Genomic DNA, 72,089 nt, shown 5'->3' on the forward strand with positions numbered 1-72,089 from the left:
TATTTATGATTCCCCTGGTATAAAAAAGCTTCACAGTAAAATCTCATCTTTGTAACATTCACACTGAAACATGTTTACTATACTGCATGATAAAGACAGCTGAACACGACGTCCCCAGAAACATGTTTTATTATCAGAAACAGACAAAAAGAATCAGCTTTCCTGACCTACAGTTTGATGGTTCAAAAGCACGAAGGACAAAAAATGTAAAGAATTGAAATCTAAGAAATCTGTCCTCTCCTCATCCTTCCCACCACCCTCAGGGTGACCTTCATTTTCTTTGCTCTCTTTACCTTCATCATCCTCTTCATCGTCTTCTTGCTCACTGTCCACACACACACACACACACACACACACACACACACACACACACACACACACACACACACACACACACACGCACGCACACACACACACACACACACACACACACACACACCTCCACATCAATGAAGGAAACAGCACAGATATGAGCCTCTTCACCTGCTCACAGCCTCATACTGTTTTTAACATCAGAGGTCACCAAGGATCGCCATAACAACTGTAATAGGTCAAAGGTCAGAGTTGTTAAAGTGGTTAAATACATGAAATACTCAACAGTGTGTCAGAGAGCAGGGAGCAGCTATCAGTCTGAGTCATACACTGAGCAGTTTGGCAGCATTCATGGTTTTATTGACACAGTTATGATCAGTTTGAAGTGTTGCAGCATGTTCACTCCTGCTCTGCATGTTGTGCAGTTACTGATGTGTTAAACTGTGTGTGTGCAGGCTGTGGCTCTGTTTCACTTCCACAGTTCAACTACAGAGGGCGCTAAAAGGGTCCAGGTCATGTTAGTCTAAGTGCCTGAAAAGAAGTTCAGTTTCCTTCCTTTTAAGATATCCAGGCTGAACTTCACGACAACAATTCAAGCGTCTACCAATGAGAGTTCAGGATACTGTGATTGATCTACGACGGGGTGGTAAATACATCAGAGGGTGACCTTAAGTGTTTTTATGTCTAGTTAATAGAAAGAGTAGGAGTATAAGCCATGTTTGCTCAGCAGCAGCTTTATATTAAAGGTTGTAGCTTTAGTATTTTAGCTTTTATATAAACCCCTGTTTCACCCCCTGCTATGTGCCTATTGTGAAGAGGGAAGCTGTGACCACTAGAAGTATAGTAGTAGGTGGTCGGAGGAGGCTTTAGTGGAACTACAGGGTTGTGTTGAGGTGACAGACTGGGAGACACTCTGTGAGCCTCACGGTGAGGACACCAGTGGGCTTACTGAGTGTGTCACTCACTACATAACCTTCTGCACCAGCTCCATTGTCCCAGCACGGACACATTGCACCATTTCCGCCTCTCCTCCACCATTCACTTCCACTCGTGACCAGATTCAAAGACAAAGGAGAAGACTCCAGTCAAGCACGTCTGCTGGACCAGACCAGATGAGTCCTGTGTCCTCAAGGCCTGTCCCACCCAGCTTTGTGGAGTCTTTTATAAATTGTTCATGTTGAGTTTGCCATCTTCAGAAGTTTTATGATGACTCTGCAGTGGTTGGATGTATCAGTGTGTCATGGTCCGACAACTGAAGTTTAACAACTTTTCTGCATCAGGATTAAAGTCAGAATGAAAATCCTCTATTTTCTCTTCTTCTGCTCCTTGTCAGGTGTGGACTGATGATCTTAATGTTGCTTTTTAACTTAAATTTTAACTAAAAACACACTCAACTTTATAAAACACCTTATGAAATACATATATTTACTAGAGCTGGATATCTTTAGACTGGTCTTGGTCTCGAGATCACTTTTACGTGGACTTAGTCTTGTCTTGGTCTCGCTGTCTCAGCTCGACATAGTGGTCGGGAGATTTGGAGTCAACAGTATCCTGACACACAACATAACGTTCGATAATGTGTCATCTGCAAAAGCATCAGCTCTAAGAGCCGTGCTTAGAGAGTGCTTTGTAGTGAATCAGGAGAGTAGACTCCCACTGAGCGAGAGCCGGCTCCTCACTTAGTTTCCTTTCGCTGCTCAGCTCTCACACAGTGGCTCAGCTGTGCTCCAATCCCTCCATATTGTGGCCAATCACATGCGAGGATATAGGATAATATCATTGTGTGAAAAACAGAGAGAGTGAGATACGCGACAGTCAAGTGGAGCGTGCGTCTGTCCTCTCAGTAAGTGAGTGAGACAGTAGACAGCAGTGAGGAGGGCTGTGTGAAAGCAAGAACACATAAATATACCTGAAACCCGTAAACGAAGCAGCATCTGGCTGCAGTTTAAAGACTTTTTTGTCTCATCTCAACTTTGTCTTGGTCTTGGTTCAGTCTTGACTACAAGTCTAATATTTACATACACTAAATAATGTTGTGATTATCCATCTTGTTTTAAATGTATTATTATTATTTTTCATCTGACAGGTCCAGCTGGGCTCGTCAAGGCAAAACATAATATTTGGTCTGCAGCTGAAGGATTTAATGGCACGTTTAACTGCAACTTATCTTTGTCTGGAAGCACAAAGTTCTTCTGTGAGGAAAAATGTGAGCGAGCAGAAGATATCCTCATTAAAACACATGGAAGCACAGCTCAGAGTGGCAGATACAGCATGAAGTATAAAGATGGATCTCCAAGAAGAGGAATTGTGTTTTTAAGCTTCTCACAAATGATCAAGTCTGACTCAGGAATGTACAGGTGTGGTTTGGGAAGATCTTCTGCTCCAGATTCAGACTTTGACTTTGAGGTCAGAGTTTCAAATGGTGAGTTTTTAGTAAAGGTGAGTGAAATTAAAAATGTGGAGACCCCCCCCCCCCAGGTCTAATTTAGTAATGTGGACCACTTTTAGATCAACCTGTTTAATCAATAAATACAAGCACGATTTACCTGTTATTCCACTTAAGTGTCCATGTTATATGGCATGTGACAACTGTACTAAGATAACGTTTTAGCACCTCAGTGTAAAGCCTACAATAATATTCAATGATTTATTGATTCAAATTTAGGCTCTGCTAAAACTGAGTTTTACACCACCTCCAACTATCAAAGTCTAAAGCAAAATCTTGCTTTTGTTCAGATTTTCTTTTCTCTATAACTGATTTTGAGCATCAGTATCATGGTTTATATCATGATTTAAATAGATAAAATCTACTAATTTAATTCGTATGATGGAGAGTAACAGAAGAAATGTTTGACCTAAAACGTTGATGATCTTCCAAGAGTGTCATCATGCTAAAAAGAAGTTAGTCACCTTTTTTATATACAGGCTCATCTTCTAGCTGTGAGTCCTGAGAAATGCCTCAAAAAAAGAGACAAATGAAACAAAAAAAAACAAAAAAACATTTGCAGTCACACCGGTGAACTTCAAGTGTCTATAACTCTGCTCTTCAAGTTCATAGTATGAAGGTAACGTTTTGCATGACTTCATTAAATATGCAACAAAAAGTTTTGATTCTCAGAGGATCAGGTAAGAATGTGTTTTTCAGACTTTTCTGATTTATTATGAAATGATAACTGTGCTCATTTGATCCATGAAATATATAATATAACAGTGTAAAAAATGACCCGACATACACCCGTATGTTGTATGCTTGTGGGGTGTTTATTGAAGTGCCACACATGTGGCTGTACGTTTTGGCAAATAGTTCACCAACTTTTCATTAAGTCATAAGCACACAAACTCTCTCTCTCAGGTCTCCGCCTTCAACATATATATAGGGAGAAACCTCAATGGTTAAATGACCACCACCTGTCCCTCCAGCCTCCTTGGCACTGCCCCCTTGAGCTCACTGCCCCACTCCTCCCCTGCAGCTGAGCCAGGGACCACACCTCCCCCACAAACTGGTTCAGTTCAGACTAATGAATGTTCTTCTATTTCACAGATCTGGATAAAAACGTTGGTTTTTATCGCACACAAACTGAGGGAGAAAAGATGACATTGGTATGTTCCAACAACACATATGGACACAGGAAGTTCTTTTGTAAGAATGACTGTAAGAATGAAGGGGAGATCCTCATTGACACAACTAATAACAAATCTGAGAGTGGCAGATACAGCATTGAACACAGACCAGGATCTGTGTACGGACTGTATGCAACCATCACACAGTCGTCCAAGTCAGACACCGGAAAGTACATCTGTGGTTATGGAAACCCTCTGTCTCCAGATTCATATGAGAATGAATATGTTCTTGTCATTGATGGTAAGTTTCTTTTCAAAATAGTAAAACAACTTTTAACTTTTGGTGATTTTGAGGTGAGATTGTTGTTACTGCCAGAGATCAGCTGATGGTTGAGACATCATTATACCTTTCTAATATCAAATACAGGACAAATAATGTCCATGTTTTTTTTTGAAGTCTGGATGTCCAATCTCAGAGTATTAATTTCCTGTTGTGCTGATAAATTTATTCCTCTGTTCATTCACAAATATAAACCATATTTCTTATGAAGCTTTAAAAACATACAGATATTTAAATACAGTAAGTTTCACAGTCATAATGTGCAGTGATAATTTTTAATCAGAGCACATATTATATACAAAACATCATTTTTATATTATTAAAAGTTTTTTAACTATTTGAAATCTAAGGTTATGTGTGTTTAAGAAGTGTGAACCATTTTTTTAAAGTTGTGATGGTGGAGCTAAAATTGAGGGGAAAACATCATCATCATCATCATCATCATCATCATCATCATTATCATCATCATCTTTCACTAAAGCTGAGTGTTTCTACTCATGCAGGTGAAAACATATGTAGTGCACTTTTTTTTTTTACCCAGTCTAATGTGTAAAAGAGTATCAGCTTATCCATCAGCTGAAAAAGTAATAATGATGTAAAGAACAGGAAAGCAGGCAGCTGAGTGATTACAGATCTTCCCTATTGAACTTACTCATAAGCTTCATGTTAATGCTGCATTTAGTGCTTCATACATGTTTGTATTTACCTGTATGATAATATGATTAGTTTTACTGCATTTGTCTGTATCGTTATTGATTTAGTATTTATATTTTTGTGTTTGTTGTTCACAGATTCAAACCCTCCTGCTTCCACTGAGCAGACAGCAACAACACAGAGTGAAAGTGTCACTGCAGGAGTCTCTACACATTGTCCTGACTCCTCCTGGCTTCTGGTTGTGCGTGCGTCCTTGGATGGTGTTTTGCTGATGGCTGTTTTGCTCATGCTCTTCTACATTAGTAAGACAAGGAGGAACTTTGGACTGAACACCAGAGAAAATGACACAAACATGGAGGTGAGTTTGTGTCACTTGTTTTCTGTCTGTTGTTGCAGGTTTGAGTGAGTGTTGTTGATTCATGCTGTCAGTGGGACTTTCTCAGTGAAATGTAGTGAAAAGAGGTGATGTTACCTGTTATTACGGTTTCTTCAATAATATCCTTGTAGTGTTAGTCCAATAATCACACAACTGGTATTTTAACGCCAACTTTAATGGTCGCCTTCTTTCGTTCAACCACACAAAAAAAACTGACCCTCCAAAACTTCTACTCCCCCTTCCCACCTGCGCATAGCCATGCCCCCCTTCACTGGACACTTGCGCAGTGGGACAGATATATCTTAACAGCAGTTACATACAACATACAACATATTTTTTTGGTCCTTTGAGGTTATTCCACAGCATCATAATTTCAGGATGTCATATCTAAAAGTGTGAAAGCCCCTTTAGTTCTGTTTCCTGACACTGTAGTACATGTATGCTGCTCTGAAGCAAACCTGTTTAACTTCTTATGATATTTATAATGTTACTTTTTTTGGTTTGTTTGTTTCGCTGGAATAAACTTTGTGCTTCTGTTTTTTTTTAAAGTTCAATTTGCATTAAACTGTGATGTTGCATGAGGTTATTGTCTTTTTTTTTCATTTTCAGTTATCTGTAACACATGAGAACTGGGATCCAACCATCAAACACATAGAGTCCAAAAGCAACAGGACAAAACCCACTCTTTATTATGAAAGACCAAAATCTAACAAGTAAAAATGAATTTTGAGATTTGAGATTTCACAAATCGATTGCTATTTCCCAACTGTAACTGAAAAATGTTGTAAACATTTGGTTTTATTTCATTCATTGTTGTCTACTGTACGATTTATACATCTATGTGCTTACTTGTGCCATGTATTTGAAATTACCGGTGTTTATTACAAGATACAACAAAATTAAACAGGTGTTGACGATGCAAAATGGTGTGATGGTTCCTTAAATAAATTAGACAAATACAGAGTGTTCTACAATAATGAGTCTGTGCTGTTCAGGAAGAAAAGAAACAATAAAACAAACAGTAGAAATACAATCGATACTTGCACCAGAAGCCTGATTAAGGGATGTCTAAATGCTTTGTTGAATAACACTAACATCTTCCAGTGTGGTCAGAGTCAAAGACCAGTCATCTGTGATAAATATCTGCTAGCAGATAATTATCTAACTTTGCTTCTGGAGATTTGTTGTTTGTTTGTGTTGTTTGCTGTTTGTTTTGCATTCCAGTAATCTGATCAAGCACCTCGACTGGAGAATTACAGAATAGACCCTGTGTATGAGAAAATGCTAACTTCCTGGTTTGAGACCGGATGTGAGGTTGTACATTTCCGGTTGCTTTACTTTGCAGTCAATCGCTACTGCGAAGATATACTCCAAAATCATGTCCAAAACTCGAAAACGGAAAGATTGCGTTAAGTTACAAAGAGGAGAAGTCTCTCACCACTGTTGTGTCATAAAAATCTAATGATCAACTTTGACGTTTAAAGAGTTTAGATCGATCAGTTGTTTACATCACTCAGCACAAGCAGAACTGCATTACTGCAGCAGAAGACACATCGTCCACATTCAGAAGCACATCTCTGTATAGTGACTGGTCTTATGATTTAAACAAGCAAATGTTCAGCATTCAAACTACAGGTGAAGAATAGTCAAACCAGATGTTTCCCCCGTTTTGTTGATATCAGCTAGTCAAGTACACACCTACACAGCATGTTAACAAACCGTGAAAAAAAGCCACACAAAAATGTATTTTTTTTTATGTCACATTGTGTCCTGCGTCCTGATCGCTGCAGACGATCTCCTCTGTGACGTCTCTCCTGTACAGTACAGAATCGCTGCATCGATCACTAGCAGTGTGACTCTGCAGTGCAGTACTGTATGTCCACGATGTCCACGAAACGTTTTGCACCGTCAAACAATAAAATTGGCTACTTGATTTCACCTATCACTGGTTATTTTTAGAACATAACACCTGCGATAAACGAGGGACAGCTGAGAAATATAACATTTGAATCCCTTTTCTCTTTTGCTCTGAGGCGCGGGGGAAAAAATATCAACAAGTCGATGAACATCATTTACAGATATATTGGGTAAATGCCGAAGACATCTATAGAAATGTAAATCGCCGCTTGATTCATTCATTTGATTAACTTGTTTTGGACGTAAACAAGGCGCGAATAGGACACCGGAAACAAAGCTCCCCACAGGAGTTTCCACACTGGAAGTAGCATATGCTAACGTGCACATAGTCAATTTCCCATGTTGGGTTTTACATGTGAAACACTTTGCACTGAAATTGATGGAAAATACAACAAGGTTTCTTCAACCTGACAAAATGTTAGACAAAATAGTTTCTAATGAATGTATCTGGGGACTTTGAGTAAAAATGAGCCTGTTGTTCTTATGAATCCTGTGTCTCAAATGTTTAGTCAGTTTCATTTTCATGTTTGTTTTCCTTTTGTCCCTGTCAAGTTTATGCATCTTAGTCTCTGCCTCAGTGTCTGTTTCCTATTTTATTTTTGTCTTATTTTTGCCCTTTGTGCATTTAAACCCTTAGTTAGGAGTAAATGTGGATTTCCTGTGGCAAACATGAATGTCAGTTTCTCGGTTTATGAAGGTCACCTTTAACTATGACAGTGCTGAGATACGGACCTCCTGTGAAGTTGTCACTATACTAGTGATGAGCAAAGCGAGACTTCGTGAAACATTTGAAGTATTTGTGCTTGTATTGATGATTCCAAACAATCTGAAACCATCTCCACAGTGGCACCTGCTGGACAATTTGGCTATTGTCACGTCCTGATCATATTCTGTGAAATGGTGACACAGACAAGTTCTGCACAACTTCAAACAAAACCACTTATTATATCAGACTATCAATATCTTCGATCAATACATGTTTTGGAGAAATCCTCCAAAACAATTTGGGTAATTAGTGGTACGGTAGAGTACTAAGGTCACATTAATGAAAGGAAGGAGATTTACCTCAAAATAGTATTTTGAGAGAAGTCGAAATGTGGAGATTACAGTTGTTGTTTCAAGCCAGACAAATGCCACAGCAGCTATACCCTCACAGAGAAACAAATCAATCAGCTGGCTTAACGTGTCTTGTGATACAACATGCATCCTCTTCATTGCACAAGGGTGTAAACATCGATATCCTTGCTTCTGTTCATTGCCAGACATTTTGGCGATCGTGGCTCAAGAGTTGGGAGTTTGCCTTGTAATCGGAAGGTTGCCGGTTCGAGCCCCGACTTGCACAGTCTTGGTCGTTGTGTCCTTGGGCGAGACACTTCACCCATTGCCTACTGGTGGTGGTCAGAGGGCCCGGTGGTGCCAGTGTCCGGCAGCCTCGCCTCTGTCAGTGCGCCCCAGGGTGGCTGTGGCTACAATGTTAGCTTGCCATCACCAGTGTGTGAATGGGTGGATGACTGGTTGTGTAAAGCGCTTTGGGGTCCTTAAGGGCTAGTAAAGCGCTATACAAATACAGGCCATTTACCATTTAATTTTATACAAATCCAGCCAACAAATTTGTGTGTTTGTTCCCTTCTGATCTGATGCAGCTTTCTGCACCACCACAGTGGCCTTATAACTCTCAACACACTGTTTATGTGCTAAAAGAGAAATAATTTTAATAAATACCAATTCTGAAGTAGAATTTCACTAACTCATCTACACAAGTCATTTAGTAGACTGTATATAAGCCATAAGAGTTTTGTCTACAAACAACTGTTAACTCCACATTTCCACTTCAAAAAAATATATAAATCAGTAATATATGTTTTTATTTATGTGGCCTCTAATAATTTCCGTTTTATATATTAATCACAGTGAAAGTGTGTGTGTGCCCTCCCATGCTCAGAAGTCTGGGCGCTTAAGTTAATTTGCCAAGTTTGAATTAGCAACTAATGAAGAACAAACTTGGAGTACTTGATGTTGAGAAACAGCTCTTGTCTTTTGTGGCTCACTTTGTTGCTGCTGCAGCAGTGGCTGTGACATGAACTCTGCCTCATGTGTTCAGAGAGCTGCACACTTCACCAAACTTGAAGGAGCTATGTATGTGTGCTTTGCTTTCATATGTGTTTCCACCTCTGGCCACCAGGTGGTGCTCTTTTGTGTTTTCTTTTCAGCTGAGTTGTGTTTTAGGTCCCGTTAGTGAGGAGACAAACAGATATTTCAAATTTAAACCATTTAAACTGGCTCAAATAAAAGACCTCTTTAGTAACTTGGCTCCAAACAGACACTGACAGCAGAGAAGAAAACTGTTCACAGCTTTAAAAACAAACAGTACTGGAATCCACCTGCTGGAGGCGCTGTGAGCTCACTGGACCCAATCAAACAGATTAAAATACTCCTGTGTACTTTCCTCTTTCTTCAATCCTCAGCATTTGAGATTATTATTTTTATCCTACTCTCATTTTCAAAGATGCATTTTGCATTTATTTACAGATTTTAATTATTTCTGTTAAATGAATCCAAACAGTCACTTTTAAAAACACTCTAAGAAATAAAATGTTGTATTTACTCCACCCAGTTATGTCAACCGGTTCCACACAACTGGGTTAGTGAAATATAAAATGTATGTTACTTTTAATTTGAACAAGAAATTTTAAGTACATCTGATAAATCTACTCAACCAAAACAAGCTCTACTGAAACTATAGGATCAAATCATTTTAACAGAATTGCAACTTACTCTATATAAGTTTGTAAATTAAATAAATCAAGTTTGTTAATTAACCTAACTTTAATAACACTTGGTGTGTATGCTACACACATATATACATGGGAGAAGCAAACATACACTGACAGAATATGCAAGAAGTCAAGAAGAAAAAATCCAACTCTTTTCATCTTGATTCTTTTGTCTTCACTTTTCCGTTTCTGTTACATTTCATCAGTCTGTTTTAACACAGAATAAAAACCAAATCTCAGATTGTAAAACTGTTTCTGTTCAGTCAAGAAACACAGACTGGAGGTCATCTATAAGTCAGACTGTTTTTATTGATTATGAACTGAAGAGAGATGTCTCCACAGCGTCCAGTTAGCCATAAGCTGCTTTTCTTGTATCAGCAGTACTAGAAGCTACATTTGGATCAACACAGACTAATAAATGGATCCAGAACCATCCAGATCAGTTGTTGTGAAAACTGGTCACACAGTGGTGATATTGCATTTCTCCAGGAACTAATTGTAGTGAAATGTTACTTAATTTGCATAACAAAAGAGAAACACAAATGTATAGTTATGCAATGTAAAAAATTAAAGACGCCTAAACACAAAATATTTAGAGCCTGCAGCTCTCCTCATCACAAAGTCTAACCAACAACATCTAAAATGTCTAAATTATATGTAAATTATATGAATTAAAAGATTTCATGTATCAGTCTAAACATGATTAAAATGTGTATAATGCAAAGAATTTAGTAATAGATGATAGTAATGCAACAGATTTAAAAATACAGTTCCTCTTTCCTCAGCACTAAAAGTCCTGTGGGTATTTAAACTGTAGTATATAAGTAAAAACTGATATCTGCTCTTAAAAAAAGGCACCAAAGTCAATAAGATGATAAAAAAAAAAAAAATTCAGGAGAATCAGTTTAATCCAACATCTCTGGACTGAAAAACAAACTAATATATGTACGAGACACCTGATATACTAAGTGAGGAAAAGTATGAAATACCAATGTGAGAATATTTCTCTGCACAGTAAGTTAATTATTCTGAGTCAGTACAGAGGTGGATACTAGAGTCAGGCTTCACCCTAAACCCAGCATATACAGGTTCAGTGAAGATGGTGTTGAAGGTGTGCAGGTGGATCAGTTTATCAGAGGAGACACTGTAGAAGGACACAGTTCCTGTAGAGCAGTCCACATACACTGCTACTTTGTGAGAGAGAGCTGAGGGGAGAAGAGGGATGGCTCTTGCTATGTAATTGTGATCTACATAGTAACCCCTGTCATCACTGCAGTAGAGACTCCAGGATTGATGAGTCCTTCCAAACCTACTTTCATCACCATCTCCTTTCCGTCTGATTCCTCCATAAGCTACAGCAACATGAACCTCTCCTCTCCACTCGACCTCCCAGTAACAGCGACCACTCAGACTGTTGGTACACAGCAGCTGAGGCCAGTGATCAAACCTAAGATCATGATCAGGATACAGCTGATCTTCTTCCACATGTGTCACCTCCTTGTTGTCATCAGACAGTTTGAGGTTTCTGTGTGCTGTGTTTGGATCCAGCGTCAGATCACAGAAATCTAAAAGGAACCGTGACAAAAAATGCAGAACAGTACAAGATAGTGTGAATGCAGCTCATAAATCAAAAATACTTACATTTCCTTAGACCTGGTCTCATCCACTGGACTCCTTGAGGTTCCACACTGAAATGAGCACATTATCTTTTAGTATCCATACAAGGCCTTTATGTTCTCTGATTCATCTTTTCTAGAGAAATAACCTTGTGTTTTATTTTATCTCTTAATAAAGTCAAACAGATAATACGGTTCTAAGGTTTGATGTATCAAAGCACAATTAAAAAAAAAAATCATCTGGTCCGTACCAGGTTCTTAAATTACCTAAATACAACCTGACAGTGAAGTGTATTAGACATGTAAAAAAGATCAAAATCATGTATAAAAATCTGTGTGCACACAGTGCACAGGAATTGAATGACTTAAGAGGAATTGCTTTAAGAAGAATTCTAACTTTTCACATGACTGTATCAGCTCTGCATAAAATAACAAATATTTACTTCACTTTTATTTGGCACCAGGAAAGTCAAAATCCTGTTTCAAATCTTACAGTAGTTCTGCATTTATTGGCATAAAGGCACACAGTAAGCTCCAGACTGAGAATAAGTCTGGGGAACCCAATCTGACCCAAAACATTGGCAAGGGGTGACAATGAATCTGGTACGGAGGGGGACAATGAAACAAAAGTGTTACAGTTATCTTCTCAACCAGGTGAACTAAAACTAAAACTTCTGTATGATGGCGCCCAGTGGCGGTCCTAGCCTGTTTGGCGCCCTGGGTTAACACTCCCTCTGGCGCCACCTTAGTTCACAGATTCACTTTGTCTAAGGTGTATTTCTGGGATTTCAAACAACCCAGGATTCAAATTATGAATACATAATGGGCTTGGATTTACAACATTATGAATGAAATGTGCTCTATTTGGAAGCAGCAGGGGCCCCTCCCCTTTTGACGGGTTGTGTGTGAGACTTTAAATCATCAAACTGTAAATTTAAAATTTAAAATTGTTATTGATCCCTTTACCCCGAGTCCTAAAGTGTATATTTATTTTCTTACTCTTCTTATATTTATTGTTTGTTTATTTGCACTGCTGTAACTGGAGCCTCGTCGTCTCGTCTCTCTATATCCTGGACTGTATGTAGCGGAGATGACAATAAAGTTTACTTTGACTTCAGCAGCAAGCAGGCGCACCGAGGGCTCTCGCGCTCATTATTCGTGTATAGAATTTCGAAAAAACATTGGTGCAAATTATAAGTCTGTATCATAATGTCGGGTGTTTTCGTGTTTGTTGGTTTGTTTTAATTTTGTTTTATTTTGCGAGTTGGTTATTAGATGCTGCTCCAGCCGGTCAGAAAATCCCCCGCCACCCCGCCCTCTCCTCCCTGCGCCGCAAGCAGCAGGCGCAACTCGCAAACGAAGGGCGCCCTTACTCCCAGCAAATGGGCGAACGAAAGCCGATCGGTGCCTGTGACATTCCCAATATGCGCTGGTTGACGTCGGGGCAGCATGAGTACGAGCATTTTTTATTTTTTTTGCTGATGCCCGCGATGCCATGATGCCGCCCCGGGCAACCGCCCGTGTCGCCCGTATCTAAAACCGCTACTGATGGCGCCTTTGTTTGGCTCTGCCGCTGCCGGGTGCAGTTTGTCGCGCTCTACTACTGTTGCGTTATTTTTTTCTGCTCTACTGTTCTCACTCAGTTTTAATGATGTATTTGCTGCCCTGGTGTATGATCGCCTGGCTTTGCTATCCATCCGATCCTCTATGATGCCACACGATGTCTCGTCGTCCTCTGGCATTTTCCACCCTCCTCCATTAGCTGGATCCTCGTCAGGCGATTTCGGTGGTCCCTCTGGACCACGGAGAAGGAGAGGGAGAAGAGGAGGTTTTCAGGTAAAGCTCAGGCTTTACTGGCGGCGTGGTTTGGCTTGTAAGCGACGTCGAGCGTGCGTTGTCTCCTGTGTTTAGAAAAGCTCCATGGAGGGGGACTTGTTTTCCATGGCCTTGTTTGGATACGCTGGGCCCGGCTCTTTGAGACCATGCCACCTTAGGAGGGTTTATTCAGACTCTTCTGCAGGCTGGCTTTTTCTTCCCTCGGTGAGTGGATTCTACGAGTGTGACGGCTCGAACCCTGTGTATTTACGTCCCTTAACTCGAGCCTCTGCAAATAATGACGCTTCTAGCTCACTGAATGTGGCGCTTTTTAATGCTCGATCTCTCTCTAATAAGTCATCCTTGTTGAATGATTTTATATTATCTAAAAAACAGGATTTTTAATTCCTGACTGAGACCTGGCAGCGGGATGTAGACTACTCGTCACTTATTGAACTCTGCCCGGATGGCTATACTTTTATTACCCAGCCTCAGCTGTCTGGTCGGGGTGGTGGGCTTGCCGTGGCTTTCCAGGACAGTTTCTCCTGCCGTTCCGTGAAAATTGGGCATTTTTGTTCGTTTCAGCTGCAACTGCTTAAAATTGGTAACAAGGATCCTTTCTACTGTGCTGTGGTGTATCGTCCACCTGGATATAACAGGTTATTTTTATCGGAGCTCAGTGACTTCTTATCCGCTACTATGAAGCTGTCTAGAGTGCTTATAGTTGGGGACTTTAACATACACATTAATGATGACTCCGACCCATTCGCCAGAGACTTTATGGACATTATGGATTCTTTTCATTTTGCTCAGCATGTGTCCGGTCCTACACACAGCAAAGCTCACACACTGGACCTTGTTTTTACTTTGGGTTTAAATATTGATTTTATTTGCTCTGAGGACATTTTTATTTCTGATCACTATGTTATTGTTTTTAATTTGTCTTTTAATGAGCCTTTGTCCCCTGTCAGACGCATGGTTAGCTCTCGTATCTTAAACTCCTCCACAGCGGAGGAATTTGTGGATGCTTTTAACTTATAGCTATCTCCTCAAAATGGTGTTGATTTCTCAACCAGTCTTTTTAATAATTATTTTAGATGAAATTTGTTCAGTTAAGACGAGGAGTGTTTCTGCCTCCAAATCTCCTCCTTGGCTAAATGACAGTATTCGTTGTCTAAAACGTGATTGTTGTAAAGCGGAGCGCAGGTGGAGGAAAACTCATCTAAATGTTCACCTCCTCTATCTTAAGGACCTTTTAGCTTATTTTAATAATGCGATCAGAGATGTGAAGGCTGCCCATTTCTCACACTTGGTTACAAAGAGCAGAGGCAATCCTAAGGTGCTATTCAACACCATTAGTGACATTGTTACTCCTGCTCTGCCTGTGGCCCCTATTTTTTCTAATGAGGACTGTGAAAAAATTCTTTCTTTTCTGCTTGCAAAAATTCATAACGTGAGAATAAATTTTTCACATTCAGCACCTGTTATTTTGATCTCTAACCCATCTCGGCCCATTATCTTGGATACTTTCTCTCCGGTTTCACTACCTGAGCTGGTAAAACTTGTGAATTCAGTGAAAGCATCCTCCTGTTCATTTGACATTGTACCTGCATCATTATTCAAAAATGTCTCCCAGTCTATTGGCCCATGTGTGCTCACTTTAATCAACTCTTCACTGGCATCTGGTATAGTTCCGGTTTATTTTAAAAACACTGCTATTGTCCCACTTTTAAAAAAACCTCAGCTTGACCCCTCTCTTTGGAGCAGCTACAGACCTATCTCTAACTTACCATTAATTGCTAAGCTTCTAGTAAAGGTTGTGGCTAAGCAACTTATGGCAGTTCTAGATAAACATGGCATTTACGATAAGTTTCAGTCCGGTTTTCGTCGATTTCACTCCACAGAAACAGATCTTCTGAGGGTCTCTAGTGATATCTTGATGAATAATGATGCAGGAAAATGCTTTGTTCTACTTATGTTGGACCTCACATCAGTTTCGACACAGTTCACCACCACATCCTCCTCGAAAGGCTTAAACATTGGGTTGGGGTATCTGGAACTGCCTTGGAGTGGTTCTCCTCATATCTCCATCACCGATCCTTTTCTGTGGCAGTCTCCGATTTTAGGTCATCCTCTACCTCCCTTACTTATGGTGTCCCTCAAGGTTCGGTTTTGGGGCCTTTATTGTTTTTAATTTATCTTCTCCCCCTCCAGCATATAATGGGCTCTTTTGAGGACATTTCTTATCACTGTTATGCTGATGATTTTCAGTTGTACATTTCTTTTAAGCCCCAGGATTTATCTAAGCTTCAGCGTCTGAACGATTGCTTAGATTTTATCAAATGTTGGATGGCTGCAAATTTTCTCCAACTCAATGAGGGGAAAACCGAAGTCCTCATATGCGCCCCTGATAGGTTTCTATTGCAGATAGTGAAAGCCCTTGGTCCTCTCTCACTCTATGTTAAATCCTCTATCAGGAATTTAGGTGTCACCTTTGACTCGAGTCTCACATTGGATGGGCATGTGAAATCTCTGGTTCGGTCTTGTTTTTATCATTTAAGAAATGTGGCTAAGCTAAGCCCGATTTTATCTCGCTCTGAACTTGAGATTGCTATACATGCTTTTATTTCGTCATGCTTGGATTATTGTAATTAGCTGTTTATGTGTCTAAGCAAAGGTTCTCTGGATTGTCTGCAGGTTGTGCAAAACGCTGCAGACTTTTGACAAAATCCTCCAAGTACTCACATGTGACACCGTTTTTATCTCAGTTACACTGGCTTCCTGTTAAATTTAGAGTAAATTTTAAGATCCTGGTCTTGACCTACAGAGCTGTGCACGGACTGGCACCAGCCTACATCTTTGATCTGCTACAGCCCTATGTCCCTAGCAGGTCTTTGAGGTCATCTGATCAGGGCTTACTTGCTATAAAAAAATACTAAGAGGAGGACTAAGGGTGATAGAGCTTTTGCCACTGTGGCCCCGAGAAGGTGAAACTCTCTCCCCCAAGCATTAAGAACTGTGGACTCAGTAGCTGTTTTTAAAAAATAACTCAAAACTCACCTTTTTAAAACTGCTTTTGGTTAATTTTATGCCTGTTTTATTTTCTCTTTTTAAATCTTTTTATGACTTGTAATCTTATGTGCAGCACTTTGTGATTCTGTCTTGAAAGGTGCTATATAAATAAAAATTAATTTAATTTATTTATTTATCCTGCTCTGTGTGCCATGCACAGTTAAAAGCCCACAGATGGGCTTTTGGCTGCGATTGGTTCTGAGTCATTCATCTTTTCTGAAATCTTTTTCTGTCTTGATTTAAAGGCCACAGCTGATGTAAGAAAGTGTGTTTTCATAGATCAAGAGAAAGCAAACTTTCCCGCCAGTTGTAATGGGAGCCACAATTCCACTTGTAGTGTAAAGACGTGGTGGGTCTTACTACATCTGTTTTATTTCGTAGCACATGTAGCTCCGAGACATACTTTTAACCTGATGTTACTAGAAGTTTTACAGTTGATGATTTCAACATAACCTCGTTCTTACTCATTATATTGCTAAATGTAAATAGACTGGTTTATATTGACTTTTGGGCAACTATAGAATATGTTTGTTTATTGTCCGCAAATATATTGTTTAATTCAATTCAATTTTCAATTCAATTTTATTTATATAGCGCCAAATCACAACAAATGTCGCCTCAAGGCATCCCATCTTAATCTTTTAAGATATAAAGAGTTTATAACGGTAATAATAAGCAGGTGATTCGCAGTGCTAATATTACTGCACAGAGATATTGTTGAAGCTGGACAGCAGCAGGATTTAGTTACAGATTTATTGGTAATAAGGAGACTGATATAAGATCATTATTTTGTAGATCTATACTTGTGGAAAAAACAATACGACCAAGTGGGTTTAACATGTGAACCTGATTGAATATGATGTTTTTTGTCACAAGAGGAATGACTGAAGGAAAGAGGAACGTGTGTATAAATGAACAGAAAACAATGGTATAAAATTCTGTGTATTAGAGAGACAAGGAAGAGCCTGCAAAACTTATGTCTCCAGTCTCTACTTTTCTGTATAAAATAGACCCCATAGAAGGCCTATAACACTATGGTCATGTGATGTTGGTGTTGTGTGCTACACTTTAAAGCAGTGTAGTAAAACAACTGAACTTCATAAGATCGACACAGTTTCAAACATCAGTATCAAGGGTCCCATCCCAAGCTATTTGTTACATTCTCCCTCAGGCTGTGTATTCCTTTAACCCACAACTTTAATTTGTATTTTGTTAAGCTCAGCAATAAAGCTTCCTTTTAATCACCTTGTTTCCCATGTCCTGCATTTTGGGTCTAACTAATCTTGCCACACAGCCAACCTTTACACACAATGAGAGAGGCAACGCTCGTGGGCAATGATGATGAATCCTGATGGGGTGTGATTGGGGTAAATACCTCAATCTTTTATTGAAATGCACAATCTCAATTGTCAACCTTAATGAGGTTGCAAGGTCATGCAGTCATAAGGTTGTGGGTGCCTATTTCATTTGATTTTAAACACTTTTTGAGGCCTAATTCATCATGATCCCAGCCTTGTTTATTTGTTTTTGGTCAATTATTCTCTCAAATCTTGGCAGTCTGGAAACAAAGAAAATAATCGATCTGCTACAGAGCAAAAACGAATTTGAAAAAAGTCAGTTTTGCCTCTCTCTTGAATTAAAGGTTAAGGTAAACTTAGAGTTAAGGTTATCACTTACTTTACTTTTTTGTCCATAATTTGATAGATATATTGTAGATAGGCAGGAAAGTGGTGAGAGAAAGAGGAAAAGACATGCAGCAAAAGGCTGCTTAAACCCAGGCCTACTGCTCTCTGGCCATACGGCATATGGTCGCCTGTTCACCCACTGAGCTAAAGCATATCAACAAGATGACCACTTATTGTGAATGATATCACAGTATGCAACTGCTTGGCAAAGACTGTGACAGCTGGGTTATGCTTGAGCACCCCCTTTGACCAGCAAGACAAGAAAATGTTAAAGATGATTGATTTTGTGATTTTGACTCACAGGTGAGCTTTTAACTGTGATTGGTTCTGAGTCATTCACCCACACAGTTGCCCATTTGACTGGAATTACAGACTATATTACAGGCCATCAGGTCAGTGGTTACAATAAACCCTTAAATGACTTCAAGTAAATATCTGCTCCTCCTTACAAAATGTTGGAGAAAAAAATATATTTTCAGCTTTATTTCCTGTTTTCCTACCAGAGTATTTCCAGTTTCACATGTGGATCCTGCTGTTGAGCAGACAAAAGCTTCATTCCTGAGTCTCCTGGATGATTATAGCTCAAGTCCAGCTCTTTCAAATAGGAGGGATTGGAGCGCAGAGCTGTGGCCAGAGAGGTGAAGCCTATTCCTGTGATCTGACAGCCTGACAGCCTTCAAACACATTCAACATGTCATATCATTGTAATGAACTGCTCTGAATTTGATGATGTACATGCAGTTGAACTAACAGATTCTGATTTCAGTTAAAGTTGTTAAAAAGACAAACAAACTGGCTTTTCTTCACTCAGTTTTAAAAAAAGAACAAAACACATTGACTTTGTGTCTTTTTTCCTATGATGGACAATCATAAATAAAGTCATATTTTATCTGATTTATGAAGTGTGTTTCATTTCTACTCTACTGTTCTCTTTCAGAGCTTACACCAGAACAGAAAAAAACATATTAACATCTATAAAATAATGACAGTTGTCGTGAAATATCCAAATCTCCTGTATCAAAGAGTCAGCTAACCTGAGAGTTTCCAGCATACAGTGTGGACTCCCAAGTCCAACACAAAGCAACTTCACTGAGTCCTGAAGGTTGTTGTTACGCATGTCCAGCTCTCTCAGTCTGGAGGACTGAGAACTTAGAATTGAGGAAAGAGCTTCACAGCTTCTCTCTGTGAGGTTACAGCCGCCCAACCTAGAAACATATCAGTATATCAGTGAACTTTGCAACCTTTTCAAATAAACACTTTAACCCTCTCAGGCTCAAATTAAGTTTTTGTTGCTAATGCACAAAAGAATACCTGCAGTGGTACTTCTGAGTAAAAAAAAACTTTTATACATATAAAATATGTATGTGGGGTAATCAGGTTGTTAGCTTTTAACTGTTGCAAATCTGCAACGCCTGCCTTGAGAGGGTTAAAGCAATCTCTTGCCAGGATTAAACTGGATACTTACTGGGCTTTCTTGCAGGCTTTGACCACTGGCAGCAGCTGCAGAAGAGCGTCTTCTGAAGCTGAATATTTTCTCAAGTCAAACTCATCCACACCTGTTTCTGATGACAGTAGGATGAAGACCAGAGCTGACCACTGAGCAGGAGAGAGATTAACTTTAGACAGGTGTCCTGAACTCAGTTGATGCTGGACCTCCTTCACTATAGAGTCATCATTCAATTCATTCAGACAATGGAACAGATTGATGCTTTTCTCTGGAGAGAGAGTGCCATTCATTTTTTCTTTAATGTACTTGACTGCTTCCTGATTTATCTGTGAGCTGATTCCTGTTTGTGTGAGCAGGCCTTGTAGGAGATCCTGATTGGATTGCATCGAAAGACCAAGGAGGAAGCGAAGAAACAAGTCCAGATGTCCATTTGGACTTTTTAAGGCCTTGTCCACAGCACTCTGGTAGAAATATCTTACTGAAGACTCTCCAGTCTGCACTGAGGCTGTTTCTTCTTCTTTCAGCAGGTTGATACCAGAGTTGGTGAATGTCAGATGGACATGAAGAGCTGCCAGAAACTCCTGAACACTCAGATGGACAAAACAGTAAACCTTCTCTTGGTACAGTCCTCTCTCTTCTTTAAAGACCTGTGTGAACACTCCTGAGTACTCTGAGGCTTCTCTGACATTAATGCCACACTCTGTCAGGTCTGATTCATAGAAGATCAGGTTTCCCTTCTGCAGCTGCTGAAAAGCCAGTTTCCCCAGTGCTTCAATCATCTTCCTGCTTTCTGGACTCCAGAGAGGATCTGTCTCAGCTCGTCCATCATACTTAATGTTCTTCACTTTGGTCTGAACCACCAGGAAGTGAATGTACATCTCAGTCAGCGTCTTGGGCAGCTTTCCTCCATCCTGTTTGGTTTTTAACATGCTCTCTAGAACTGTAGCAGTAATCCTGCAGAAGATTGGGATGTGACACATGATGTGGAGGCTTCGTGATGTCTTGATGTGAGAGATTATGGTGTTGGCCTTGTCCTTGTCTTTGAGTCTCTTCCTGAAGTACTCTTCCTTCTGTGGGTCAGTGAACCCTCTGACCTCTGTAACCATGTCTATATACTCAGCAGGGATCTGATTGGTTGCTGCAGGTCGTGTGGTTATCCAGATGTGAGCAGAAGGAAGCAACTTTCCTCTGATGAGGTTTGTCAGCAGCACATCCACTGATGTGGACTCTGTAACATCATTGAGGATCTCAGTGATGTGGAAGTTCAGAGGAAGTCGACACTCATCCAGACCATCAAAGATGAACACAACTTTGAACTTTTTAAAGTTACAGATTCCTGCTTCTTTGATTTCAGTGAAGAAGTGATGAATAAGTCCCACTAAGCTGAACTTTTTATCCTTCAGTAAATTCAGCTCTCTGAATGGGAATGGAAAAATGAACTGGATGTCCTGGTTGGTCTTGTCTTCAGCCCAGTCCAAAGTGAACTTTTCTGTCAGGAATGTTTTCCCGATGCCAGCCACTCCTTTGGTCAGAACTGTTCTGATTGGTTTGTCTCTTCCAGTCGAAGCTTTAAAGATGTCTTCACACCTGATTGTTGTTTCTGGTCTGTTTGGTTTCCAGGAAAACATTTCAATCTGTCTGACCTCATGTTCAGTGTTGACCTCTCCAGTTCCTCCCTCTGTGATGCAGAGCTCTGTGTAGATCTCATTTAGAGTGATTCTGGTTCCTGGTTTAGCAATCCCCTCAAAGACACACTGGAACTTTTTCTTCAGGTTACATTTAAATGTATACTCACAAAGTGGATCAGGACTTTCTACAGGAAAGCACCAGAAACATGAGTGTTATGATTATAGAAAATGTGACAATTTCACTCCTGTAAAGACTGAATTTATGAAGAGAAATCCTCTCACTGCTCTGCAGACAGTCAGCCAGGTCCTCCTGATTCATTATTCTCAGGAAGTTAACTGCGAGTTTCAGAAATGCCTCTCTGCTGCTCCTTCTCTGCTTCTCTTCCTCACTGTCCAACACCTCCTCTTCATCCCTCTGACACTCTGAATAATCTGGATTCAGATTATTCTGCAGCTTCTTTAGCTCATTTTTCACAAACATGATAATGTTTTCCTCCAGCATCTGGAAAATAAATGACACAATCTGAATTCACGAAAATCAGATCTTCATAGTAAAAATAATTTTTCACAGATTTTTTTTGTGTGTGTTTTCAATTTAACAAAGGAAACAATAAAATAATAACATAAATTAAATAATTCTAAGTACTCGGCTATTTCCCCATCTTACATCTTATGTGCCCTGTAGTTTCCTGCAAATTCCACGTAAGTACAGGGTACTTGCACATTATTTTCAGGTAGTGTTATAAAGTTATGCTGAAGCTTTGCTTTGAAAAGTGCTTTATAAATACAAATAAAGTAATAAATTATTTCCCCGTTGAATTATTTCTGGAATTTTGCAATTATTTTATGATGAATATTGGACTGTGCAACATAAAAACAATTAAAAACAGAGGTTGGTGTACATGTACAAACCTTAAATACTGAGTCCAGATCAGTTTGATGCTGCAGACTCTCCTGATCAGCTCTGTGGAGACATCATGAAGAAATTAGAACCATTTTGCACATAAATACAAGCCACAGATTTCTTCTTCTACTGTTAGATGATCATCCTGATTAAAACAAGCACAAATGTGCTGTAACAAACCTATTATGTTAATTTATAGACTTATTTATTTATTCATTTATTAGACTCCACTAGTCCAAAACTAACAGGTCAGTGATGGTTCTGTACCAGTGTTCTTGTAATGACCATATTATGGATATTTCCTGCACATTGCATCATCACATTAAAAAAAGTCAGATTCGTGTTGTTGTGTTGAAGTGTTTCATTTTAAATTTGACCGTTTTTAAAAATACAAACAGCAAGGAAGAGCATCTTACAGCAGCAGCTGAATTTTTTTTCTGAGGAAAAAAACTTAAAATACACATTAAAAAAATTGTATGATGACACTTTGAATCAGCCTACACTCGGCTACATCTGTGGTGTTCAGTGTCCCGATGCTGAACTACAAAATGATCATCTTACTACATTATAATCCATTTTGTCTTGTTATTTCATGCAGGTCATATAAAAAAGAACCATTGGTGAAAAATGTAATGTCAATAATAAGGTTAAACGAAAAAAGATTTGCTGTGGTCCATGATTGTCATGGTGATGGGATGGTGTGTCATTATGAATTATGAGAATTATTTAATATTTAGAGAAATCCAGCAGCTCATATCGTGGCATCCAGCACCACATATACAGCTGCAGATCATTTCACCTTCCTACGCAAAGCTGGAAACCACATCAGACTGAAACTCTTATTTACTAAATAAAAGAGTCAAACTAACTGCTGACACATTCCTGCTGATTACCACATAAATTATAATCAGTGTGATGCCCAGTGCAGGGAATGCAGGGCTGTTATGATAGATTTTTGTTGTTGTTGGTTTTTTTTTTAATAAGCAGCCTGTCAGTCTTACTCATGAGGCTCTTTAATCACAGGACTGATGCCAGGTGTACCACACAGCTATAAAGTAAATGTGAATGTCTTACTCCTCAGCAGCAGCAGATTTAGTTCCTTTAAAGTGGAAGATGAAACCCTTTGACTGATCACTCTTCAAAGACACACAGCTGGGTCCAGGTTCAGGTTCAGGGGCATCTGGTGCCTCAGTGATCCTGGTGAACAGAGGAAAAGACCATCAGGCAGAGAAATTACATTTTTAGCCTTCAGACACAAAAAGTACCAGATAAACTTGGAGCTAGTCACAGTGATAATATTACAGTAAGGCTAAAAGGTTTGATGCTCTTCACAATGTTCTCTTTAGTCTGTTTGTTTATTTTTTCTTTTTGTGAACAAAGCTAAAAATAAATATGGCTGTTATGATAGATTTATTTTTCTTTTAAATTAGCAGCCTCACTTATGGAGCTTTTTAATCTCAGGACTGAGGCCAGGTGTACCACAGAGCTGTAAGGTAAATGTGAAACGTCTTACTCCTCAGCAGCAGCAGCAGCAGACTTTGTTCCTTTAAAGTTAAAGATGAAATATCTTGACTGATCACTCTTCAAAGACACACAGCTGGGTCCAGGTTCAGGTTCAGGGGCATCTGGTGCCTCAGTGATCCTGGTGAACAGAGAAAAAGATAGGTACCAGATAAACTTGGAGCTAGTCGCAGTGATAATATTACAGTAAGGCTAAAAGGTTTGATGCTCTTCACAATGTTGTCTTTAGTCTGTTTGTTTATCCAGCTGTCTTTTCTTCTTTTTGTGAACAAAGCTAAAAAAAATAAATAATAAATGACTAAACCAAACCTTCTCACTGTTTACTCATGGAGTTAAGATACGTTTAATATTTTGTTAACTCTTACCTCTCATCAGGAGTCAGTTTCCTGCTTTTAAAGTCAGGACGGTCTTTCTCTGGAGAGCTTCTCTTCCTCATTATTACAGAGCTGAGTCTGGTCTCAGGCTCAGGAGAGTCTGGTCTGAGGAGTGAGGAAAAGAATAAGGCAGGGTTATATATCTACACTTTTTTAATCTCCAGGTGGAACAAAAACTTTGCAGGGTTAAATTAACAATTAACAAAACAGAGAGCAGGTTTGTTGTAGAGAGTTACTGCATGTTGTATGAAATCATTTCTGTTTTTGTTCTTTTAGCAGTGAAGATAATGTGAGGTTTTGAGTGTGATACCTTTCCATGTTGGTAAAAACCTGCAGTCACCTGATGGAAGAGAAAAGTGAGAATAAAACACAGATTATAATTTGGCTTTATTTCTGTTTGTTGAGATATTTGATAGCTACAAGGTGGTGACCTGTTTATACATAATTATATTTTATATTATATTACTTTATAATTAAGGTTTCATTGTTTGTCAAAAAAATCTGAAAAAATCTATTTGACCATCAAAGAGTCAACAAACAATCATTGTGATGATTACACTTTTCAAACAAAAGATTAAATGGAACAAAAATACAAAAAAACATATAATATAAATCAGATCAAAGATTAATTTATTCATCATCTTCCTGAACACCGTCTGTCTGCAGCTCTTTGCTGTCTGCACTGGGATAAGTTTTGATTATGTTCTTTCTCTATTAAGGTCTTGTCATACTTCCCTTCATCACTTTATGCTTCAGGAGTTTGAGTCAATATTTAAGTAAAAGTATTTTCCTGGCACATAACACACATTCTAGAAAGCATCCTCTACTTCAGCTATTTTTCACTTGTATAACTTCCCCGCCAGACTGTGTGTAACCACTGCAGGATTTAAAGACACATCTTAAAATAATGTATTAAAAAGAATTTTATAAACAACAAAAAATGAAAGAAACAAAGAAAAGAAACAAAATGAAAATAATTCAAAGCTCACCAAGTGTCCACAATCATTGTGTTTTATTCTGTAGCTCACTTCCTTGTTTATTTCTTAGATGTTAATGATTTGAATACAGATGCTCACTGTACCCGGATGACACGCCCACACTGTCCGACTAGTTAAACAAGTTTATAATGTCACTGCTTTGTTTTGATGTTTTGCTGAATTTCCTGCCCCTGGCTACTGAATTTCATCTATCAAGTGAAAGTTTTAAACAGCAAAACATAAATTATGCACTTACTGAAGAGTGTTTAACTTTTTTAATTGAATATTAATTTTCTTAAGAACTGTAGGACTCTGTGTCCCGACAAAGTTTTGAATTACACATTTCACTACCCAGAATCAGTGACGCATCAGAATCAGTGAGCTGTCGGCTTTCAGCCCTGACGGCGTGTCCATTTACGGCCGTTGCGTGAGAAAACCAAGAAAGAGAAAGCTGATTCTGATGCGTCGGGTCCGCGCTCTGTGTTTACGTCTTTGTGTGGAATCCGTTTACCTGCTCTCACCTGCTATCACTTTATTCAGGCTACTCACCTCTCTCTATCCACCTGCACTTTCAAACGTACACGCGAAGGACTACAGGAATATCTGGACCACGGCCAATCAGAGAGGTCCTGCTCCTGACTGTCTCAGATTGGTTTAGACCACAATATGGGCATAATGTGTATTTTTTGTTGATCACACGGATACTTTCAGAGTTGCGGAGACCTGCGAGGATTTTTTTTTTTTGTGGCACCATTGAAAAATTTAGTTGCATTTGCGACCCAATTGGTTGCAGTCTAGAGCCCTGCTACCAGAAATGACCCAACCAACCCGAAACAAATATGATAAACTACATAGAGAGCTCATCAACCAGAGGCATTAACAGTTATGTCAGCCATGATGAGCTTAAATAACAAATGTCTGAAAATAAAACAGAACAAAAAACAGAACAAAACAAATTAATGGTTCATGTCTCACCTTTAGTCCTTCCAACAGAGTCTGTTCTGCCTGCAGTGGGAAACCTTCAGTCTCCTCGGTCCAGAAAAGAGGTTCTCAAACATTTTGTGGTCACGAGCCCCTTTCAGAGGACAACATTATCCCATATAATCAACCTCAGCTTCACACAATGATGTGTACTAACAGAAATATTTAACATTGTTCACAAGAAAGCTGGCTGACTAATAATTCATTAGTAGCAGGAAAGAAAATAAATAAAAGGTAAAATACATACGTTTGCTGTGTGTCCTTCTTTCACTCTGTACCTGTTTCATCAGTCCTTACAGGACACGGAACCAAGTGTATTTTCATATGCAAACACAGCCGTCACGCCCGGCTGCCTGAGGTCAGGTTACATCAGCCAGTTTGTTCCTCTGTTTGTGTTCACTACAGCTTCAGTTCAGTTTTCAGTAACTTCCAAGAAAGGCGCTGTTGTTATTTTGGGGTGGTTTCATGAGTAATGTTTGAAGACAACAGTAAAACAGGAATGATGTACAGGAGGAAAAAAATGTGTGTAATCTATTTGTGTGTTGTTCTTGTAACACACAAATTTACCCTTTCTGTGTACAAGAGGTTGCTGGGAAGATTAAGCCAGCCTCCTGATGACATTAAAAAAAATCTGAGATGTGCTCCTGTGATGTAAACTACAGACCAATTCAGATCCCAAACAAACTTCAACTCCATTTGTGAGTACAAGAAAACAATTATTAGAATATAATGTGCTTAAATTTGCTTGGATGAGAGGGTCGAGTTGTAGATCAGAGGAATAGGGAAGGATTTGTGAATGTGTGTGTGTTTTAGTTTGGTTTAGCTATAGGCCTGAGAGTGTGTGTAATTGTGTATAGGGATGGGAATTTATTGACACTGGGGGTCTGCCTGTCATAAAAGGAGACAGGAAGCTAGAGTTGGGGGATGCTGGGACTGTATGGAACAGATAGGAAAGAGAGGAGAAGAATGTTACCCTTGTCCCTGAATGTAATAAAAGCTCATAACTGTCACATGGTCTAATTATGGTCTGGAGGGGAGATGGACTTTTATGACCGGCAGGAAGTCACATATACACAGTGTCATGGTCCCTGTGCCTCGCTGGTCGACCCTCTATTAGGCATGTTTGTTTTTTTTGCTCTCTCCCACTCCCCCTCTCGCTCTCTCTCTCTCGCCACAGCGACGCTCATTGCCGGCTCCCGCTGCTGGCCCACACACCTGCTCTCATCACCGCACCGGCCGCTGATCCCAGCTGATTGCTGCACTACTTAAGATGGCGGGTCTACGCTAGTCTTCGCTGGATCGTTGAGCTATCAGCGTCAGTCAGCTTGTGCATCGGCAAACCTGAATCTTTAAAGCTTTTGTGATTATCCCGCTAACCTGACCTCTTGTGTGTAGATCGTTTCTGGAACCTGAGAAGAGTGGCAGAGGAGGAGGACTTGGAGCTTTTGTACAGAGAGTGTGGAGCACCTTTTCTCCTAACCCTGTTTACCCACGGACCCTGGCGACCCGGACCCCTTTCCCCTGCACATTGTATATAGCCACTTGGTGATTGTGCTCACTGTAAATAAACGCACCGTCTTTCGCATAACAGAAAAACCTGGCCTGCGCCTGAGTCCCTTTCAAAATCCTTATCACACACACCCAGTGCTTTAAGTGTTACGACACACACACACTTACTCACGTACACACACACCCAGGTACTCACATGCTCGCACATACATACACAAACACAGTGTTTTGGGTTTATAACACATCATGTGGGTTTTACAATGGGCAGGTCGCTTCTATAAGACTGGTTGCAACAGACAAAGAAGTTGAGATCTGCAGAGGGACACCGGCCCTGTACATCTCCCCTTCTGGAAGGTGCATCTGTAACTGAAGGTGAATAAAGGTTTTGTAAAATAACTACTGAGTTCCGGTGTCGTCTCTGGAGGTGCGTCCTCCTCCACTGCAGGACGCACCTGAGCAGCATCTGAGACCTGCCACAAAAGTCAAGAGGCAAAACTTCACAATGGCAATGATATCTATCATTATAAAACCTTTTGTTGCAAAGCAATAAAATGGTTAGAAATGACTGAAAGATTTATTAGGCTCTGTTTTGAGTTTTGTTCAAAAAAGAATGACATCATATAGGAAATAATATATATCACATATGCAGGACACCTTAAACTAGTTTTTTAATTAAGCAGCAAGGCAGAACAAAATCAAGGCTGTATCAAGATACGAGGACTAAACCCCAATTCAACCAGACCCAGAACTGATCCGGAATTAAAACAGGACTACAACAGTTTAAAATCAGGACTACTGAGGACTTAACCAAGACAGAACCAGAATCAAAACACTGAAAATCATCATAGACCTGCACTACTGTTATGTTTTAATTCTACCAAAGTCCAGTATTTAGAGTCAGGAAAGTTTATATAACTATTTAACCTTGTTGTGCAAACAAGCCTGCATAACTTAATAAATATAGAATTTGAAAAATAACAAACCTAAAAAGAAACACTACGTACGAGATACATGAGTACCCTGTGTACTCCCTGTGAGAGGAGACAGAGGTGAAGAGTCATCAGCACTCCTGTTCATGATCCTGGTACTAATAACAATGACTGATACAAAGTGCTCAAAGAAGTTCTAGACTTATAAATGTGCCGGCATCATCAGAAAAATAATCTATAGCATAACATTATTTATTATGCAGACTCATATAGTATTATATACTATGTCTCCAGTATTCAAGGCAATCTTACACACACACACATACAGACACACACACGCATGCGCACACACACAAAAGTCCAACAGCCCTTTGGAGAGGACAGAAATGAGGTGAAGAACAAAGTCAACACAGCTCAAAATGCTTACTCAGCCCAGTGTCATAGCAGAACATGAATCTCACAATAAAAGCAGTTTGTTCAAGTTTTTTTGTTTTGTTTTTACTGAAACTCATGAATTTGTAAGGCACATATTTCTATTTGATGTCTGTAGTACAACCCCTCCTGCCCCAAAATGTTTCTGCCTTCATTTTTAAAACGTTAATACCGAGCACATGTACATCATTAAATGCACATGAGAGAAAGCAGATGAAGAATCGTGCTCAGCGACTCAGGAATAGTACTGAACTTATGTGGAAACACAAATAACTAGATTAACAGTTGTTACATGAGCTGCCATGACACTGTTCTGGCTTATCTTATGATCTCCTTGCACAGTTCTGAAGCTCATCACCACCACAGAACCTAATTCTGAGGTGAGAACAGCTCATGTCAGATACAGCTCCGTGGACATGCTCCTGATCAGAGCCACATAGTAATCCAGGAGCGACCAAGTGAAGAGATTGTGTAGGACTGAAGCACACAGATCTATTCAAACACATATAAAAGAGGAAACACTGCCCCACCCCCTTATCCGACATCTTCACGCCTTGGGCAAACATGCTCTGTAACGTTCTTTTGGACACATGCCAGTTGTACAACTGTATGACTACCTAAGTCATGCCTGCACACCTTCCATCCTCACAAGCTGTTTGTTTTTCTTTTTTTTCCAAGGATGGCTTAGGTGCAACTATTATTGGCTAGAAACAGAGAGATCATGGTTTAGAATAAAATATATAAAGTTAAAGTTCTGTTTCCTGTGCTTTCAAGCTGAGTGTCTAAAGACAACACAGTACTTCTTAGCTTTAGCTTCTAACAGCAGTTCATCCAAACAGCTCACATCTATGGTCATTTTCTAAGGCAGCGCACGGCTTTCTTAAAAGTTTTAGCCATTGTGAAGCTAATGCTATTTTCAACTTTGGCCATGTAGTCACAGCACAGAGCTGGGTGTGGGTCTTAGTGTTTTATACTATCTCATGTGGTTCTGTGTAATGCAAAGCCAGATAGCAAGGAGACATTGAACAGATGTTGATTTTCCATCTGAACCATCAGAATCGTCAGGCTTGAAATGTCGTTGATTGTTGATCTATTTATAGTTGACAAGGTGACAACAATCACGTTGAAAAACCATTGATTTATGGTTGAGCGGGAAATTAAAGCTGCTACCACTTGGACTATTCCATAGCCCCCCCTCTCACAGTGGTACATCCCTTCAGGTAACCATTGTCTTGTACAGTAGAGCGGGACATTAGATTTACTCTCAGCGGAATTGACCGGAGAAGGCATCAGTTCATGCACTGCACTGGCCTGCACCACGATTAATATAAGGTAAGAATGAATGACTTTTGTTCTATTCCTTATTTCCACGGTTGCATTTGAATAACAGTAAAAAACAAACAAACTTGTTAATGTAAAGTTTCGGACAAAATGTGGGAGCCCGAAATTGTGTCTACTTTCATCTTACAATCCGGCAACAAATAAATTGCACTGCGAACAAAGTCAACAAAGAAAACATTTTCGTTTCACACTTTTCTGTTATATTCCCTTACAAAGCTAGCTTTAACGCTTCGAGGGTTCCTTTGTTCTGGCCATCGCCTCGCGCTTGACCCAGACTTTCGCTCTGTAGTTGCTTTTTAGCATAGTACTACAAAAAATTGTAAATCTGTGATATATGATTGATAAACGTAAAGGTAACTGTATAAATGTGTTCAATGACTTTGTTACTTTTAATGATTGGAGAGCACCCGCTTCGGTTCGCACTCAATTCAAACTTTACGTTGCACGCTCACCTAACTTTACGTTGCACGCTCACCTAACTTTACGTTGCACGCTCACCTAACTTTACGATGCACGCTCACCTACCTTGCGTTTGCACCTTTTGTCCACACGTAAACTGCATTTTATTATTTATTTATTAGTTTTTCGCCTCTCACTGCTTAAGCCATTAATCTTTCTGGAATTGTTTTTTTAAACAGATGTGACCTCACAAAAGATATTAGCTATGCTGTCAGACCTGACGACAGCTGTTAACGAACTCCGTGAGGAGGTCAGAGCCATCCGCCATCCCTGCTGCAATGAATCGGTAGATGCTGGGGTACTGCCTCTGGATTTGCCCTTGCACAACATTGAGGAGCTAAACAATGCAGAGGCAGCTCTTCAATCATAAGAGGCAAATAAGGCAATGGTAAGTATATAAAGGTTATGTACACTTTGTAACTATAAAGTGTAATAGCTGTCAGATATGATTTAAATACATGACAACGGCCTGTTGATTAAACACACAAGCACTTGCATACACATTTAAGACATGAGACACGCTAATTCCATCTCTTAAAATGTGTCTATAGGTGAGACGCTTTGCCTTGATTGGAGGGACCACACTGGAGGTGCGAGTCCGCCGTGTAATGGCTTATGCCATTACAAACGAGCTGGCCTCGGTACTCAACTGGGCAGGGAAAAAAACCAAGGACCAGACAAAGCAAAAAATGGCATTTAAAGATACAGCGCTCTGCAAATGCATATATGGTGGTAAGTTTTACAGTTTTTTTGCTATATTACTTTGTCTTTCTTAATAACAAGACTTTCATGTCCGGTTAATCTGGAGATGGAGTCTTTGGTCTTTGGCTTGTTTAGTCCTCGGGTTGTAGTTGTACAGCCCGAGGACCCCATGTTTATTTTGTTTTAAAGGATACACGGCACACCATGCTAAGACTTATCACTTTTTCCGCTCATAGCTCTTTGGGAATCAAATGCGGCAGTTTGCAGATTTACGCCTGGTGACTTTCATGTTTATCAGCCTAGGAGTTTACATACTTTCTCCCCGCTGAAGACAGTTAACAAGAGCTTATTCATGTGCTCTAATTCACTTTTTTTGTTTGTGTGTGTGTATTTTTTTCCTAGATGGCCTGACGCAGCAGTTAGGGGCAAACTCTATGTCCGAGTTTGTCTTTGCACAAGCAGTGTAGAAATGGCTCCGATACGCCCCAGATCGTATGGGTATGGGTGGTGCAGGACGCACATCATGCATCCCCATCCCGAAGTAAAAAAATTACAAACTTCTGTGAAACATACGTAAATAGGAAACTGTCTTTTAATAAAGTATTTAGCAAACGAAACATGCCTATTGACCTTTTTTTGTTTATTTTTTTCTCTGTTACATCACATGCAATGCTTTCTTATTTTAGGATATTAATATTGACATGATACATTGTGAGACATTTGTTGTTGTTGTTGTTTTTATAAAGGGTGTTCAATTTGAGGAATAAGTACAATTATGTGTTTAGGTGGTTTAAGTATTGATGGAAACATGCAGTAGTTTAGTATTGGTTAAAATACCTATAAAGAAAGGTAGATTTCCAGTCATGATTTAACTGTTGTTTTAATAAAAAGCAACTGTGCGAAAGAGGTGGAAAATCAACACCATAGCTCAACAGTGTTTCAATATCAGAATCTGACATTGTTTCAATGTCAGATTCAATGTCAGGTTTCAACATTGATTCAACATCAAAACCTGACGTTGTTTCAACATTAAAAAAGGGTGCAAGAGTGACTTTAGGTCAACGTCACACTTCAAAGTTGATTCAATGACGTCGCCTGATATTGACTCAACGTTGTTTCAATGTTTCCTTGCTATCTGGGAACTCACATGGATTATTTTATGAATTTCCTAATGATGCACATGAAAAATAAATGGTCATGATGGACGTCATTCCTGAGATGGAAACCTAGCTGGATTGTGTAAACCTTGTGTGTAAAAGTAGCACCCAGTTGCTAACGTGCCAATATCATAAGCTTTCATATTTTCATGTTGGGTCTTGTTCAGACTTTTATCTCTTTATGGCACCGAGAGGAAAGCTGGGGCTTACAGCTACACTGTAAAAACGATAACTAGTAATTGTTGATTTGATTAAAGTTTTCAAATTAAACTGACTTAGAAATAAAACTTTCCATTTACAACCTAAAAAAGCTTGTCTGCCCAACAAATTTCTTCTATTGTTGTCCTAACTAAGATTTTCTAGAGAGCATAACAAAGATTATCAACTTTTGAGTAGATTTTTTGAGTCAAGTTGGGAACCAGTGGGAAACCCGTAGATGACTGGCACACGTGGTCTGTGCCAAGTTTGAACTGGACCAAACGAGCCTGAGCAGACCTGAGCTGTGTGATTGTGGTTTGTCGATGTGTTCTGGACTGAAAACCTGCTAAGAAAATTTGAACAAACGTGGCCAAGTTGGATGAAAATTACAATTTTTCGACCATTACGGATTTTACCTGGTCTGAAGTTGGAGTGTATTATTTGACCATTTTTTGGACAGGTGCGGGAGCTGCCGACCATTTGCCCTAGCAGGTAAGCTAACGAGATCTATTATTAGGATTTTCTACAAGAGCCTAGGCTGCATCCTCATCAGGACCCAGGAGGGTGGAATGAGTAAAACACTGGATAAAAAAGCCAAACAATAACATATTTAAGTTATCTAAGTGACTTATATATCATGTTTAAGCTAGCGAAGGACTGCGGGGGGGCGGGGGGGGTGAGAAAATGATATGCCAGCTAGCTATCGAAGCCGGTGGTAACAGACGTCTCCGAAAACGTAGAAGCATTTTTGCAAATATGTGTTGTCTTAATAAACTGAGCAGATATTTGAAATTTACACAGCTACATTCTCGCCTGATAATATCTTAAAAGTTTACTTTGTGACCCAGAAAGGGTAATAAGAGTAATATTAAAACTAAGTGGCTGCCGCCATTGTTGGAAACTAGAATCGGCTGGGCCGCGCTATGAATTCTGGCATATGGTGGGCCACGAAGGATACATCTGACCCATCCTTCAAAGCTGTGGAAAGTATTGTATTGTTTTGAGAGCCTTTTTGTTGGTGGAGTATTGATTTTATGTACAATTCCACGGCTAGACGCGATCTGTACGGTCCGACTTTGCACATGCGCAGTAAGGATCAGGGAGTCCGATCCGTAACTCTTTTTTTTTCTCGTTTTTTTCCTACATTATATTGAAATGTTTCATTATTGCAAACATTTTCTCTCAGGCGGATAGAGGTCGTGGAGTGTCAGCCTATGGTGTCCAGTGTGTGGCCCTTTCTCAATTCTCAAGTACGCGAGTACGTACTCGCGTTCTCGGCGGGTACGTACTCACCGAGAACGCACGGGAGTACGGACTCGCCGAGAACGCAAGCACGGACTCGCGATTTGTACAATTGGAACACCAGCGTACTTGATGATGTCACAGGTCCGGAGTTTTTACTGCCGTCCTTAATTTAACTGTGAGTAATATGTTATGAAGCTTAACTTTAATCACAGCCAAACCGGTTTACTCAGGAACAAATAAAACACTGAAATAAACCAAACATTAACATTTAGAAGTGATCTAAGTGACTTATATATCATGTTTAACCTCAGTAGTGAAATCTCTATTAATAAAAATAGTGTACATGTACATACGTGTACATACCTTAATAAAAACAAGCAGGTGAGATGTTAGAACGCTTTTATTTTTATTTTAGTGGACACTCAATACAATAGACAACTACTGGGGTTTGTTTAACCTGAGTAGCGAAAAGACCGCGGGGGGGTTGAAAACGATCTGCCGGGAGTCGGCTGTTCTCGCCGGCTGTAATAATCCTCGACCTCGCTGTCTGCTATGGAGCTGGCGGGTCACAGACGTCTCCGAAAACGTTGGACCTCGTTTGGAAATATATGATATCTTGATAAACTGAGCAGATATTCGAAGTTTACACAGCTACATTCTCGCTTGAAAAGAACTTTAAAGTTTATTTTGTGACCCAGAAAGAGTAATATTTAAAAGTTTTTAGACCTGCTCGTCCGCCATTGCCGCGTTTGAGTTTTGGACGAAATGCATTCTGGGATATTTAGCTGTACCAAGTCCACACAAGTCACCACCGATGCATGCTCGATAAAACGGGCGGAGCGAGAACACATCCGGGACTTTTTCGCGTTCTCGGCTTGATGCGTACTTCGAATTGGAACAGTACTTCGTCTCCGACTGATGACGCATCACGAGTACACGAGAACGCAAGTACGCACAAGTACGCATATTGAGAAAGGGCCTGTGTGTCTAGGGCTGTGTCCCATTTCAGGGTCTGCACGCTTGAAGTATGCGCACTACGCGTACTACGTACGGTGCGTACTATAAGTACGAGAAGTGCGGAAGTGAGAGGCTTGTGAAATGGGACGGTATATGCTTCATTGCGTTGTTCAGGTTGCCTAGAAACCATGATACTAACCGCGAGACATACAGCTTTGTTTGACAGAAATGAAGGAGAAAAATGTTTTGTTGGTCATTCATTTTTGTCATGACATCACTTTGATTAGTTGAGTATCTGAGACTGAGACCACAGGACTGTAAAACATGATTATTGGGCTTCATTTCTGTACTGAACAGTCATTTAAGAGTAGCTAGTAAATAATAATTAGTTAATGTTGTTCATGAGACTAAAGTCATCTCACTATGGTAATGTAAATATAATATGGCCAATATTATAGTATTGTCAGATTATTATGATATATATATATATATATATATATATATATATATGTATATATATGTGTGTGTATGTATATATATGTGTATGTATGTATATATATGTATGTGTGTGTGTATGTATATATATGTATATGTGTGTGTATGTATATATATGTATATGTGTATATGTATATATATATGTATATGTATATATATATATATATATATATATATATATATATACATATACATATACATATATATATTAGGGCTGGGCGATATGACCCAAAATTCATATCTCGATATTTTTTAGCTGGATGGCGATATAAGATATATATCTCGATGTTTTTTTAAAGCCATAAGGTAAGAACAAAAAGAGAGTTCTTAGTCAAAGCTGTGTCCCAGATGTCACACAGGCACTTTTATTAACATACAGCATAGATGTACATGAACAAAGCTACTCAAAAATAAATTATGAGCATTTATTAAATAATAATGCTCCATAAATAAAAGAAAACTATGTTGTTTTTGTGCATAACAAAGAGCTCACAATTGTGCAGTCAAAATGTAAACTAAAAGACGCTGAGCATAATAACAAAGACAGATTTCACAGCTGCTCTCTTTCCAAGTTCGTGACTGACAGCCTTGAGTTTGAAATCCGCTTCGTAACCGGCACTTAACAGGTGCCATTTATGGCCCTTATACACACACAATACGGTAATATTACATTGAAGCACAGTACGTATTACTCCGCGAGGCTCCTCGGTAGCCGTAATCAGTGTTGCCAACTTAGCGACTTTGTCGCTATATTTAGTGAGTTTTCAGACCCCCTAAAAAAAGACGTGAAAGCGCATATCGCTTTTACTCTCAACGAGCAGCGGGTGCTGTAACGCAGTCAGTTCTTCTTTTACTCTTATGCTGTTTTGTGGATCACAAGGTTTAAAACTGCTTATAAACACACACACACAAAGTAACTCCACCAGAGTGCCTATTTCGGGTCACTTTTGCCGGTCGAAGCCCGGATAAAGGAGCAAGGTTGGAATTGTGACATTAAAAAAAACAATAATTGCTAAAAGAAATTTAATTTGTAGTTCTAAATAAATTCTAAATGCATTTAGGACGTTTTTTACTCACTTCATGTCTCTTCCACGATGTTATTTCTCTCTCCAACAACATAGGTTATAATTACATTAGCATGACCAATTATGCAAATTAGGCGATGACATCATTTAGTGACTTCTAGCGACTTTTTGACAATAGCGATTTTCCTTACTGAGGAGTTGGCAACACTGGCCGTAATGCTCCGACAATCTATCAAGCAGTGCAGCTCCGTAGCTTACCAAAGTCAACTAAAACATTTTTTGACAGATTGCTGAGCGCCGTGTACCACATAAAATCGGTTCGCGGTCATCAAGCACAACCAGAATTCACACATAAGGCACATATGTCAACTTTTGAGAAAATGAAAGGATTTCAGGCCGTGCATGGCGTTAGCGTGGTTAGCTCGCTAACACGTTGACTCCGTCCAGCCCCACGCACGGGGCAATGCGCAGTAACTCGTTAACGGAGATTTGCCGTGTTCATCTTGTCGCTGCCTGCAGGTGAAGCGATGGGGGAGGAGGGGGAGTTGTGTTCAGTGAAGGAGGGGCGAGGCCGAGTACGTTGCGTAAAGACGAAAGTGGACGAAAGAGAGGCAAACTTGTGGCTCCACAACTACAATTATAACGTAACATAGACTATATCGATATAAAGGATATTGTCACATCTTATATCTCGTATAAAAATATATCGATATTTTTAAAAAACTCGATATATCGCCCAGCTCTAACATATATATATATATATATATATATATATATATATATGTATATATATATATATATATACATATATATATATATATATATATATATACATATACATATATATATCACTGACTTTCAGCTTGTTGTGTTTGTGGATATATGACTGACTTTAATTATCCATAAAATCATCAGATTCTCTGTAAGATTAAGGTCGACTATATGTATATTTAGAAGTAGAGGCTTTAAAACCAAGTTAATGCTGAAAGTACAAACATCACTAGTGTCACATAACTTTGCCGACATGTGGCCAACAGCAATGTTTTAATGTTCTTCATTATTAAACATTCGCACATGAATAAGTGACGTCATATTCAGTACTTACTTTTGACAGTTCACTTTTCGGCCGCTCCCTTCTGCCGTATTTTGCGGCAAAATTATCCACACCCACCGCCGCGCTATGAATTGTGGGATATATGGGACCACGAAGCGTGCACCGGACCACGCTTGATATTTGGGGAAATCGACGGCGCATTTGGAGTATGCATTTGAAGTACACTTCGAATTGGGACAGCCGTCGTCGCGTGGCGGTGACGTAACCGCACTTAAAATGCGTACTTCAAGCGTGCAGACCCTGAAATGGGACACAGCGTAGGAGAGATGACCTGCGCTGTTTTCCTCTGAGGAGGTAAGACTGTCCTAATTTATTTATAATTTAATTATTATTCAAATTGGGCATGATTTATACTAGATTGACTATATTGAAGTAGTACAGTATTTGCTGGGGTTGGCCAACTTTATTATCTTGTGCTACTATTCCAGTCAAGACCCTTGCCAGTGTTACATTGAAATCCTTACCCTGAACTTTTCTTTACACAGAAAATGTGTAAAGAAATTTCTTTCAAGAAAAGAGTCCCCATGCTAAATCGAAATTGTGAAACAGAAAGGCAATCTCATAATTTTGACTTAACATGTTTTTTTGGTTTTCTTTTAGTGCTAGAAATAGGACTTCTACAGACTGAGATGGTTAGGGAAAGAATACCAAGGCAGGTCACAGAATCTAATTGGTCACAGATTTTGGTGCAACTTAGAACATAATATGTATTTGCATATTGATACTGGGTTTTGTGGAGGGTATTTCTATTCCTGTGCAAAATACGTATTCATTAGAGATTTTTGAAGTAGGTTTTGCTGTTGATAACACAGTCAGGCATATAACATGGTGCAGACTGTCCAAGACAGCTACCCAGGAATTTTCTGTGCTGAATAAATGACAATATTTTGGTGAATGTCTTGTTTAGATATCTGAAAAATTTCATCGGATCACAAGCAAAGACCTCCTGGGGACCTTCAATGCATCCCTTGACAAATTTGTGCCTGGCCTGCTGAAACTGTACCGGTCTAAGAAGGGAGCTCTTTCCACTGAATACTCTTTAGGCATCTGACATTGTGTCCCACCGGCACTGAGAGGCCTGCCTCAGATTTTCCTCAGAGAGGATGCAACAGAGGTTTTCCTGAAGTGCTTAGTAAGTACAAAAAAGTAATGCAAGTAAAACTAATTGCTATGAGATGTTTTTAAAGGATGAGTTAATCCAAAATGGAAATGTACACTTCCTCAGTGCAGTCCAGATAATTTTATAGTGGGGATTGCAGTTGTCATAACTGGGCAGCTGGGCATTGTTAGTGGATGTTCCATAGCAGAAAATATTTTTGTACAAAACTCACAAGGTGGCATTAATTAAAGGAAAATAAGCTTTTTCTTCTTAAAACCTCTGAGTCAAATGACCAGCATGGTATAGAGGTTAAAGTTAAATCTTTAGAAAATTTTTTTGTCTTTAGTTTTTCTTAGCTTTCAATAATTCATATTTTACTTTTCTTCAGGACACTGACATTTTGGAACCAGTGTTGAACGGTGCATCAGTTGCCATCCTACAAGATGACGATGCTGATACGTCGAGAACATGCAGTTGTGTTGGAAAGGGACATCGTGCTACATAACATTCCAGACCTCTCTACTGCCTTGGCATACCTCTTTGGCCTTCTATATGCCCTCAACATTGATTATCCAAAGCAGATGAGTTATATCTTTGAAGCAATTGAGGCCATCTTATTTTGACCTGGTTGGACAATATGAAGGTTAAGTGGCTAAATCATTATTCGAAATGTAAGTTTTAGTCAGATGAATCTGTATTGTTGAGAATATATGGTGAAAATTTGTCTTGTAGTATTTTAAAAGATTTGTTATAGTGTTTTCCACTTCACATGAAGCATAGAACTGGTGTTTTACCTGTTAGTTTCCTCTTCATTGATGGTAACATATCTAATAACTTTTAACTTCCATAGTTCATCATAGTAAGCCCATGTAAAATGTCAATGTCTGGGTACATAGGCAATCGTTTGTGGCATTACCCTATTTAAGGTGAAATAGTTATGTTAAGCTTTTACAAGACGGTCAGGGTGTGTGCATGAATTATTAAGTTGCTGGACACTTTTCTTTTTTGGTTCTGGACTGGAATTTTAACGTCTTTGCTGGGGTGCTCAAAGCACCCAAAAGAAACTGGCGACACGTTTTTGTTATTTCTATATATGTGTGTGTATATATATATATATATACATTTGTGTATATATATATATATATATATATATATATATATATATATATATATATATATATATATATGTATGTGTATATATGTGTGTATGTGTGTGTGTGTGTGTGAGAGAGAGTTTGGTGGTGGTTGCAATTCTGAGTTTGCAATGCGATCAGCTGTAGCTACGCCTGTTGCATGCAGGAGAGCAAGTGGATAGCAAACATCTCAGTTATACAGTCACGTGGAGGAGGTCTGCCTTTGAGTCCTCGCAGCATCTCTTTTATAACATCAAACACAACTCCCGCATGTTCACATTTAAAACATTTTCTTGTCCCACCCTCGCTGTTGCCGGGCAGATAGCGACTCCCACTATCTATGTTCCAGGAAGCGCTGGAGTTTCATTCTTCTATATAGTTAAGCAGGCTACATCAGGTCATACTGACACACACGTCTTTCACCTTAGACCCAAAAAGTTATGGAAAATTCTACAGTGGAAATTCTAAGTACATAAATCTGAATATAAGAATTGTGAACGACCACGACAGGCCCAACGACTGCTTTTTTTTCAACTGCTTTTCCAGATCTTTATTGTATACACTTTTTACAAGGTTGCTGTCACACTCGGCAGCTTCAGCTCTCCTTATGCCAGCCGCACACATCACCAACAACAACACAATCACAGACAAGAACAGCTTTTTATGCCGGCGAGGCAAGACTGTAGATATGCACAGGTGAGTCCATCTCACCTGCAGTGGCATCGCAGACCACGCCCCAAAGATAAACTAGAAATTTTCCATCACAGCACACATGCCCTGATATTTCTGATTACTGAAGAAAGAAAAGAAAAAGTCTGATCCTCAAAACAAGCTGGCAAGTATGGGCTCAAAATGTGGTCATAAATATTTTGTATGTGTAAAAAGAATTTGTGTGTGCGTAAAAAAAGTTTGTGTGTGGACTTAGCCAAGAAAAACCGTGTGAATCTCTTCAAGTTACAAGTACGAATTTTGACCCTATTTTTCTTCCTTTCATCTGATTGGTCAATGTCATGTCAATCACAAATGTAACAATCCAATCAGAGAACAGATGGGTTTGGCTGTCAGAGGGGCGCTTTTTTGAAGTAACAAAGTACTCTTAGTAACTAAATATGAACTGGTTGTGGACTCATATTTGGAAATTGATTCTTAGTAAATTTGAACAAAGTAAAACAGGCTGTAACTTTAGATTTTTTTCTTTTCAGAGCAATATTAAACCTAAAACAATCTGAGAGAATGCAAATAAACAGCTTGTGAGAATGAAAGCTGGAGGCTGTCCTGACATGACTTGTGCCTATGCAGTGTTCACCTGGAATGTACACAGCATTTAAAAAATGAAGTCTATCAATGTGTTTATTTAGAAGCTTTTTAGCAGTAGAGCTAAAGGTTCAAAGCAATTTTAATGTACTGTCCCTCAGTCTGCTGAGTCTGTAGCAGTGCATCATAACAGAGAGCTGATGTAGAGATGAAATATTCTAAAAGTAGCAACTAAAGCTTAAATAATGAAGTGAAAACCAGAGTATCTCAACAGTGACTCACATCCCCCCACACAAACATGGACAGACCATACAAACTCCACACAGACTAACCATCTTTGCTCATATAAAACTCTGAGTATTATGATCTCACAGCTATGAGCTCCTTTTGCATGTCTGGGTTTGCCTACATGAGGGGGCGGACTGGCTCCATTTGACTTTAGGGGAAAGCAGGAAGGTGTGTCGTTATTGTGCAAGGAGAAACGTTGGAATATGTTTCTTTCTTTCTTTGGAGCCTCGAGAGAGTTGATGCATTTTTTATGATTTTAATGTATATAAATTTGGATTCCTACCTCAGATATTTGGACAATTTTGTTCTTTTTCGGTGACTATCTGCTCCTTCTGCGTCCGACACAGGACTCTGCAGTAAGTAAATGTCCACAGAGGCCTGCATGCTTTGACAGTTTTATAAAAGTATATAACAAGTGTTCCATAAGGTTCCTCTGAGATTTGTATGCTTTAAATAGGTGAACTGTACTTTAGATTTATAATCGCCTAAAGTATGAGTCTTCATTCCTCTTCAGATCAGAAATACGTTAGATATTGTCAATGGAAAATTGTACTTAGTAGTCAGTATAATCTTTAATGATATAAGTTTGTATATGGTAGAATACTGCATGTAACCATTTGTGTTTATTGAAAGGATGTCTCATCCTAGGAAGTCTGTAACATTCCAGGGTGTTCTGGCTTTCACCCCCACATCCTAGGAGCATGAGAAAGTTCGTACCTTGTTTTATTGTTTTACGGTAGGATTAACGTAGTTATATCTGTTTCCAGTCTAAGTGGTTTTGGTTTGATGAACTGCTGGACTTTCCAGACCAGCAGTTTTAGGGAAGTCTTTATGGGGTCACACTCTGCCCCCCCCTCACACACACACACCACACACACACCACACAAGCACCCACTGAAGTGTATAAATAAAGGACCAGGGCAAGTCCTCAGTGCGAGTCTCTGAGTCTCACTCTAGGCTGCCCTTGCTAGCAAGAAATTCTGTGTGTTTCTCCTCTCTGATTCTCTGCTGAAGAAGTGTTTTAGAATATATCTCTTAACAGATATGTTTCTTCAGAATAATTTGAATCAATGGTTGCTGATCAATGTTCATGACAATTTGTATATCAAGGAACGAACATCACAGCCCATTGTTCATTTAGTGGGCTCGTTTCTGTTATTGTGCAAATGTATTGTTGATAAAGTTGGGAAACCTGCAGTCGGCTGAGACTGAAGAAGACAATTGGATGAGTGACGAAAAATTTTTCACGCTCAAAACTTTACGTCCAGATGAACAGAATCAAATTTGGGGATTCAGAATCATTTGTTTGCAGCATTTTCAGCTGCATAAAAACATGAATACGTCGATTAAGTCTGTGCAATCATAAAATCCATGTTAGACATCAAAGAGTTTTTGAAGTGAATCTATCGTGAGTGCAAAACCTTCGATATGACAAAATGGTGTTTGAAATCCTTGCATCCGGAGCATTACTTTAAATCCTTGGATTTATTGAACAAGAAATCTGAAAATAGTATGAAGGGAAACAAGTCTCATCCAAAATAAAACTGAAACTTAAAAAAGTAGATTTTTGCTCTCTCCAGTTATTAATGTGTTTCTTCCAAGGACAAAAACATGTGTTTGTGAGAGAATAACAATGAAGTCATCTGATAAGAAATCCCATCTGCAGCGTTTATCTTCAGTCTACTTCAGCTGTGATATGAATGAACTGAATCTGTTGTAAATAATGCTGTTCTTAGTTTTACTGTTTAGGGTACAATGAAGAATGTGGAGCTGCAGAGCTCTCCTCCTCTCAGTATTAACTGTGAATCTCTTCTGTGCTGCAGTGGGTGAGTAGCTGCTGTGTTCAGCTGATGAAGCATTAGTTTGTAAACTTCCTGTTTCTGAAGTTAAAAAGAAGGATTTAAATCAGCAATAAGTCACAAATCTGCTGCCTGTTACCACAGTGTAAGTCCAAAGACCTGCTTCAGTCAACTTGGTGCTGATATTGATTCTTAGTTTGATTTATGTGAATCTAATACTTTTACACTTTTTCAGTAAGACTCTGATTTCTGTTTGAAATCACATGATTTAAAATGTTTGATACTTCAAAAATCAGAGAAATTGTTTCTGAATTACAGAAAATATTTTCTTCTTTCCCTGATGGAGACCTCGAGTCCACACTGGGCCTCACATTCACCCCGTAATGAAAACTAAGCAAAGCAGACCGTCACACACTTGTGTACGTGGAAACTAACAAATAGAGCTCTGCTGTCAGCTCATTGCTCCGTCTCAAACAATATGTTTTATCTCTGTTCTATAACTTTCTTTTGATTAGCTTCTCCTCATAAAAGAGAGTCAGAAAGAGACGCCTGACTCCTGAGATTGTCAGTATGCTTACTGAGTTTCATGAGCTGATTCTGCCTTTTAATATGGTTCCTAATTTATTCTATGTCTGTTTCCTCCTGCAGGTCAAAGTAACTTCACTATGAGTGAAGAACAGGAGGTCTACCAAGCTGAGGAAAAAAGTAACATCACAATAACATGGCTGCTCCATTTCCACACCAACTGGCCTCGTGACTTCCTGCAAATAGACCTAATAAATGTGAAAAGGAAGACACAGGTTTTCTTCTATAACACTGAGACTAAGACTGAGGTGTATCCAGATGAGCACTACAGAGGACGACTGCAGTGTGATCCACAGCTCGCCAGGAAAGGACGACTTGAATGTGTCTTAACTGATCTCAGGCTCAACGACACGGGGATGTATCACTGCATTGTTGTCCTTAACAAAGAAGTTAGTTCCAAAACCTGTGACCTCAATGTTACAGGTAAGATGACATCACTGACTCTTTTGCTGGTTTCCATAACAATAACTATGTAGTATCAAATATTTAGACTTGCATACTTAAAGTACTGTACTCAATCTATACATTTCTATACTGTGGGAGCCAAGTTAAGATAGTTCATATGTTTTAGTATTTATATTTCGCTGTTGTTAAGCTTGTTTGTGTAATTAATAATTTAGGAAGTAAATGCATGTTTATGGTGGAACTAAAATTATTTTATTGCTGTGTTGGTTTGGGTACGTAGTACCATGAATACATGTGCCTTAAAGACTATTTATAGTAAAATCCGGGCATCACGGATGTATGCAAATTAGCGCATGCGGTGCGGGAGGGGGGAGAGAGAGAAAAAGAGTTAATACGGCATAAGCTATATGCGGCAGCAGGGTAGAACAGAGCCACACAGTTTTCCTACCGTAGTAGGTTATTTTGTTGAGGATAAGTTAAACCTGACCACTCCTGTAAGATGCAAACTGTGGAATAAATTTTTTGTTACATCTTTTCACATCGGTGTCCCATGGAGTTCTTTTTCCTCTTCAAACTGACCTACGCGAGTGAAGCACGGGAAAACTGGTCTCACGGCTTATACAAATACATTTGTGTATATTTTCACATGGTCAGTCACCACCATGCACTCCTTTACACTCTCTCTGTCTCACAAACATTGATTTTTCTTCTCTGGTTATGGCATCATGTTAAGTTCATCCTGAACCAGTGGCCATGATATAAAGTACCACAGGCTGTGAATGCCACATTAGCATGTACACTCGCAGCCACTTCATTAGGTACGCCCGTTTAACTGCTTATTAATACAAATATCTAATCAGTTGATCACATTGTAGCAGCATTTAGGCATGTAGACATGATCAAGACGACCTGCTGAAGTTCAGACTGAGGGTCAGAATGGGGGAGAAAGATAATTTAAGTGAAAGTCATGTCGGGACGTTTGCTACCAGATAGTCTGGTCTGACTATTTAAGAGCTGTTACTAATGAAGTGTGTTAAACTAAAATTCATGCTTGATCTTAGTCTTAACCTCTTAAGTCTTAAGCACCTAACTTTGTTAGTTTTCTTGAAGCAATGATCCCTTCACTCATGCTCGTTCAATTTCTTTGCAGCAACGTTTAACAAACCTGTGGAAGTGACATCAAAACCAGCGAACTCTAAGAGGATCGGCCTCCTCGCAGCTCTGGCTTTGTTTGCAGTGGTGATTATAGCGCTGTCACTGTGTTACCTGTCTGTGACATTTTGTAAATAATATTATTTGTATTAATGTGAAGTATACAGATCACTCCTCAGGTCACCTGTGACTGTAATGAGACTGCTGCCAATGTTTTTCAAATTCCTCAGAACTGTGCCACAGAGCAGTGCACATTTACACTACACCCCACTCTTCTACAATACTATGAAGAAGTCTTGAGCCGCCGATCTCTTTACATTTCGAATCCCAGGAGTCAGATGTTCTTGTAAGTCTTGAAAGTCCAGTTCTTATGCCTGACCAATTTTTTCAGAAGTCTTTCCAGACAAAAGGTTAAACTCTAAGTAATGCATGAAAAACAAAGTTTGCCTTTTTGACAATCTTTTAATTATTACTACCTCCTTTAAAAAAATAAAATAAAAAAAGTTAATTCACTTCAACAAATGGAGAACAACAACAGAAGGATAAGCTAACTCCAGCTATAAAGCTTTAAACATTTTTCATCCAGCACTTTGTTATCAGACTTTGATATTGTCATATTTAGCACACGTGTGGCTAATTAACTTATTAACTAATTAGCCCTCATGTGTGTTTGTATCATCTCCTGTTTACAAACCATATGAAGCACTTTAGACTTTATGAAGGTTTGTGTGCACCACTATTTCAAAGGTCAACATGGCCAAAAGACTTTGCTGTTGACACTTTGCACACAAATTGGTGTGTTGAAGAACACCAATCAATGAGTCGACCAATCAGTGTTTACCCATAGTTGACCTTAAGAAGCTGCTTTTTAAACATTTTTTTTTTGAGATACACAGAATACAAGATCAGTAAAGTTGATTTAATGTTTAAAATTTTAAATCTCTTCATTAGATATGGGGCAGTGTCATATCTGAATGCACTGATGTTTAAGAGTGGCCACTTTAAAGTTGTCTCTGACTAGGATTTTAGATTTTGTTAAGCGAAACAACAAAAAGAAAGTCTGGCTTTGTTGAACCTGGTCCACAGAATATATCTCTCAGGACTTAATTTCAGTTTTACATCTCTTTGCTGTTTCACTGTGAGGCCTTTAAAATGTAAGGTCCAGAGTTTATGGGGATCAACTCAGACGTACCTCAGTTTCAGCCGTTTGGGTTTCTCTTTGTGAGTGACCTGAGTCTCATTGACAAAAAAGTTGATGTGGAGTGGAGATGGTGTGTGGCTGCAAAGTGGACAGACTCTGAGAGCAGTATTAGTATAGTATTAATATTTTAATTTTAGGTTAGGTATGTTAATAAATAAAAAAAGGACATTGGTGCTTTTTTTCTGCATAGAAATGTCCACAATAAGTCTTTAATTAGAACAAAAATGTAATTTAAAACAGTTTTGTACAATAAATATTTCTTTTAAATTTGGTAACAAAGAAGGAATTTATTAATGATGATGGGAAAAAATGAAAGGACAATAAGCACGTACAGCTTCATGCTAATTTTGTATATTCATGTTTCTGCTATATTCAATAAACATTTAAACACATTAAGTTTTTTGTTTTTTTTAAACAAATGCTTAACATAGTGTATTAGATGTTTTTCATGAATATTTTTATTTTCATATCATCTAAGAGATAAGTGTGTGTGTGTGTTTGTGTGTGTATCTTATGTAGATGATAGCTGAGCTCTTTTATCCTGTTATCCCATCTGCCTGAATTCATTCTCTTGGTGGCGCTGTCACTTGGTGTTCGCTCGCTCTGTGGTAGAGTATCACTTCCTGTTCCTGCTCAAACACAGTGGTGTTTCTGAGTAGCTTATCTGCAGTGGCGGCCCTAGCCTGTTTGGCGCCCTGGGCGAACACTGCCTCCCCGAGTCCTAAAGTGTATATTTATTTTCTTACTCTTCTTATATTTATTGTTTGTTTACTTGCACTGCTGTAACTGGAGCCTTGTGTCTCGTCTCTCTATATACTGTACCGTATGTAGTGGAGATGACAATAAAGTTTACTTTGACTTCAGCCGCGAGCAGGCGCACCGAGGGCTCTCGCGCATATAGAATTTCGAAAAAACATCGGTGCAAATTATAAGTCTGCATCATTTATTGGTTATTACATGCCGCTCCAGCCAGCCAGAGAATCCCCCGCCGCCCCACCCTCTCCTCCCTGTGCCGCAAGCAGCAGGCGCACCTCGCTAACGGAGGGCACCCTTACTCCCAGCATATGGGCAATAGAAAACTGATCGGTCCCTATCCCATCCTACTATGCGCTGGCATGACGTCGGGGCAACATGAGAGCTTTTTTTTTTTTTTTTAGCTGATGCCCGTGATGCCGCCCCCAACACGATGCCGCCCCAGGCAACCGCCCGTGTCGCCCGTATCAAAAACCGCTACTGCTTATCTGCTTAGTAATTTAATTAAAAACTTTTAAATACATTATTTTTTCATAGTATAATCTTCACGTGCTTCATCCGAAGCACACTTTCTGTGTACTCACTACCTAATTTATAGCCAAAGTATTCACTCACTGTCTGTACTGTTTCAATAGCTTAGCTCGTTGCCGACTCGTTAGCACCATGGCTACTTCACCTGTCCCTCCTGCACTTTCTTGCTCATTGTGTCAGCTGTTTAGTTACTCCTCGGCCTCCTTTAGCAGTAATGATATCTGTAACAAATGTAGCATATTTGCAGCTCTGGAGGCCAGGATTGCTGAATTGGAGACTCGGCTTCGCACCCTTCATTCACCCGTAGCTAGCCAGGCCCCTGTAGCTGGTGCAGCCGAAGATAGCGTAGGCCCCGCTAGCTGTTCCCCGGCAGACCCCAAGCAGCTGGGGAAAGAGGGCGGCTGGGTGACGGTGAGGAGGAAGCATAGTCTTAAACAGAATCCCAAGGTACACCACCAACCTGTTTATGTGTCTAACCGTTTTTTTCCCACTCGGCGACACACCAGCCGGGGGTCAAACTCTGGTAATTGGTGATTCTGTTCTCAGACATGTGAAGCTAGAGACACCGGCAACCATAGTCAATTGTCTTCCAGGGGCCAGAGCAGGCGACATTGAAGGAAATTTAAAACTGCTGGCTAAGGGTAAACGTAAATTCAGTAAAATCATAATTCACGTCGGCAGTAATGACACCCGGTTACGCCAATCGGAGGTCACTAAAATCAATATTGAATCGTGTGCAACTTTGCCAAAACAGTGTCGGACTCTGTAGTTTTCTCTGGTCCCCTCTCCAATCAGACCAGGAGTGACATGTTTAGCCGCATGTTCTCCTTAAATTGCTGGCTGTCTGAGTGGTGTCCCAGAAACGATGTGGGCTTCAAAGATAATTGGCAAACCTTCTGGAGGAAACCTGGTCTTGTTAGGAGAGACGGCATCCATCCCACTTTGGATGGAGCAGCTCCCATTTCTAGAAATATGGACAAATTTATTAAACCCCCCCAAAATATGACTATCCAGAGTTGGGACCAGGAAGCAGAGTTGCAGTCTTACACGCCTCTCTGCAGCTTCTCTCCTCCTGCTACCCCCCCAAAAACCCATCTCCGTAGAGACTGTGTCAGCTCCCAAAAAGACAAAAAACAAAATAAAAACCAGCAGCAAACAACTTAAACATAAACAATCACAAAGAAAGAACAATTCAGTATCCACATCTGAACCAAAGAGTAAAACAGTGAAATGTGGATTATTAAATATTAGGTCTCTCTCCTCCAAGTCTCTGTTAGTACATGACTTAATAATTGATCAACAAATCGATTTACTCTGCCTTACAGAAACCTGGTTGCAGCAGGATGATTATGTTAGTTTAAATGAATCAACACCCCGAGTCATTCTAACCACCAGAAATCTCGAAGCACAGGCCGAGGGGAAGGTGTGGCAGCAATTTTTCACACCAGCCTATTAATTAACGAAAGACCAAGACAGACTTTTAATTAATTTGAAAGCCTGATGCTTAGCCTTGTCCACCCCAGCTGTAAAACTCAGAAACCAGTCTTACTTGTTATCATATATCGTCTACCTGCGCCTTACACAGAGTTTCTCTCTGATTTCTCAGACTTTTTTTCTGATTAAGTTCTGAGCTCAGATAAAATAGTTATTGTGGGTGATTTTAACATCCATGTAGATGCTAAAAATGACAGCCTCAATATGGCATTTAATCTGTTATTAGACACAATTGGCTTCTCTCAAAATGTAAAGAACCCACCCACAACTTTAATCACACTCTAGATCTTGTTTTAACATATGGCATAGAAACTGAACATTTAACAGTGTTTCCTGAAAACCCTCTCCTGTCTGATCATTTCCTCACAACATTTACATTTACAATAATTGATTACACAGCAGTGGAGAGTAGACTTTATCACAGTAGATGTCTTTCTGAAAGCGCTGTAACTACGTTTAAGAATATAATCCACCCACTGTTATCATCTTCAATGCCCTGTACCAACACAGAGCAGAGCAGCTACCTGAACGCTACTCCAACAGAGGTTGATTATCTTGTTAATAATTTTACCTCCTCACTACATATGACTCTGGATACTGTAGCTCCGGTGAAAACTAAGGCCTCAAATCAGAAATACCTGACTCTGTGGTATAATTCTCAAACACGTAGCCTAAAGCAGATAACTTGTAAGCTGGAGAGGAAATGGCGTGTCACAAATTTAGAGGATCATCATTTAGCCTGGAGAAATAGTTTGATGCTTTACAAGAAAGCCCTCCGCAAAGCCAGAACATCTTACTATTCATCACTGATTGAAGAAAATAAGAACAACCCCAGGTTTCTCTTCAGCACTGTAGCCAGGCTGACAAAAAGTCAGAGCACTTTTGAGCCAACCATCCCTTTAACGTTAACTAGTAATGACTAGTTAACGTTCATGATTTGTGAAGAAGACTATTACTCCTTTAAAGCTCAGGCAGACCTGTGGTTTTCTTTCTGTTGGTTTACTCCAAATCTTCCAAAGACTTCCAAATCTTACTGTGAACACTAAATTCACAATACTGACAAAATCCAGAGTTTAGATGTAAAATAAGCAGCATGTAAAATGACTTTTACGACAGTAAAAGCCTAATATATAAATTGTTGGATGCAATTCATAAAAAATGGAATTAGTCACCATTCTTTCCTTATACATATAGATGTATTTCCTTCTAAGTGCAGGCGCGTAATTTCTAAAAAAACAAACAAACAAAAAGACAAAAAAAACCCCCAAAAAACTAAAAATAATCAGACTCAGGCAAAATAATCCTCCCAATAAAATTCTGCATGTTTAATCGTCTGGGAATTTAGCCCCCCCTCTATTTGTCAAACACTTGGTATTGCCCGACTGGCTCTCTCTATCAAACCTTCACTTTTTGCTGTATGTTTGTTAGCGCAGTCGCTGCTGCTAACTAAAAACTAGCTAACTGAACTGTGGAGACAGAGGCGGAGAGACAACACTATTTAATTGTTGGTCCATACTGACCGCTTTCAAAAAGAAAAAACATCCTGAGCAAAAGGAGGTAAATACCTGTGTTATTAAGTTAGCTGATGATGACTGGAGTTGGTCTCCTGTGAGGAAAAGCCAGAGGCTGCCAGTGATGTAGCCTACTGTCCAGGTCCAGTGTCAGTTTTACTGAATTGTAACTTAAGTAGCTGTTTGCTACAATACAGTCACACGTTTTGGCATTCTTTACCTATCTGCCATCCCTTCTGCTTAACTCTGCCATTGACAGCTAGCTGCTGATGGTTAGTTCAGAGCATAGACAGTAAGGTTCAGAGTTCACACATTTGAAGCGCCTGCACACACAGACATACGGTGAATGACGGTGCATGTTTGTAGGCTTGTTAGATACAAAAACATGTATTCTATGACTGAAATGGTGAATTGAGGATTAACAGAAACATATGTTGGCTGTTCTTTAACTTGCAAGAAATCTGAAATACTGAATGTAAAATAATTGCAAATTAAGGAAAAGGAAATACTTGCTCTATTTGTTGATGCCTGCCACTATAAATCACTGCAAACTTTGATGTTAACACTATGCTGTATATGTGGGGCTCAGAAATGGGAAAAAGGCCCTCATCAGGTTTTCAGGACATGCAAAAAGTCAGTTACAGATCCTCACGTTACATAGCTTCACAGCTTTCTTCAGCTGTTGCCAGACAACAGGAGAAAGCAAGATATGGATTATTGAAGATTGTAGGTTCCATCAAATACTTAGCTTGGCAAGGTTCAGCTTTACGAGGTCATGTAGGTATAGTTGTTATTAGTGTCAATACAATGGTGTAAATTATTGAATATATACATAAATAAGCAGAGTCACCATGTTTGCAACAAGCAAAAATGCCAGTGGTCCTCTAGTATTTAAAACAAATGTACTTATTTAGACAGAGATTTTGACCCCCCCCCCCCCCAATGTTCAGCACAGCTCAAATCTATATAAGGAGAGCAATAAGTAATGTAAAATTTAACTGGAATGGTAGCTCCAGCCCCACCACGACCCTGACAAGGATAAGTGGAAGAGAATGGACCAGAATGATCATCTTTATTGATGTGAAGCACAGTGTGTGGGTAAACTCCAATGTAACAGCTGCTTGGCTCTTCTTTAAGGTACCTCAAGTTCTCAAATTTTGCTCTTTAGTGAAATAATTTTGAGGTCAATCTAAAGCTGAATATTTGTTGTTTCTCTGGAAGAGTTTAACCCGTCTGCTATGCTAGAGTTCAAACTGGTCCTTTTTAAAGTTAAATATACTAAAATCAAATAGCTAAAAGTGTTCTTTTTAATAAAATATTGACTGTAATCAACATATACAAAACAAATAAAGAAAATGTAAATATTCTCTTCAAGAGAATCCTATCACATCTCACTCTGCTGCTACATATTATAAACTCAAAATAAGCAGAAGAAGTAAAGAATTGGCACCCCAGGAGGCTCTAAAAGTTTGATGAAAAAGGAGGGGGATGTGTATGAAGATGTAAACCATCATGGAGTTATTTCTGAATCTGATGGTTCTGTACCAAATGAGCAAACTGTTATTTGTATTCTTTCAAGCAAGAAAATCACAGAAAAAAATAAATTGTGGTCTTCATCCTCAAATATACGTCAGACAAAACTGTCTGCATGAAACATAAAAAATCCCACTGCCCACTACGATGGCAGTGACATGTGTAATATATACATCGATCCAGCTTTTGAGCTGGTCATGCCCAACTCAACATGCCCTACAGAAAATCATTCTCAAATTGACTGATCTAAAAGGACAGTGTATTTTAGGTGGAGAACTGGGAGGAGCCGGATAAGGCTCTGGTAAACAATAAAGTTTATATTTAGTGTCAGGTTTTTCTTGCTTTGGGTATGAGGATTCCTAGTTCAACTCCCAGATAAACCTATGTTTTATGTATTTATTTATTTATTTTTAATATAGTGTGTGTTATTTGGGGCTGTTTATTCAGCAACCATACTAAACATGAGGTCATCTTCTCATGCATCATCTAAATCTTGAAGTGGCTCTGTGATAGAAAAATCTAATAAAGTTGTGCAACACTCTGAAATTAAAACTATGCAACACTCTTTTCAGTAAGCTGAAGGAATCTGTCTCTCCCTCTTTGTCTATCTGTCTATTTCTCCCAGGTCTTGTTGTAGCTCCTCTGCTATCTGTTATCCAACACTATTAGCATTATTCACTGACACACCACGTTGCTAAATTGTTTTCCTTGAAAGAACGTGACACAGACACAGATCAGGAGAGATGAATAAAAGAGGCTTGAAGGGAAATACTGCGTATGCTTTGGCTTTCTTGCAAGAAAATAAATGTGTTAAAACTCGCTGCTATTAATGTTTCACTTCATAAGGGAGTTTTTCTAACACTGTGGTTCAAGAAGCAGAGAGTGGATCATCTACTTGTCCAAAGATTGGTCATTGTTTTTTCCCTGGCCCCTCCAGTCTCCACCTTGAGTTATCTTTGCAGCTTTCGAGGAATGTTATTTTTCCTGAGGATTCTTAGAAAGTAAATACACTGCTGAGCCTTCTTTGACAGCTACGCTGTGTTCAAACCCCAGGACAGGTCCTTCGTGATGTGAACTCCCAGGAAACGCTGTTTCACAGAAAAATATAAAATACATATTTCTTTCTCTTGTCTGACTATTTCTTGAGTGGTCACAAAACTAGCATATGTAGTTTTGCAGACCTCATCCTCTTTGAGCACTGATTTTTGGTCAGCCTTCTGCATCAGTTCTGAAACTGCTTCCCCCTCCTCTCACCTCCCTCCAAATATTTTTCAGCAAAGTTTGCTGTTTGTTCTGCAAATGTCTTAAAACTACTTACAGCCACTCCCATCAGAGATAAATGCAAATGGCTCTGCCCAGACATTTTTATTTTTCTCCTTCCATTTTCTTCAGATATTTTTTTACTTATATTTATCCATGTTTAGCCTACCTGTGGTGGTAAAGCTTGATAAATGTGCCGTGGTTTGTCGGGCATATCCTGGCGTTTGTGATGTGTAGGGATGGGTACCGGTATCCGGTGCCATGATGGCACCGGTTCTGACATAAACGGTAGTAACCAGACCGAAAAGCAGCGCATATTTCGGTGCTTTATTTCGGTGCATTTTTCCTGAGCTGTGATACACTTTAGATTCTAGCCAATCATTTTACGTTTCCGCGGATAGTAGGTGGGTCCAGGTACGTATGTTCTTTTAGAGCAGAGCAACAGAGTAAAAATGCCGAAGGCAGAGCGGTCAAAAGCCTGGCTGTACTTAACAGCAAAATATGCAAACTCAGCAGCCTGCAACAAGTGCTTTAAGCTGATACTGTGATACTGTCAAAGGAGGTAACACCTGAAATCCGATGAAACACCTGGCAACGCATAGCGTTTTTTTTTAAAGCCGAGAAATGTGCCGTATTTGATAGCTTGCTGCGAGACCTCACACCGTGCGCATCTACTGCGGTAGTGATGGGTCGTTCGCGAACGAAATGGCTCTTAGAGCCGAGTCTTTGACGTGAACGACGCGAGCTGGCTCCTCATCGCGAGCCGTCACGTGGGGGTTTTTTTTCTTTCTCTCACCCTCTCTCTCGCACTTTTTTCCGCTTCACTCCGCACGCGAGCATTGTGCTTTACGCTGGGCAGAGGGGGGAGGGGCGGTAGTTACACTCAGTAGCACAGGAACAGAGCCAGAGGGAGAGAGAGAGAGAAAGAGAGCCAGGGACAACAACATCACATTAGAAAGGTATAGTAATCATCCACAACTATTTTCAGTTGCAGATGATAAAGGATTCAGAAAGTTTATTCATGCGGGCCCATATGACAGAGAATATGCATGTTATTTTTGTTTTCATATTTTAATTTATATTTAATTGTGTTGTGGTTTGCAGTGTTTTGTGTTGTTTCACTTTAAATTTGTAAAAGGAAAAAGCTGAAAATTTAAATAGTTAAAATTTGAAATGTGAATAGTTGATTTTTGTATTATATGATTTATTTATTACATTTTATGTGGAGTGAATAAATAAAAGTATATTTACGGTGGCCCCTAGAGACAAAGCACATACAAACTTCAAATCACGTACAAACACGTACAAACTCCGAAGCACGTAAAAACACGTACAAACTCCGAAGCACGTACAAACTCCGAAGCACGTAAAAACACGTACAAACTCCGAAGCACGTACAAACTCCGAAGCACGTAAAAACACGTACAAACTCCGAAGCACGTAAAAACTCAAAACATGTACAAAAGACAACAGAAGTGCTCCAGGATGCTGGGCGCAGTGTTGAGCTTTTGTTACCTAGTGGCTACACAAGCCAGCAAGTACCAACGACCGGATTTGGTGTGTGGTAGTAACAGGTAAATGAACTTTTTTTTTAAATTATTTGAATATATATGAGTGCCTGTGTATAAATACACAAACAATACACACATGCTTTCAATTGTGTAATTTAAGTGATCTAGTAGCTCTGCTTTGGAAGTTCAGTTCATGCTAGAAATGTGTTTTGGAGTTTGTACGTATTTTGTCTCTAGGGGCCACCGCATATATTTATATATAAACATATATAAATAAAACCACTTTTTTTTACGTTAGTAATTCCTTTTGTGCATAATTTTATATTATTGTTAATAATAAATTAATTAAAGCAACAAAACAACCTGAAGAGCCGGTTCGGAGCCAAAAGAGCCGGCTCTTTTTAGTGAGCCGAACCGAAAGAGCCGGATCTCTAAAAAGAGCCGGAAATCCCATCACTATACTGCGGGTGTGGTGCCTGTTATCGGACCCGGAGTTAGCAACGTCCCCCAAAAACCCGAAGAGTAGATTCCTGGCCCCTAGCCCTGCCAGTGTAGCAGAAATGATGACGGATGATGATGGCAGCAGCAGCCGTTCTTCTCTGCGTGAGTAGCTTAATGTTGTTCGTGTGTAATTTACGTTGAGTAGGCTCACCACGTTATTACATTAATGCATGTAAGGTGAACTAGCAAACACCGTTGTAGCTACATGCAGCTGTCTTCTTGTTTGATGGCAGATACTCCCTTCACCTTGGCCAAAAAGGCTACAATGACCAAAGAAAAAGTGGAAAACAGTTAAACATGAGAGGTTTTTGGACAAAGTTTGTGTTTTTTCCATTGTTTAAGCACTGCTTCCAGCCAAGAGTGATACCATAAATCCCCTATAGCTGCAGAACAGGCTAACATTGTTATCTTTTTACAAAAAACAGCTGAACATGAGAGGTTTTTGGACCAATTTTGTGTTCTCCATTCTTTAAGCACCGGTTTGAGCACCGTTTATGCACCGGCACCGTTTCAAAAGTACCGGTTTGGCACCGGTATCGGATAAAACCTAAACGATACCCATCCCTAGTGATGTGTATTTGGAGTGACAAAAAATTAATATTACAAGATCACAATAATCTTCAAATTCTGAACAACAAAATAACAATAACAATAACAATAAAAAACAACAAATAATAAAAATATAATACACTTACAATTATTTATATTCCAAAGCCACAGAGAGCCGCAATAAGCATGCCGACCCCTGGTTCAGTGTTTTCATTCCTATTAAAAAATAATGCATATCCTTAAATTTTTCTGCAAACAGAATCTGATGTCAAATGTCTTGACCAATCAGGCATCATCAAGGACAGGAAACTGCTTGGAGGGGGTGGTTTTCATCTTCTTGAGGTTATATAGTTCCTCTATAAGTTCCTCTACACTGGACTCAGCTTGACATAGTGGGTCAGTATGGCACGTCTTCAGCTGCTCTTGATTGTGACCTCTGTTTTGGGTGTTTTCAGTCTCTGTGCTGGAAAATGTATGCCATTAGTTTCAGGAAGGCAATTTAATGTAACTTTTGATGAGCGGGGCCTGTGACGCTCCCTTGCTGCTGTCCATCATCTCGTTCATCTGACATCAGCAAGTCTGTATCTGTACAGTGGGAGAAAAATGGGAAGGTTGTGCTTGAGCGGAAATCCTGCACTGACAACAGCAACGAGATTCCTGAAATCAGCATATTATGTGGATCCAGTGCTGCGCAACATCCACAAGTGATGCAGTGTCAAGGACCTTCCTTCTCCTTAACTCATCTGTCGCTGCCGCCCGTTAAAAATAGTTCTCATTTCAGCGTCTAAAATCATCAAAGTGTGAGGTTGGAAAGCTTTATTCTGAGTGTGAGCAAAAAAAACAGGCTCTTCTCATAGAGGAAGAAGACCAGCAAACAGACTCTAACTGTGAGGAAATGCTGCCTGTATGAATATTGAATATTCATTTTATTCCGTTCATTCAATCGTTGAGTTTTCATTTTCATTTACAGTTAATCATCACTTTGTTACTTTGCATGACTTTTACATTTTACATCTCTGCCTATCTGTACTTACTGTATTTCTACTCATTCTGTCTCTAAATAAACTGTTTAATTGCTACAGTGTCTTCTTTCCACATGCATGTGTGTGTATGTGTGTACTGCTATTTTATGCAACTTTATTCATGGTACTTATTGGCCCGGACACTTTTATAAAAAGACAAAATAAAAAACAATCCCCTCCACACACTCCTTTACAAGCCTGGACTTTACAGCTAACAGGTGGATTTTCTTGTTTCAGTGCAGCTAGCCAAACTTATCCTCGGTTTTAACAACTTACTGGCTGCAACAATATACACTTAAACTGATTATTACCAATCAACCCACTTACATAACGCTCTGTACTGACAGAAGATGGTATTAAACATGTTTTTAAAACTTTAAACACTTACTTTTTTAATCTAGTTTCACAGACATAGAGTTACATCTATGTCAGTTTTTGAGAGCAGGGCTCTGATGTGTAACTTAGCCAGTTATTAGCATAATTTCTTCTTTAATACTGCAGGACTCTATGCTTCCCCTCAATTCAATTCAATTCAATTTTATTTATATAGCGCCAAATCACAACAAAAGTCGCCTCAAGGCGCTTCATAGATACAGAGAAAAACCCAACAATCATATGACCCCCTATGAGCAAGCACTTTGGCGACAGTGGGAAGGAAAAACTCCCTTTTAACAGGAAGAAACCTCCGGCAGAACCAGGCTCAGGGAGGGGCGGCCATCTGCTGCGACCGGTTGGGGTGAGAGAAGGAAGACAGGATAAAAGACATGCTGTGGAAGAGAGACAGAGATTAATAACAGATACGATTCAATACAGAGAGGTCTGTTAACACATAGTGAGTGAGAAAGGTGACTGGAAAGGAAAAACTCAATGCATCATGGGAATCCCCCGGCAGCCTACATCTATTGCAGCATAACTAAGGGAGGATTCAGGGTCACCTGGTCCAGCCCTAACTATATGCCTTAGCAAAAAGGAAAGTTTTAAGCCTAATCTTAAAAGTAGAGATAGTGTCTGTCTCCCGAATCCAAACTGGAAGCTGGTTCCACAGAAGAGGGGCCTGAAAACTGAAGGCTCTCCCTCCCATTCTACTTTTAAATACTCTAGGAACAACAAGTAGGCCTGCAGAGCGAGAGCGAAGTGCTCTAATAGGGTGATATGGCACTACAAGGTCATTAAGATAAGATGGGGCCTGATTATTTAAGACCTTGTATGTGAGGAGCAGGATTTTGAATTCAATTCTGGATTTAACAGGAAGCCAATGAAGGGAAGCCAAAACAGGAGAAATATGCTCTCTCTTTCTAGTCCCTGTCAGTACTCTTGCTGCAGCATTTTGGATTAACTGAAGGCTTTTCAGTGAGTTTTTTGGACATCCTGATAATAATGAATTGCAGTAGTCCAGCCTGGAAGTAATAAATGCATGAACTAGTTTTTCAGCGTCACTCTGAGACAGGATATTTCTAATTTTAGAGATGTTGCGCAAATGGAAGAACGCAGTCTTACATATTTGTTTAATATGTGCGTTGAAGGACATATCCTGGTCAAAAATGACTCCAAGGTTCCTCACAGTGTTACTGGAGGCCAAGGTAATGCCATCCAGAGTAAGAATCTGGTTAGATACCATATTTCTAAGCTTTTCAGCGCCGAGTACAATGACCTCAGTTTTATCTGAGTTAAGAAGCAGAAAGTTAGTGGCCATCCAAGTCTTTATTGCAGTAGTCCAGCCTGGAAGTCCAGCCTCACATTTCACTTCCTTTTTGAATTGTTTTTAATTAAAACTTTCTGTTCCACTTTCTTTTTTATCAATTCGGACATCAATAACAAATGGTTGTATGCAGCGAAAAATTATTTCTAAAACTAAAAAAGGGCTTAATCTATAAGTGAGATTGCTGTGTGATATTTGTTGTGTTTTATTTGTTTTGTACTATCAAGTTGTCATTCTGGGAAAAGGTTGTAAATGTTAATGAAGCTTTAACTGGTTGATATAACGTAGCCTCTGAAAGGAAGTAAACAGGTAAAGGGAATTAGAGCCAGGAGGAAGCTGCACAGTTTTTCACCCATTGTGTGTTTCTGTGTTTTTTATTTTCCGTAAAAGTCACTTTCTATTATGTGACTTTTTGTAAAGTGTACCAAGCTTCATGAAGGAGCTTTTAATTGCACTTAAAAAATGAAGTATTAAAGGCAGACTGTCCTGCTTTAAAAAACAACCCCATATGTTGTCGTACATCAAACTTTCAATACTAATCCCTACATTTTGGAATCAAGAGACCTCCATTAGTCACAAATGAAAAAATATGTGAAAACATTTTTTGGGTTTTTTTGCTTGTATTTTCTCTATATTGCACTAAACCATACACAGCATATAGCACACACTGAACATACCACCTTTATAAAATTTCTGCCTCTACTGTATTTCTACACAAAATGATAATGTTATGCTTTAGACCTGAAACTAGCAGCTAAAATAAAAAAAAAATGAAATCATCTTAGCTACAGTGTTACAGAGTATCACATCTTCTGCTTTCAGATCAAAATGCACACAAAAGCACTTCTGCTATAAGTTTGTCCTCTATGTGTCACAAATGCTTCACCAATCTCCACTGATGCAAAGGTGCCTTAAACATGTAATGAGAAGTATTTTTACTGCTGCCTTCAAACATCACTCATAAAACTGCCCCAAACAAATAATTCTGTGTTTCTACAAACGTACTGAAAACAAAACCAAATGGAGAAATGAACTGAAGCTGAAGTGAACACAGAAAGAGGAACTGACTGATGTAAGCTGACCCCTAGAAGCCAGGTGTGGCAGCTGTGTTTGCATATATAGTGAAACTACACTTGTGCCAGCGCACTGTAGGTACTGATGAAGCAGACAGATATCGTGTGAAAGAAGAAGATACAGCAGATGTATGTATTTACTCTTTTCATTGATTTCAATGTAATTCTGTGTCTTATTTCCTGCTGCGATGTGGATGATGGGTCAGCTTGCTTCCTGTTGAAATTAGTTCAATATTTGAGTTAGTACATATTATTAAGTTGAGCTAAGACGAAACAAATTGATTATACTGGAAAATGTTCTCCTCTGTAACGGGGCCCTGGCACCAAGGGCGTAGATTTGGCATGGACGGAAAGGACATGCCCCCACCAATATCCAGTGATTATTTAATTGTCCCCACCAATAATTTGATCTATTCAAGTAAAGAAAAACAAACCCGATAGTAAGAAAAAACCGATCTGTCAACGTCTCATTCACCCAGCGGTGCAGAAAGAGTTAAATTACGTTCTCCACTGGAGTCCTACGTCATGTGACAAATATGGCCAATGTGATTGGCTGCAGTGTTGCCAACTTAGCGACTTTGTCGCTATATTTAGCGAGTTTTCAGACCCTCTTAGCGACTTTTTTTTTCTAAAGAGCGACTAGCGACAAATCTGGCAACTTTTTCTGGTGTTATTGGAGACTTATTTATGACGACTTTTTGACGTGAAAGCGGGTATCGCTTTTACTCTCAACAAGCAGCGGATGCTGCCGGGGGCACCTCACCCGTGCCAAAGCGCTCACCGGCAGAGGATAGTCCTCCCCCAGCTGCTATCAGGGCAGGAGATGTTCACACCTGTGCACCCGAACTGCAAATGAATCTCGCATGAGCGAAGCCGCTGCTCCCGCACTGACTGTAACGCAGTCAGTTCTTCTTTTACTGTTATGTTGTTTTGTGGATCAGGTTTAAAACTACTTATAAACACACACACACAGTAACTCCACCAGAGTGCCTATTTTGGGTCACTTTTGCCGGTCCAAGCCCGGATAAAGGAGCAGGGTTGGAATTGTGACATTACAAAAAACAATAATTGAAAAAATAAATTTAATTTGTAGTTCTAAATAAATTCTAAATGCATTTAGGACGTTTTTTACTCACTTTATGTCTCTTCCACGATATTATTTCTCTCTCCAACAACGTAGGTTACAATTATATTAGCATGACCAATTATGCAAATTAGGCGGTGACGTCATTTAGCGACTTCTAGCGACTTTTAGGACAGCCAATAGGAGTTGGCAACACTGATTGGCTGTGCCTTTCAAGGAGCTCTGTTTAGTTTTAGCAGTGGCAAGCCTGCGCTGCGAGGACCTGCAAGGAGGAGAGGAGGATGGCAGCAAAAAGGAAGAACCTGGATATAAGAAAGTATTTTTCAAAGAAACCTGTAAGTCACTTAAAGTCAAGTTCACTCATAAAATGTGTCCGTCATAACGTTACAGGCTATGCTAGGCTTTGGCCCACATCAGTCTAAAATTCTATGTAACCATGAATAACGTGTTTTGGAAACTAACTGCACAACAGGCAGCAGTATTAGTTCTCTCAGTCTCAGAGCAGCATTTCTAATTTTAAATGAAACTGTCAGAGAAAACGGCAGCCTCGAGCAAGCCAGGATATTAGTTTACAGAGGCTGTTAAAATTATGTCTAACGTTAAAATGTTGGTGACACAGAAATTTCATCCTAATGGCACTGACGTATTCATAGGTCATAGTCATGAATAGTCATGATTTTGCAAATATTCCACCTTGTAGTGCAGTTTGCACAAATTGTTTTAAATGCACTCACCCTACAAACATTACTGATGAGTCAAGATCTGCACAAACTGACAGACACACTGAAGCAGCTACACATTTTTTCTTATTGTCATGTTTGTCCTATTTGTCAGGTGACAGAAGAACCAACACAAAGCTCAGAGAGTAATGGTGACACAAGATCACAGGTGAAATTTGATGATGACTTGTTGGTTCATGACTGTATTTGAAGCACATGTGTGACTGCATGCATGTGGAATGTCTCACTGTTATTTATCAGGTGACAGAGGCAGCTCTGCCATGTTGTAGCTCGGACAGAGGTGAAGAGGCGAGGTCACAGGTGACTGACTGATGTTTTGGTGCTATAGATTAACTAATATTTATTATAATGACAGTTGTTAGGCTGCTGATGTAAACTGATTCATTAGTGTATATTTGACAAAGAATCTGAATTGACATGTCTCACTTTTTATATGGAATATGACTGAAGCAAACTAAAGTATAAAATACTTAGTCATTTGTTTAATAGTAATTTAACATTATATAATTCACATATAAAACTATGAATTGTAATTTTACAAAAGCACGTAGAATAGCATATGTAGGCAAGTATATTTCTCCTTTCTTTTAATCAAGAAGCAAAGACAAAAAGGAAAAAGAATAAGAAACAGGGCAGGGTTCGGTGGTTGAATCATCCGTCCCCACCAATTCCAAAACCAAATCTACGCCTTTGCCTGACACAGAACATTTGAGAACCTTTGCTCTGGACGGAGAAGACTGAGGGAGACCACACCCTGTGCACTGTCTCTGTGTCTGTTGGGAGGACTGAACCATTAATTTGGTCTTTTGTATATTGAGACATGAGTTATTTAAGCTTAATGTTTCTATTAAGAATGTGCAGATGAAACTGATTTCTTATTTCTTTGGGTAATACAAGTTTTTTATTAAATTATTGCCATAACAAGGTCCGCGTCAGGTGTTGAGGAACCAGGGCACCCTGACGAGAAGTGGGCTACTGGAACAAGAAGGCATCGGTGGGCAAGAGACGAAAACAGGGCGTTGTTGGAATGCTACTACGCAAGTAACCCTGGTGGAAGGGGCTACATGAATAGGATGAGGGACCTTTGGATTCTTCGATACCCAACATCCACAATATACAGTGGGGCAAAAAAGTATTTAGTCAGCCACCGATTGTGCAAGTTCCCCCACTTAAAATGATGACAGAGGTCAGTAATTTGCACCAGAGGTACACTTCAACTGTGAGAGACAGAATATGAAAAAAAAATCCATGAATTCACATGGTAGGATTTGTAAAGAATTTATTCGTAAATCAGGGTGGAAAATAAGTATTTGGTCACCTCAAACAAGGAAAATCCCTGGCTCTCACAGACCTGTAACGTCTTCTGTAAGAAGCTTTTCTGTCCCCCACTCGTTACCTGTATGAATGGCACCTGTTTGACCTCATCATCTGTATAAAAGACACCTGTCCACAGCCTCAACCAGTCAGACTCCAAACTCCGCCATGGCCAAGACCAAAGAGCTTTCGAAGGACACCAGGAAAAGAATTGTAGACCTGCACCAGACTGGGAAGAGTGAATCTACAATAGGCAAGCAGCTTGGTGTGAAAAAATCAACTGTGGGAGCAATCATCAGAAAATGGAAGACATACAAGACCACTGATAATCTCCCTCAATCTGGGGCTCCACTCAAGATCTCATCCCGTGGGGTCAAAATGATCATGAGAACGGTGAGCAAAGATCCCAGAACCACACGGGGGGACCTGGTGAATGACCTGCAGAGAGCTGGGACCAAAGTAACAAAGGTCACCATCAGTAACACACTACAACGGCAGGGAATCAAATCCCGCAGTGCCAGACGTGTTCCGCTGCTGAAGCCAGTGCATGTCCAGGCCCGTCTGAAGTTTGCCAGAGAGCACATGGATGATACAGCAGAGGATTGGGAGAATGTCATGTGGTCAGATGAAACCAAAGTAGAACTTTTTGGTATAAACTCAACTCGTCATGTTTGGAGGAAGAAGAATACTGAGTTGCATCCCAAGAACACCATACCTACTGTGAAGCATGGGGGTGGAAACATCATGCTATGGGGCTGTTTTTCTGCCAAGGGGACAGGACGACTGATCCGTGTTAAGGACAGAATGAATGGGGCCAAGTATCGTGAGATTTTGAGCCAAAACCTCCTTCCATCAGTGAGAACTTTGAAGATGAAACGAGGCTGGGTCTTCCAACATGACAATGATCCAAAACACACCGTCCGGGCAACAAAGGAGTGGCTCCGTAAGAAGCATTTGAAAGTCCTGGAGTGGCCTAGCCAGTCTCCAGACCTCAACCCCATAGAAAATCTGTGGCGGGAGTTGAAAGTCCGTGTTGCTCGGCGACAGCCCCAAAACATCACTGCTCTTGAGAAGATCTGCATGGAGGAATGGGCCAAAATACCAGCTACTGTGTGTGCAAACCTGGTAAAGACCTATAGTAAACGTTTGACCTCTGTTATTGCCAACAAAGGTTATGTTACAAAGTATTGAGTTGTATTTTTGTTATTGACCAAATACTTATTTTCCACCCTGATTTACAAATAAATTCTTTACAAATCCTACCATGTGAATTCATGGATTTTTGTTTTCACATTCTGTCTCTCACAGTTGAAGTGTACCTCTGGTGCAAATTACTGACCTCTGTCATCATTTTAAGTGGGGGAACTTGCACAATCGGTGGCTGACTAAATACTTTTTTGCCCCACTGTATACACATATTGCCCTAGCTGATGTTTTTCCTCACTCCCCAGACACGAATCTCCCAAACCTGAGCCTGGACTCAGCTCTATTACTATGAGGGAGAGATCCAGTCCACAGGGAGACCACACTGACTTTAAAAACATGGAAGTGTCTCCTGATGACAAGTAAGAGTTGCTGAATATCAAAGGGTCCTTCCATGATAATGATAATCAGTGAGAAGATATGGCTTACCGCATACATTGACCATATATCATTATTATTATTAGTAGTAGTAGTATTTCAATTAATGTGGGAATAAAAAGAACAAAAGCTGAATAAACAGCCTAATGAGAGAAGAGCTTCAACTTTTATAGACTTACTGTGATGTTATTCTTTATTCCCTAGTCTATGCAGCAGTTTTTGTATCTGATCGCTAATAATTCAGTTTTTCTCTTTCATGATCTTTTTCTTTGTTCACCGGGTTCAGAGAGACACCAGATGCTCCTGAAGCTGGACCTGGACCCAGATGTGTGTCTTTGCAGAGTGATCGGTCAAAGGATTCCAGCATCAACTTTAAGGGAGTAAAATCTGCTGCTGCTGAGGAGTAAGACATTTCAAATGTTCCTTATAGACCGGAAGTTTAAGAGCTCCATGAGGTAGATCTATCATAACAGCCCATCCCTTTCCTGCACTGGGTGTCACACTGATTATAATTTATGCAGTAATCAACAGGAATGCAGACCGCAGCTAGTCAGTTTGACGAGTAGTTCCCTTTGCCCTGATAAATAAGAGTCCAATGCTGTGGGTGTCAGGTTTGCTTAGGAAAGTGAAGTGACCTGAAAGTATATATAAAAAAAACCCATTAAGAAAAGCAGGTATTTTGGGCACATTGGCTGCTTTAACTGCTACACACCATTTGCTTAATGAGCTACTTAATATGTAGCTGGATGTTGAGTCCAGATATTTGACTCTTGGACAAAGTTGGACAAATATTGGACATTTTGTTAATTCATTGAACCATTAAGTTTTACTTTCTGCAGCAACTGCTTTGTTATTACTTACTGTTGACTGACAGCATGAAAGTACAAAATAAATTATTTTGGCAACAGTTTTTTATATTTGCTCCTTAAGAATAAATTATAGGCTCTGCCAACTTTTCTTTCATCTTTCTTTATATTTAATAATACTGCTGTGGTCTTGTACACAAAGGCTCTTAATTTAGTAATCAATGTGATCAATTTAAAGGAATTAAGCTAAATCAATTTAGTAATAAAATATTCGAAGAAAAAAAACATCTTGTATTTATGTACAAAATGGTTACAGTTTCTTCATGATGTCTCCACAGAGCTGATCAGGAGAGTTCAGATGTTTTAATTCTTCAGCATCAAACTGATCTGGACTCAGTATTTAAGGTTTGTACTAGAGATGGCACGATACCACTTTTTTATGTCCGATACCGATACCGATATCATAAATTTGGATATCTGCCGATACCGATATGAATCCGATATAGTGTGTTTTTTAATCAATAAAACGTTTTTTTTAATATCTTGCTGCATTTTGTATAAGTTTATACTCAAGTTTAAATAAATAACAACACTAAAGCTATTCTGTTATACCTGTATGTAAAAAATACAACAAAATATTTCATAGTTCAGCAACACTGATCAATCTAATAAACTTAAACTTGCACCATCCTCCCTATTCTGGTATTTTAAAGAGTACTTAGCAGAAATATCAAGCAACCTAACTAATAGGGTTGCAAACTCCCAGCAAAAAAAAAAAAAAGGGAACAACCCCCCACCCTCCAGCTCATGATGCTTAATCGATGTAATCAAATTTAATTTGATGCAGGGGGAAAAATGCACAGAAAGAAATTATTTTTCAAGAATAATTAAATAGATTCAACATCTTTCTTCAACAGAATTGCAGACTGCACAGATGGTTCCTTCCCAAAGGAAAAAGTAGTATAGCTTACTAGGGTATATTAGACTTAACAGTTACTATATACAGTAATGGACTTCTATATATTTTACATCAGATTAAAACTTTGGTGTAAGAGTCAGATAATTATTTATTAAAAGCTAGATATTTTAAATGAGAACAAGAAAGAAAAGTATGTCTTTGTGCCCCCCTTTTCCCTGTTCATGCCCTATCGGCCCCCCTGGCTAAACTTTGCTAGATCCGCCCCTGCACAGTTACCAGCCGTCAGCTACGTAGAAAACGATCCTGGTCTAGAAAGTAATATTAAATAAATTCTAACAACAGCTTATCAAGCTTAAACGTGCTGCTGTTGTTCAGCCGCTGGTTTCCTCTTTCTGGTGCAAAGTGGGCCAAAAACTAAGAAGAGAGACGGACTCTCGACAGAAAAGCCGATCAGCTGATCATTAAGCAGTTTCACGATTGAAGTAGCAGCAGGAGAGAGAGAGAGAGAGGCAGTCACTCCATATATCTGTTGTTAAGCTTAAGGTGGGAATGCTTTACAAACATTCAGAGATGAACTTACACACTTGCTTTACTTCTCTCTGGGAAAACTTCCTCGGAGATGAAATGCTGGTTTGCTAGCAAGGCTACAAATACACACAGCGGCTCTATCACGTGACGTATACTGCTGCGAGTGCTACGGTTATGAGCCGAGTTACGCCGTGTAGCAAGCTTTGTGAGGTGCTTTTTTGATATTTAATGGATCGGATTACATTTTTTATTTCTCGCCGATATCCGATCCAGTAATTTGGGTCAGTATCGGACCGATACCGATACGTAATATCGGATCGGTCCATCTCTAGTTTGTACATGTACACCAAACTCTGTTTGTAGTAATTTTCATGTTGCACTTTTTAGAGTATCAAAAATATTTAAATATCTGCTGGCAAAAGCAGTTATTTCATGTTTCACTATATTCTTTATTTATAAAGAACTTTTAAAATCAAAGCTTTAAAGTGCTCATGAGTTTAGATTGTGTTATTATTTTCCAGATGCTGGAGGAAACCATTATCACTTTTGTGAAGAACGAACTAAAGAAGCTGCAGAATGATCTGAATCCAGATTATTCAGAGTGTCAGAGGGATGAAGAGGAGGTGTTGGACAGTGAGGAAGAGAAGCAGAGAAGGAGCAGCAGAGAGGCATTTCTGAAACTTGCAGTTAACTTCCTGAGAATAATGAAACAGGAGGAGCTGGCTGACTGTCTGCAGAGCAGTGAGAGGATTTCTCTTCATAAATTCATTCTTCACAGGAATGAAATTGTCACATTTTCTATAATCATAACACTCATGTTTCTGGTGCTTTCCTGTAGAAAGTCCTGATCCACTTTGTGAGAATACATTTAAATGTAACCTGAAGAAGAAGTTCCAGTGTGTCTTTGAGGGGATTGCTAAACCAGGAACCCGAATCACTCTAAATGCGATCTACACAGAGCTCTGCATCACAGAGGAAGGGACCGGAGAGCTCAACACTGAACATGAGGTCAGACAGATTGAAATGTTTTCCTGGAAACCAAACAGACCAGAAACAACAATCAGGTGTGAAGACATCTTTAAAGCTTCAACTGGAAGAGACAAAGCAATCAGAACAGTTCTGACCAAAGGAGTGGCTGGCATCGGGAAAACATTCCTGACACAATAGTTCACTTTGGACTGGGCTGAAGACAAGACCAACCAGGACATCCAGTTCATTTTTCCATTTCCATTCAGAGATCTGAATTTACTGAGGGATAAAAAGTTCAGCTTAGTGGGACTTATTCATCACTTCTTCACTGAAATCAAAGAAGCAGGAATCTGCAACTTCAAAAAGTTCAAAGTTGTGTTCATCTTTGATGGTCTAGATGAGTGTCGACTTCCTCTGAACTTCCACATCACTGAGATCCTCAATGATGTTACAGAGTCCACATCAGTGGATGTGCTGCTGACAAACCTCATCAGAGGAAAGTTGCTTCCTTCTGCTCACATCTGGATAACCACACGACCTGCAGCAGCCAATCAGATCCCTGCTGAATATATAGACATGGTTACAGAGGTCAGAGGGTTCACTGACCCACAGAAGGAAGAGTACTTCAGGAAGAGACTCAGAGACAAGGAAGAGGCCAACACCATAATCTCTCATATCAAGACATCACGAAGCCTCCACATCATGTGTCACATCCCAATCTTCTGCTGGATCACTGCTACAGTTTTAGAGAGCGTGTTAAAAGCCAAACAGGCTGGAGGAAAGCTGCCCAAGACGCTGACTGAGATGTACATTCACTTCCTGGTGGTTCAGACCAAAGTGAAGAACATCAAGTATGATGGAGGAGCTGAGACAGATCCTCTCTGGAGTTCAGAGAGCAAGAAGATGATTGAAGCACTGGGGAAACTGGCTTTTCAGCAGCTACAGAAGGGCAACCTGATCTTCTATGAATCAGACCTGACAGAGTGTGGCATTAATGTCAGAGAGGCCTCAGTGTATTCAGGAGTGTTCACACAGGTCTTTAAAGAAGAGAGAGGACTGTACCAAGAGAAGGTGTTCTGTTTTGTCCATCTGAGTGTTCAGGAGTTTCTGGCGACTTTTCATGTCCATCTGACATTCACCAACTCTGGTATCAACCTGCTGGAAGAAGAAGAAACAGCCTCAGTGCAGACTGGAGAATCTTCAGTAAGACAGTTCTACCAGAGTGCTGTGGACAAGGCTTTAAAGAGTCCAAATGGACTCTTGGACTTGTTTCTTCGCTTCCTCCTTGGTCTTTCACTGCAGACCAATCAGACTCTCCTACAAGGTCTCCTGACACTGAAAAGAAACAGCTCACAGACCAATCATGAAACAGTCCAGTACATAAAAAATAAACTGAATGAGAATCTCTCTCCTGAAAAAAGCATCAATCTGTTCCACTGTCTGAATGAACTGAAGGATGACTCTCTAGTGAAGGAGATCCAACGTCATCTGAGTTCAGGAAGCCTGCCCATACTTGATCTTTCTCCTGCCCAGTGGTCAGCTCTGGTCTTTGTCCTACTGTCATCAGAAGACGAGCTGGATGTCTTTGATCTGAAGGAATACTCAGCTTCAGAGGAGGCATTTTTGAGGCTGCTACCAGTGGTCAAAGCCTCGAAGAAAGTTCTGTAAGTGTGTAACCAGCATGAAACAGGTTGGGGCATGTTTCACATCTGTGCTCCTCTAGGAAATTGGTAACATCACATATTTTTTCTAACTTTTTCACTGATATATTTTCAGGCTTAGCGGATGTAACCTCACAAAGAAAAGTTGTGAAGCTCTATCATCAGTTCTTAGATCCCAGTCTTGTAAACTTAGAGAGCTGGACATGAGTAACAACAACATTCAAGACTCTGGAGTGGAGTTATTGTGTGTTGGCCTTGAAAGTCCACACTGCACACTTCAAACCCTCAGGTTAGATCATCTTACTCTTTGTTTAAGATTTTGACATTCCACTAATTAAAATAATCTTTGTTTTAAATGACAAACAAACAAATTAAATGTAGTTCACTCAGACTGTGTGCTATGTATTGTGTTATATTTGCAGGCTTTCAGGCTGTCTGATCACAGAGAAAGGCTGTGCTTTCCTCAATTCAGCTCTGAGCTCTAACCCCTCCCATCTGACACAGCTGGACCTGAGCTATAATCATCTAGGTGACTCAGGAATAAAGCTGCTGTTGACTCGACTGCAGGATCCACAGTGGAAACTGGAAAGCCTCAGGTAAGGAGAAGTTGAGGTAGGGCTACAAACATTACCTCTATGATGTAAGCCTACACCATAGTATTATTAGTAGGCAAGACAATGTAAATGGAATAAATTGTGTTTTATATGTTTAAACAAAACAGGTACAGAATAAAACAAAAGTATGATAATTGTTCATGTGAGGGAAGGAAACACAAAACATTTGCTTTTGATTGCTGAACAAGAATGGGCTACTCTGACACCGTCCCTTTTTTAATTTCAGGATGGAGCCTTGTGGAGTACAATGGCTGAAACCAGGTTTAAGGAAATGTAAGTGTGTTTTTAAATCCAGGCATTAAATCACTGACAGCTTGCATTTAAACCCCGTTATATTGTGTAGTATAATTAGTATACTTTATTTATCATCTTTATATATGTATATTTGAAATGATCAGTTTTAAAAAATACAGCCACAGCAAAGGTATATAAACAATCAGTTCCAAGAAAGATTTGCATAGGTAAAAAGCCACCGGCATACCTTAAGGTAAAATCATAAGGTATGGTTGTACCTTCTTGTACAACCATAATAAGTCACTTTACCAGCTGGAGTTTGATCTTCATGAAGTGACGTGAAAACCAGGGTCAGTAGAGTGTCTGCATCACTGGAGAGGATACACAAATAACTGACTAACTGTCTCCTCAGATCTTCCCTAGCAAGATCCAGAGATACTTGAACTCTTCATTTGGCACTGAAAGTGTGTAAATAATTTGCAGCTTAGAGCCACGGCATCAGACTTGAAGGTTCACATATCCTCACTTCAGTCATCTTCACACTTGACTGCAAACTGGTCCTCTACAAATTGGAAATAACCACATGACCATATCATGCACTAAATGAGACATAATCCACAAACCGTTTTGTATTTTGTCGACTCTATTATCATAGATTTCTTGAAAAGGAAAGCCCTGGTGGAGTGTAATGTGGACTGCTAAGGAAAACCAACCACTCCATTAGGGACTTGTCATTTTACAGGCACAGCTCTGTGCTCCAGCCTCAATAATTGAGATGCATCTAGCTGGGACATTTCATACTCAACATTGTGTTGACATTCTGATGCAATCAGATTTTACCTAACTAATAGAGTGGGAGTTCTTAAGTAGTAGAGTTTTTCAAAACAGCCCACGGGGAATTAAAGCGGTGGGATTTAAAATACAAAGTTCAGATGTGAATTGAAAAAGTGGATTGTTGGATGAGAACTTGACTATAATAATTGGTAAAGGTGATATTCATCATCAACTATAAGACAAACAACACAATCTCATGACGAACCATCCTGTGAAGTGGTAAGTCATTTTTGTAGTGGACCCTGAGCTGTGAATGCAGACAATTTTAGGCTTGGAGTTGAATAATCACTGCATGCTGTAGTTAGGTACTGTATGTCTTAATTTTCCTGGTAATCTGTATTTATGATTCCTTTAATTCCAGAATATCTTCAGACTGTATAGCACAGTAACTCTTGTAGTCTGAATGATCAGAGTTCTACAAACTGATTGAATATCTTCTCCCCATATTCTTTCCATTAGATTTCTGTGAACTAAATCTGGATCTAAACACAATACACAGAAAACTCAAACTGTCTGACAACAACAGGAAGGTGGTGCATGTAGAAGAGGACCAGCAGTATGTTGATAATTATGAAAGATTTGATCATTGGCCTCAGCTGCTGTGTACCAACACTCTGAAGGGTCGCTGTTACTGGGAGGTTGAGTGGAGTGGAGAGGTTCGTATTGCAGTGGCTTACAAAGGAATAAAACGGAAAGGAAACAGGGATGACAGCAGGTTTGGCAAAACTGATCAGTCCTGGTCTTTGTACTGTGATGAGCGTGAATACTTTGCAACTCACAATTACAAATCAAGAGCCATCTCTGCCTGTCACAAAGTAGCAGTGTATGTGGACTGTCCTATGGGCACCGTGTCTTTCTATAACATAATCTCTGGCACACTGGTCCACCTCCACACCTTCAACACCACATTCACTGAACCTGTATACCCTGGGTTT

At 39.6% G+C, this 72,089-nt stretch overlaps 4 protein-coding genes and 1 pseudogene across 4 annotated transcripts in view; 4 read left to right on the forward strand and 1 right to left on the reverse strand.

Moving 5' to 3' along the window:
- The first annotated feature begins 1,605 nt into the window (after positions 1-1,605).
- On the forward strand, positions 1,606-5,960 carry LOC148103863 (polymeric immunoglobulin receptor-like). Its single transcript, XM_087834489.1, has 5 exons — positions 1,606-1,645; positions 2,399-2,734; positions 3,854-4,174; positions 5,005-5,225; positions 5,853-5,960. Exons 1-5 carry the CDS (start codon positions 1,606-1,608, stop codon positions 5,958-5,960), a joined length of 1,026 nt encoding a protein of 341 aa, XP_087690615.1.
- Positions 5,961-10,955: 4,995 nt separating this feature from the next.
- Positions 10,956-26,052, reverse strand: LOC102792066 (protein NLRC3-like). The gene is made up of 11 exons (XM_087833942.1): positions 25,949-26,052; positions 24,307-24,336; positions 23,988-24,101; positions 23,615-23,743; positions 22,110-22,161; positions 21,480-21,699; positions 19,588-21,382; positions 19,157-19,327; positions 18,623-18,796; positions 11,576-11,622; positions 10,956-11,499 (listed from the first exon to the last, which is right to left on the reverse strand). The coding sequence occupies exons 2-11, from the start codon at positions 24,312-24,314 to the stop codon at positions 10,958-10,960; spliced, it is 3,252 nt and encodes a 1,083-aa protein (XP_087690068.1). The 5' UTR covers positions 24,315-24,336; positions 25,949-26,052; the 3' UTR covers positions 10,956-10,957.
- A 17,001-nt stretch (positions 26,053-43,053) lies between these two features.
- On the forward strand, positions 43,054-45,532 carry LOC148103864 (uncharacterized). Its single transcript, XM_087838226.1, has 4 exons — positions 43,054-43,117; positions 43,739-44,098; positions 45,231-45,348; positions 45,463-45,532. Exons 1-4 carry the CDS (start codon positions 43,054-43,056, stop codon positions 45,530-45,532), a joined length of 612 nt encoding a protein of 203 aa, XP_087694352.1.
- A 19,003-nt stretch (positions 45,533-64,535) lies between these two features.
- On the forward strand, positions 64,536-69,479 carry LOC148103865 (protein NLRC3-like; annotated as a pseudogene).
- A 181-nt stretch (positions 69,480-69,660) lies between these two features.
- The window catches only part of LOC148103866 (neoverrucotoxin subunit beta-like), a 2,483-nt gene continuing 54 nt past the window's right edge, over positions 69,661-72,089 (forward strand). The window contains exons 1-4 of the mRNA XM_087838228.1: positions 69,661-69,761; positions 69,895-70,068; positions 70,313-70,359; positions 71,614-72,089. The exon at positions 71,614-72,089 is cut by the window's right edge and continues 54 nt beyond it. Coding sequence (XP_087694354.1) covers positions 69,676-69,761; positions 69,895-70,068; positions 70,313-70,359; positions 71,614-72,089 — 783 coding nt within the window. The 5' untranslated portion in view covers positions 69,661-69,675. The remainder of the gene's footprint in view (positions 69,762-69,894; positions 70,069-70,312; positions 70,360-71,613) is intronic.

This window comes from Neolamprologus brichardi, chromosome 3, assembly GCF_056152115.1.
Source record: "Neolamprologus brichardi isolate AB-2024 chromosome 3, ASM5615211v1, whole genome shotgun sequence".
Lineage (NCBI taxonomy): Eukaryota > Metazoa > Chordata > Actinopteri > Cichliformes > Cichlidae > Neolamprologus > Neolamprologus brichardi.

Bases quoted from the DNA above. Each gene is read 5' to 3' on its own strand.
- LOC148103863 (XM_087834489.1), top strand. From the start codon at position 1,606: ATGAAAATCCTCTATTTTCTCTTCTTCTGCTCCTTGTCAG. The intron at 2,735-3,853 runs GTGAGTTTTTAG...TCTATTTCACAG, and splicing joins TGAGGTCAGAGTTTCAAATG to ATCTGGATAAAAACGTTGGT. The intron at 5,226-5,852 runs GTGAGTTTGTGT...TTTCATTTTCAG, and splicing joins AAAATGACACAAACATGGAG to TTATCTGTAACACATGAGAA.
- LOC102792066 (XM_087833942.1), bottom strand. The intron at 23,744-23,987 runs GTAAGAGTTAAC...TCTGTTCACCAG, and splicing joins AAACTGACTCCTGATGAGAG to GATCACTGAGGCACCAGATG. The intron at 22,162-23,614 runs GTAAGACGTTTC...ATGTCTCCACAG, and splicing joins GCTGCTGCTGCTGCTGAGGA to AGCTGATCAGGAGAGTCTGC.
- LOC148103864 (XM_087838226.1), top strand. From the start codon at position 43,054: ATGTGGAGCTGCAGAGCTCTCCTCCTCTCAGTATTAACTGTGAATCTC. The intron at 44,099-45,230 runs GTAAGATGACAT...ATTTCTTTGCAG, and splicing joins CTGTGACCTCAATGTTACAG to CAACGTTTAACAAACCTGTG. The intron at 45,349-45,462 runs GTCTGTGACATT...CAAATTCCTCAG, and splicing joins GCGCTGTCACTGTGTTACCT to AACTGTGCCACAGAGCAGTG.